General features: G+C 42.4%; 1 protein-coding gene across 1 annotated transcript; it reads right to left on the bottom strand.

The window, feature by feature from the left end:
- Positions 1-38626: 38626 nt before the first annotated feature.
- On the bottom strand, positions 38627-71739 carry ccndbp1 (cyclin D-type binding-protein 1). Its single transcript, XM_068000617.1, has 11 exons — positions 71567-71739; positions 68254-68313; positions 66709-66788; positions 66540-66621; positions 64610-64706; positions 59880-59953; positions 58843-58919; positions 47608-47864; positions 46676-46736; positions 45692-45738; positions 38627-39607 (listed from the first exon to the last, which is right to left on the bottom strand). Exons 1-11 carry the CDS (start codon positions 71670-71672, stop codon positions 39499-39501), a joined length of 1050 nt encoding a protein of 349 aa, XP_067856718.1. The 5' UTR covers positions 71673-71739; the 3' UTR covers positions 38627-39498.
- Between the last annotated feature and the right edge of the window lie 350 nt (positions 71740-72089).

Here is a 72089-nt window from a genome sequence, read left to right as displayed (position 1 = left end):
CACTAGTAATTAAAGAGCTTAATTTCAAGACAAAGGACACAAATGAGTTGAATGTTCTTACACAATAACTGTTGCTCTGAAGCAGTTCTAACACTTCAATAAAGTTAGTCATGTGGAAACGTATATAAAAACCATCTCGAGGGCTGCTTCAGTTGCTGATCCCAAGGGTTTGAACCTCAAGGATTTGGATTGTGCCAAGCAGCATGAACAGTTTTGGGGTCTCGCTCAACCCTCATCTACGCCAAGCTGCGTGACCGCCAAGGAGAGCCTCATCAGAGCCTCCTTTGCTTGAGATTCTAAACCCAAATACACCTTCCATCACGAATGCTTTGATTGGATCTCTGGAGACCTTGTGCTACGATCTACAGTGATCTTTGCTTTTTGGACAGGGATAGAGTTTCCGTTCGTTTATGCTAGTAATATCAGCGCAGTCCGGGCGATATGGTCGGAATCAGCGCAAAAGATCGGGGAATTTTAAACGTAAGTGAGTTATATCCAAAATCACTTTTACCCTGGGTTAAGATTCAATTCGCCTGAATCAGGCCCCGCCCACAAAACTGGTCACGCCCCCAGGTCAACATTGCTAGTTTCTGCCGATTGTGCTGGTTCAGGAAGGCTCTTCAGAATCGTTTTCTTAGAAGCACAGGCACTAGTAGGCATGTTTTTTTCATATCAAAAAATATTCAATTTACAAAGAAACTTACTAATGTACATCAATGAAACTATTAAATGGTTCCGTATAGTTTTTTGAAGTCATTTTCAGTGATTTTAAATCAGGTTACTCATAGGTAGAGGACTGGACATTCTTATTAAAAATGCTTATTTTTGGTTTTCAGTGTATGAATGAAACTGCACCAGGTGACCACTCTTAAATACATCAATGAATACTTTTTAATAGAAAGAAAAAATAATAAACGATTGCGTTCTATTACACTGCCTGATTTCGCTGGTTCATGGAACATTTTGCTATTAATTTTAATATTAATTTATGCAAATTAATGTTATCAGAATCTTGAACTGTAACTTAACCGGCACAATTTTGAGTGGATTTTGGGGCAATTTCTCGATTGCGCCCAAAGCGGAAATTCTACCCCATAACGCTGGGGAACCAGATAACAAAGGGCTTCAAGAACCTCACTGCTGCCCCAGAACTTTGCTTTCACACAGATCCCTGGCCATGCTGAGGACATTCACAATAGGAGGATGGCAGGCGTCAACATGGATGTTGGAGTTCTCTCTCAGAATGGTGCCACATCCGCAACCTGCTTAAATAACTACAGATGTTTCAAACTGCATACAGGCAGCAAGCACATCAATACCGTTTGCATGGAACTATCTATTGGACCAGCTCATTCACTGGAGGCAAATACAAACATGCATCAGCCGTGTACCTCCTTCTGTACAGCACAGTTACAGAGTAGAAGATATGCAGCTATACTCTGTCACAGCGGGGAAACACTAGGGTAAAGCAAATTGAACACACCTGTACACTGTCACAGAGGGGAAACACTGGGCAAAACACACCTGTACACTGTCACAGAGGGGAAACACTGGGCAAAACACACCTGTACACTGTCACAGAGGGGACACACTGAGCAAAACACACCTGTACACTGTCACAGCGTGGAAACACTGGGGTAAAACATACTGAACACACCTGTACACTGTCACAGTGTGGAAACACTGGGGTAAAACATACTGAACACACCTGTACACTGTCACAGTGTGGAAACACTGGGGTAAAACATACTGAACACACCTGTACATTGTCACAGAGGGGAAACACTGAATAAAACACAATTGTCTCTGTTATAATGGGGAAACACAGGGGTAAAGCATACTGAACACACCTGCCTCTGTCACAGCGGGGAAACACCGAGCAAAACATACCTGTACACTGTCACAGCGTGGAAACACTGGGGTAAAACATACTGAACACACCTGTACACTGTCACAGAGGGGAAACACCGGGCAAAACATTTCTGTACACTGTCACAGCATGGAAACACTGGGGTAAAACACACTGAACACACCTGTCTCTGTCACAGAGGGGAAACACTGGGTACAACAACTGAACACACCTATACACTGTCACAGAGGGGAAACACTGGACAAAACATACCTGTACACTGTCACAGCATGGAAACACTGGGGTAAAATGCACTGAACACACCTGTCTCTGTCACAGAGGGGAAATACTGGGTAAAACATATTGAACACACCTGTACACTGTCACAGAGGGGAAACCCTAGGGTAAAACATACTGAACACACCTGTACACTGTCACAGAGGGGAAACACCGGGCAAAACATACCTGTACACTGTCACAGCATGGAAACACTGGGGTAAAACACACTGAACACACCTGTCTCTGTCACAGAGGGGAAACACTGGATAAAACACACTGAACACACTTGTACACTGACACAGAGGGGAAACACTGGGTACAACAACTGAACATACCTGTACACTGTCACAGAGGGGAAACACTGGGTAAAACACACCTGTCTCTGTTACAATGGGGAAACACTGGGATAAAGCATACTGAACACACCTGTCTCTGTCACAGAGGGGAAACACTGGGGTAAAACACACTGAACACACATGTACACTGTCACAGAGTGGAAACACTGGCAACAACTGAACACACCTGTCTCTATCACAGAGGGGAAACACTGGGTGCAACACACTGAACACACTTGTACACTGTCACAGAGGGGAAACACTGGGTGCAACACACTGAACACACTTGTACACTGTCACAGAGGGGAAACACTGGGTGCAACACACTGAACACGTGTACCACACACTGTTGGGGTAAATAAAATTTGAATTACCTGGAACTCTAATGTATTGTGAGACATCATTTAGGATCAGGCAGAAGAGTCTGTGGGCAATGTCAGCGATCATTTATTGGGCCAGGATACGGTGCACATGTACATCAATGTTTCAGGCATAGTTAGTGATTTGTGTCTTCTATTGCAGTTTGCTTTAAGCCTCTAGCTGAGTGACCAGATGTTTGGGATGATATGTTTTCTGGTTCTTGGTTGGGGTCACTTTCTGACACTGATTGATGCTGCCTGACTTCTCCTGCCTGCTCCATGGCAAGGTTGCTTTGTAGGATGAAGCTGTGTTGCTGTGTGCTTTCCATGGGAAAATAGAGGAATTGAGTGACCTAGGCAAACAAGCCATCTCTGTGTCCTTAACGATGCAACTGTGCACAACAAGTTAGGAGATTTGGCAGATAGCTCCTGAAATTGCTTAGAAGGACTCAATGGCATAAAAGTTACCTTGACAGCAATTGATAGTGCTAGTCCTATCCTGCAAGCAATTTTCAAGTCTGGCTGCAGGAGTGTGCATTATTCTGTGATGTCCTCCTTCACAGTAGGTTTCTTCAGACATGCCCAGGTATGATTGTCTCGATCACATGCACAGATAGTGGCATAAGGATAGGTTTTAAGTGAACACTTAAGGTGTTAAACTACTTATCTGGCATACCCCCTCTGATCATTCTTCTCAACCTGCTGGCACAAGGGGATGGCCAGGGCGTTACCCATAGCTACTATACTGAAAGAAGACAATGGACTATGCCTGGAGAAACAGGGAGTCCAACTTTGAGAAATTTTCAGCCAATTCATTTCTTGAAAGCAGCTGAATAGGTTAGTAGTTAAACAGCTAAACAACAAAGGAAACACTGAAATAGGTAGAAACAAACACACCAGCTGCTGGCAGCAAGTCAAACTGCTTTAAGATAAAGGACCCCACATAGAATAATACAGCACAGAAGGAGGCCATTCATATGGGAAGGGGCTTCTCATCCAGTGACCGACATCTTGAATGCTGTTCATGGTGCTCCAAATGCATTACCGGTTATCTCCAATTTGAATAACATTTGTGCTGGTAATGAGTCTAGAGCACTGTAGGTGTGCAGGCTCTCAATGCCACAGATGCTTCAAAAACACATTATTACATACCCTGCACATTGGACGTTCAGCAGGGCTCAGCATCCCATAATGTCAAGCACCGTCACATGATGTGCAGCAGCAGTATGGGCGCTGAAGATCACATATTGGCCCCTATAAGAACTGCACAGGGAGGCAGATGAACTTCACCACTGTTGGACATGTTGGGGAGTTAAGAGTTAATAATTAAACTGAACTGTATAACAATAACTGTTCATGGAGCAACAGGCTTTCCAAGGATAACAGAAAAACTGAGGTGCCTATGAGCGAGGGAGAATGAGATCTGTTCTGCTTCAGATGTCTGTTTATCATCTACAAGGAATGCCTGTGCAACGAGATACGTGACTAGACTGACATTGACCATGAGTGATTAATGTATAGGCATGGGGTCAATTAACCAGAGTATAGAGTGGATGTCTGTTACAATTTAGGTAAATAAGCTGTCCATAAGCTGCTCTTGGGAGGATCTGAGAACTGATAAATCATGAAGTTTTATCTGTGAAATGTACCTTGAAGTAGGCAAACTGGGATGTATAAGAAGGATGGGTTTTCCAGGGCTAGTTGGAGAGCTGGAGAGAAAGGGAACCCCAAAGCTACTCTTTGTACTGTATAAATTGATCACTTATGCTGTATGAATAAAATCTGTTCTGTACACTCAGCTGTCAAGTGTCTCGTGCTTCCTCGAAGCATGTTGCTGTAAACCACAGAGGGAAGGAAGCTAACAACCATATTCCCAAATTTGATTTTTAAATGTAATGCTGATTGACTACATGAATTGGAAGATAAAAGCATTGAATTTAGAAGTAATGAAAAATAATGGTCAAAGTAAATAAACCTGTTCAAAGGTGAATAAGATTTACATTTCCCAGTGTAGATAATGAAAGTGGCATTAACTTCATTTTGTTACTTTCCATGTAAATTCATTCCTTTCCTTTAGAGCATGGTTTCTAAATTTCTTGGTTTGCCCACCATTGGCCACAATTTACCACCAATGGAAGCTAAATTACACTAATTAACAAAGGTCATATAGTAAACAGGTAAATTATGCTAACTTATTATTGGATGGCGACATTAACCATGCAACAATATAGCAATGCAATGAACATCGTTCTTGCGGCTCAGCGCTGAATGTGTGTGGTTCATATATCCTTCACATGCATTATATGATTAAAGGGCAACTGTGAGCTATTTTACTTCTTTTGCTTGCCATTTTAATGAGTTGTTGCCAATTGCAAAAGGCCACAGACATCTTTAAGTTACTCCACCATTGTTATAAGTATAATTTGAAGTAGACTTTAATAGCTCAGATTGGTATGTTAGAGTTAGTGACAACACACTAAAATGGCCTGATGGTTGCATCATTTGTGAGTTCAATTACCTTAACTGTGTGTGCGACAAGCCTTCCTGGCCAACTTACAAATATAAAAAAAATATTTTCATTCCATGCCATCCCCACTCTGGTTTGCAAAATCTATAAGGATCGACGATTATCACATGACTATGGGTGAAATGCTTCCTCACCTTCCTCTTTGTGTCTGCGTTGTAGGTTGAGGATACTTGTTTCAATGACCAACAAATTTGTTTTGTCATTTTCCTCCCCTTCCCCACCTTGCTGGGATATTATTTCATTCACATCCATCACACATCAGCATCTTGCCCAAGAGACCATTCATCATGTGTAAGTCTTGACAGTGAATATCAGCAGGTTATTGGTTCTCCAAAGTTCTGTCCTCACCGAGACCTGTCCCACCCCAGATCAGGTGGAATAGCAGCAAATGGGGGAATAAGTGTTAACTGCCACCTCAAAGCAGCTAGGGTCACCTCCACAGGAATGTCCAATTCCAGGCCTTTCTGCATAGTGAACTTGTGAAGGGCACAGCAGGCTGGGACATGAGTTGAAGCGTACTGCAGAGCCTTTCCTGGCCTGTCCAGGCAGAAAAAGTGTCATAGAATCCTTGGGGATTAAACTGGATAGGGCCGGAAACCGGGTGCGGGTATCGAGATCTGCAATTAACCTTGGGAGGCAGGACAAGACATTCGTCCGGCCTCAGTACTTACCTGAAAGCATCCCGTACCTATAGTACCTGTAGCCCGTACCTGTTATTTGCTGAAAATAACAGTCTGCTATCTGCACGGAGTCTGAACGGAGAACAGACATCGCACAAGTAAAACACAGATGCAGGTCCCGTCCCCATGTTTACAAACTGTTGAGTTATGTTAAAACATTGAATAAAGGTTACTAAATCTCACATCCTCCAATCTGCATGCTAGACCTCATCAATCTGCCGACCTGAGTTGGTACCAGACCTGCGAGAGTGTGCGCACCAAGGTTCTCTGCTGATGCAATAGAGGCCTTGGGGGGGGCAGGGTGCAAGAGGCCCTCCAGACAAATGCTCAAAAGGCAGTGGGAGGCAGTAAGGGACGCAGTCAATGCCAGGTGCATATCACCACGAACATGGATGCAGTGCAGGAAGAAGTTCAATACTTTCACAAGAGTGGTCAAGATAAGTGAGGTCAACTGTCAAGTAGCATCACCTACTAACTGCACCACTAGCCGCATCCACTGCTCCACGCACTACACCCCCATAGCTCACATACCAACAAAATCTTTCCGCCAGTACTCAACTCTTCCAACCAGATGCTTCCTCTCATCCTTAAACATAACCATTGTTGCAAGCCGCACGCCCACAAATCACGGGCACATCACGCAGACACACGTCCCACTTTCTTGGAGGAGAAGGTGGTGCATATCAGGAGGCAGCGAGTGGCAGTGGCATTTAGCCCCTTGAGCCTGTTCCACCATTCAATGAGATCATGGTTGATCTGTGACCTAACTCCATATATCCACCTTAGGCTCATATCCCTTAATACCCTTGGTTGACAGAAATATATCAATCTCAGATTTAGAATTCAAAATTGAGCTAGCATCAACCACCGTCTGCAGAAGAGCATTCCAAACTTCTCCCACCCTTTGCATGTAGAATTGTTTTCTAACTTCACTCCTGCACGTCCTTGCTCTAAATGTTAGGCTATGTCCCCTCGTCCTAGTATTCAAGTATGGGAGACCTCCAAAAACAGTTACAAATGCATCAGCGCCAGAAGCAATAAACCAGAAACCTGTAAATCCTGCGTGGTCCCTTTAAGTAGCGCTGGTGGGGGTCCTCCAGGCACTCTAAGACATGTTCAGATGGTCATGGTTAAGACAACGTGTTGAGTGGAGCATTAAGTCCCAAAATGGTGTCTATCACTTTAAATCAGTGTTGCACACTGATCAAACGCATAATCACCCTACTTTACATGCTGCCGGCGTTCGTTATTTGCGCATGGGCTAAACCCTTTACCAAAACGGTGTCTGGCGCATGTCACATGCGTGCGCAGCCAAGACACCATCTTGGATGTTTGGGAGGTTGCATAGCACCGAAACAACGGGCGCTGGACAGCCCAATTTCTAGCCCATGGAATCTTACAGAGGCCATTCGGTTCTTTGAAAGAACTATCCAACTAGTCCCACTTCCCTGCCCTTTCCCCCTAGCCCTGCAAATGTTTCCTTTTCAAGTATATATCCAATTCCTTTTGCTTTATGACCCTGGTGGTCTCCTCAATAGCCATTCTTGTACAGACATGTGAATCACTGTAGCACTCCTCTGTTGCTGCCCGGTCCTTTCTTCATGAGGTCATTATCAATGGGCATTATCATTTTTCGAGGATTTCATTTCCACATCGTTCACTTGAGGAAGGAGGAAGCCTCCGAAAGCTTGTGAATTTAAAATAAAATTGCTGGACTATAACTTGGTGTTGTAAAATTGTTTACAATTGTCAACCCCAGTCCATCACCGGCATCTCCACATCATCATTATCAATGGGAGCAGGGGTTTGATTTGTCACCAATAAGCTGTCCATTGACATATCTTTCTTCCTTGAAGAGGTCAAAAGGGCTGAATTTCGAAGTATGATTATTTCGTGGCAAATTCCAGTGGATCTGGGTGTTGACATGTAGGATCCTTTGCATGCTGTCAAACATGTTGGGGAAGTTGAGTGGGTTAAATAAGTTATAGTAATTTAGTGGCAAATAAACCACAAGATGCGTAAAATAAAGAATATTGTAGGTATGTTGGAAGCAGTCAGAATTTTGGTCATGGCACGTGTGAACTCATGTTCCACCAACTCCGCAAATGGAAAGCAAAGGTTTCATTTTGTGCTCGACCAGTGAGAATCAGTGATAAAGTCAATCACAGTGCACTTACTGTCACCTGGCTGAGTTCAGTTAATTAAGCATAGACTAGCAATTGAGCCTGAGGATTCAGGTCTGCACAACTTAGCTGCACTTTGCCTTTAGAAACAGAGGAACAGAGTAGGTTACTCAATCAGAGGTATGGTAGCATAATGGTTATGTTACTAGATTATTAGTAATCTAGAGTCATGAGTTCAAATTGCTACCATGGCAGCTGGGGAAATTTAAATTAAATAAAATCTGGAATTTTAAAAAACCTAGTATTAGTAATGGTGACCATGAAACTACCAGATTGTTGTAAAAACCCATCTGGTTCACTAATGCCCTTTAGAGAAGAAAACGTGCCATCCTTACCTGGTCTGGGCTATATGTGACTCCAGACCCACAGCAATGTGGTTGATTCTTAATTGCCTCTGAAATGGCCTAGCAAGTCACTCAGTTGTACAATCTCACTTACAGCAGCTCAAGAAGGTGGCTCACCACCACCTTCTCAAGGGCAATTAGGGATGGGCAATAAATGCTGGCCTTGCCAGCGACGCCAACATCCCACGAATGAATAAAAATAGATGAGACTAAAGATAGTCAAATCTCCAGGACCTGATGGTTTCCACATCAGGGTATTAAAAGAAATAGGTGAGGAAATTGTAGATGCTCTTATCATGAGCTTCCAAAATTCTCTTGATTCAGGAATTGTCCCCTTGGATCGGAAAATTGCCAATGTCACTCCACTATTTAAGAAGGGTAAGAGAGATAAACTAGGAAATTCTAGGCCTATTAGTCTAACGTCTGTTGTGGGGAAGTTACTAGAATCTATTATTAGGGACAGAGTGACCAAGCACCTGGACAAATATGAACTGATCAGAGAGAGACTGCATGGATTTGTAAAGGGTAGGTCATGTTGAATTTTTTGAAGAGGTAATTAACGTGGTAGCTAAGGGAGTGTCTGGGAATGATATTTATATGGACTTTCAGAAGGTATTCAATAAGGTTCCACATAAAAGACTGTTAACAAAAATGAGAGCGCATGGAATTGGAGGCAACCTATTGACATGAATAGGGAGAAGGATATGTTGATGTGATTAGATGAAGGGTGGGAGGAGACTCGTGTGGACGATAAACACCAGCATGGACCTGTTTGGCCGAATGGCCTATTCCTGTGTTGTACATTCTGTGTAATTCTATGTAAGATTAAGAGGTGATGTAATTAAGGTGTTTAAGGTGATTAAAGGAGTTGATAGTGCAGATAGGGAGAAACTATTTCCTCTGGTGGGAGAGTTCAGAACAAGGGGGCATAACCTTAAAATTAGAGCTAGGCCCTTCAGGAGTGATGTCAGGAAGCACTTCTTCACCAAAAACCTGTTGAGGCTGGGGGTCAATTGAAAATTTCAAAACTGAGATTGATAGATTTTTATTAGGCAAGGGTAACAGAACTAAGGCAGGGAGATGAAGTTAAGATCAGCCACAACCTAATTGAATGGTATAACAGGCTTGAGAGTTTTTTTTTGTTCATGGAATGTGGGCCTTCTTGAACCGCTGCAGTCCGTGTGTGAAGGTTCTCCCACAGTGCTGTTAGGTAGGGAGTTCGAGGATTTTGACCCAGCGACGATGCAGGAACGGCGATATATCTCTAAGTCGGGATGGTGTGTGACTTGGAGGGGAATATGCAGGTGGTGTTGTTCCCATGCTGCCCTTATCCTTCTAGGTGGTAGAGGTCGCGGGTTTGGGAGCTGCTAGCGAAGAAGTCTTGACAAGTTGCTGCAGTGCATCCTGTGGATGGTACACACTGCAGCCACAGTGCGCCGGTGGTGAAGGGAGTGAATGTTTAGGGTGGTGGATGGGGTGCCAATCAAGCGGGCTGCTTTGTCCTGGATGGAGTCGAGCTTCTTGAGTGTTGTTGGAGCTGCACTCATCCAGGCAATTAGAGAGTATTCCATCACACTCCCGACTTATGCCTTGTAGATGGTGGAAAGGCTTTGGGGAGTCAGGAGGTGAGTCACTCGCCACAGAATACCCAGCCTCTGACCTGCTCTTGTAGCCACAATATTTAAGTGGCTCTAATGTAGTGCAGTGTTAGGTCCCATCAAAACAGCTAGCCTCCACATCATGTGTAGAAAGAATACAGGGTCTAATCACATCCTCAGGATGCCTTAAAATGCTTCAAAACCAAACAAATTACTTTTAAAGTCCAATCACTTCTGGTATGCAGTCAAACAAGGTTGCCAATTTGTGCACAATAAAGAGCCATAAACAGCAATGAGATGAATAATTCATGTTGGTCAGAACACCGGAAGGACTCCTTGCTCTCCTTCAAAATTCACATATTTTCCTCCACATGTTATGGGGTAAAATTTCTGCAGGAGTTCCCCAATTTCCTGCCGTGACTCCAGCAGAAGCTCAAGAGATACAGTGCTGATGATTGTTTATGCCATTTCTCCGATGTCCCTGCATTTAATGCATCTGCTCTTTTATGGATGGGCATGTTGAAGTGGTATGCAACTGACAGAAATAATTCATCCAACACCTTTCCTGTCATTTGTTCTGCAGCAACACTGGATGCAAGGGATGCCTGCTTATCCATGGCAGCCACCACTGCTATGGGCAGCTCGGAGAGCAATTAAAATTTAAAAGCAAAATAAGCAGCCTAATCAATTTTGCAGCGTTGCAGGAGGTTATTCGGCCCATCGTGCCTGTGCCAGATCGTGCAGGCTTAGGCGCCAGAAGCAGCATGGAGACCGTTGGCTACGCTACATCAGGGCAAGTCGCCGAGGCCTGGCACTGCCAATCTCAGTCCCCCTCTGGGTGGAATCCCTGGCAGGGGCCAGGGACCTCAGCAAAAACTATTTGAACATCCCTGAGGCTGTAAAATTTTTATGCTGAGAGGAAGTTCTGCCAGGCTGCTCCCCTATTCTGCAAAAGTGGAAAACCTAGGCTATTTTGTTTGGAAATGTAGCAGCAACAACAACTTGCATTTATATAGCGCTCTTAACATAGATAAACAATCCAAGGCACTTATCAGAGACATAGAGGTTGATTTTAAACCCCAAAAACGGGTGGGTTGGGGGCGGGTGGGAGTAGAAAATAGTTGTTTTTTGGGTCGCGACCGCAACCCGGCTTTATTTCCAGGTTTAACGTTGGTGTGTAAAAGTCCAGGCTTCCCACTGGGGATGCAAAGTCTGAAAATGTTGCGGTTGCGACCCAAAAAAACAACTATTTTCAACTCCCACCCACCCCCAACTCACCGTTCTTGGGGTTTAAAATCAACCCCATAATCAAAAAAAATGTTTGCTGAGCCAAAGAAGCAGATATTAGGAGGGGTGAACAAAAGCTTGGTAAAAGAGATGGATTTTAAGGTGGGTCTCAAAAGAAGAGGTGGAGAGGCAGAGGAACTTAGGGAGGAAATTTCAGAGCATGTGGCCTAGATGACTGAAGGCATGGTTGTCAGTGATGGGGCAAAGAGAGGGGGACTGTACAAGAGGCCAGAGTCACAAGAATGGAGAGTTTTGTGGTGGGGGGTGGGGTAGGTTTGTAGGGCTGGAGGAGGTTATAGAGATAGGGAGGTGCAATGGCCATGAAGGGATTTAAACATAAGGATGAGAATATTTAATTTGTTGCGTTGGAAGGACCAGGAGCCAATGTAGTTCAGTGATGACATAGGATAAATAAATTCAGCATTCCCAATGAGGAACCATACTTGAAGGGAATGTGTGTTGGAGAATCAGCACTACAAAGCTAAAGACCTATCTCCAACCTGCACTCCATTTAGTTGCAGCCCCCTGCTGGGAGCATTGGATCACAGAATTGACTCTGTAAATTAATGTGTCCAATCTCAATACAATTGAGAGTTTTATTTTTGATTTAATTTTGGTCTCACCCAACAGCCTTTTAGCATTTGAGATTACTTCCTGCTGACTACCCATTCAGCTGGATATAAAAAATCCCAACATACTATCCAAAGGAGAGCAGTGAGTTCTGCCGATGTTCTGGCCAATATTTATCCCTCAACCAATGCCATTAATACAGCTTAACAGGCCATTTATCTCATTTGCTGTTTATAGGACCTTCCCGTGCGCAAGTTGGTTGCCGCGTTTGTCTACAAACCAACAGTGACTACACTTCAAAAGTAATTCATTGGCTGTAAAGCTCTTTGGGGCATCTGAGGCTATGAAAGGCACTATCTAAATACAAGTTCTTTCTGTCTGACTTGGGCAATGACTGCAGTCTGAGGTTTTTAACAGAATTGATGGTAATCACTTCTCCACTCACTGCAGAGTGTTCCTGAGAGTGACTGAAGTATGTAGACTCCATTTTGTGCTCCTGAAATATTTTTCAAAATGGAGTCTATTTAAAAGGAAAATTACAACAATGCTGTAATGTATTAGTTTACACAACAGTGCAGCTAAATCCTTGGTTAAGGCATGGAGTAAGCGAAAACCTGTTTCAGACTGGGGGTTGTCAGATTTCACAGCTATTCATATTAAGATCAGCATAAATTTAAAGAAGGATTTGCATATTAGACACCTGTTTGTGCCTCTACCATTTCTAAGCAATGAAACCAAATTTCTCAGTTTGTTGAAACATGATACAATAATGGACAATAACAGATACAATAACAGTTCTGGAAGAAAGCAGCTGATGATTATATTTTTAAAAATTTTAATGTGTGTAATTCTTTCTTTCTGTGTTAAACAAATTCCCAATTGAACTCAACCACTCTTAACTGTGCCCTTTTAGCATGGCATATAAATTATTCAGTAATAAAACTGACAGCTGCAAATTAAACTATCTAGTAAAACTTAAGGACTCAATTTGTAAATACATTTGACAGCATTAACAATAATAGTGGTGTGAGGAAAATGGAAGGCATCAAACCATAAAGCAGAAAACTATTGCAAGGAGTTGAGTTTCCTTTTGAATAGATTTTTGTAGCCTGAAAACAAAATAGTGAATATGTATAATGTGTAACAGGGTGTGGAGGGAGGGGGGGGGAGTTGTGCAATACAATTTTGGCAGCAGAAGTGACAGAAATTCAGTCAATTATGATGCACCTGTAGTAATAATTCCTTGACATTTTTCAAGGAACTAATGAGAATTCACAATATTTCTGCACAATGGTGTATTGTGATTTCTCCTGCAGATCCCTCTCTGCTCAGCCACGCTGTGTGTAGCTATGTTGGTGTTGGTTACAAGTAGGAGTGACAATAGTTATTGCCATGTTTTGTGGTGCTCCTCAAGTTCAGTTAGGTGGTGACTGGGTTCTCCTTGCTCTTTAAAAAGAGAGGAGATGGTATCAAATCCATTTCCATTATCTGGTTGAGTACAGCATTGTCAATACATGCACTTGTGTACAATGTACATAGGAACATAGGAACAGGAGTAGGCCATTCAGCCCCTCGTGCCTGCTCCGCCATTTGATAAGATCATGGCTCATCTGTGATCTAACTGCATATACCTGCCTTTGGCCCATATCCTTTAATACCTTTGGTTGCCAAAAAGCTATCTATCTCAAATTTAAATTTAGCAATTGAGCTAGTATCAATTGCCGTTTGCGGAAGAGAGTTCCAAATTTCTACCACCCTTTGTGTGTAGAAATGTTTTCTAATCTCGCTCCTGAAAGGTCTGGCTCTAATTTTTAGACTGTGCTCCCTACTCCTAAAATCCCCAACCAGCGGAAATAGTTTCTCTCTATCCACCCTATCTGTTCCCCTTAATATCTTATAAACTTCGATCATATCACCCCTTAACCTTCGAAACTCTAGAGAATACAACCCCAATTTGTGTAATCTCTCCTCGTAACTTAACCCTTGAAGACCGGGTATCATTCTAGTAGTCCAGGTATCATTCTACATGAACATATTAATGTAAAATATTTTGCATATCTTAGAATATCTGAATAATATGGGACATTCTATGAGTTTGAGGTAGACTGGAAACAAAGAGTGGCCAAGAAAAAGGTAAATGAGCAATGGCAGGCCTTCAAGATGGAGATAGTTTGGTTACAAACCAAGCATATTCCCATAAGGAGGAAAGATAGGACATCCAAAGCTAGAGCTCTCTGGATGTCAAAGGAAATAGAGGTTAAAATAAAACAGAAAAAGGAGGTTTATGACAAATGTCAGGTACAGAAAACCATGCAGAATACAAAGAGTGCAGGGGGAAATTGAAAAAGGATATAAGAAGGGAATATGAGAAAAGATTAGCGGGTAACATAAAAGGGAAACCAAAAATCTTTTATAAACATATAAGAAGTAAAAGGATAGTTAAAGGAATGGTGGGCCTGATTAGGGACAAAGAAGGAAATCTTGTGGAGGCAGAGGGCATGACTAAGATACTGAATGAGTACTTTGCATCTGTCTTCACAGAAGAAGAGGATGAAGTTAATGTCACAGTAGAGGAGGAGGGAGTAGAGATACTGGATAGGATAAAAATAGATAGAAAGGAAGTGCTAAATATGTTGACATCATTCAAAGTTAACAAGTCACATGGTCCAGATGGAATGCAACCTAGGTTGTTGAGAGAAGCAAGCATTTAACATGACATTTTTCTGGTATATAAAACTTATTTTTAAATTAGGTGTTTTTAACATATAAAACATACAAACCACTCAATTTTGGGTTAGGCATTCTAATACATATAACCAGCTCATGCGTATAGAAATTAGATTAAGCATTAACACATAAACAGCTAAAAAGACAGAAATGATCAAATTAAACTACCCGTAAGGCAGAGGGATGTAGCTAACAAAGGATGCTTCTGAAACTTGTTTTTACAGCTGTCTGTTTAAAGGATGAGAAATAAGGCTTTTGGGAGAGTTTGGACACTGATAATGGAGACAAGTGGACAACCTATTCAAGCGTACACGACAGGCTTACTATAAGACAGTCTATTAAAACTCTTGAATTCTTGTAGAGGCCCCAGACGTGAATCTAAGAAAAGAACAGGGTAATATTGTTCCTTTCTTTGTTATACTATTGTTGGAACAGATCAATGTTAAATTTGTTGTCACACAATAAACAGACTTGTTGCAACCATATTTGGTGTCAGATTTGAATTCTCTTACAAATTGGCAAGTGATACTCCTGCTTTGTGATACCAGGTACCTGGGTCGATCGGGACTTATACAAAACTGAATTTGTTTAGGAAGGAAACCGTTTTGGCGTTGGCATGGGGTTAATTCCCTCCAACATTAATAGTAACCATGGATACAGTAATGAAAGCTTTAGACAAGAAGCAGAACAATGTAGTCGGAATGGAGGAGCTGATCCCTGAGATAATTGACAAAATTAAATTAATTAAACCTGCAAGATGGTTGTAACAGTCTACGGCTTAGGGTACGGTAGCATAGTGGTTATATTACTGGACTAGTAATCCAGAGGCCGTGGACTAATAATCTGGAGACAATAAGTTCAAATCCCACCACGGCAGCTGGGGAATTTAAATTCAGTTAATTAAATAAAAATCTGGAATAAAAAGCTCGTGTCAGTAATGGTGACCATGAAACTACCAGATTGCTGTAAAAACCCATCTGGTTCACTAATGTCCTTTAGGGAAAGAAATCTGCCGTCCTTACCTGGTCTGGCCTATATGTGACTCCAGGCCCACAGCAATGTGGTTAATTCTTAAATGGACTTGCAAGCCACTCAGTTGTACAATACCGCTTACAAAAAAAGCAAGGCGGTGGCCAACGATGCCCACAGCCCATGAATCAATAAAAAAAAACTTCTGTGCACAGAGAAGTGAGGCCAAAGTGAATGATCTAATGATAAAGAACAGACTGAGGTGTCGTTCATGAAACTGGCAAAGGAAGCCAAGGGTGAATGAGACCAAGTTAGACAGTGGCTGAGTGATCTGCAGATCATGTTAAATCAGGCGCAGATGCCGGCTACCACCGCATCGGCACTGGGACTAGGGAATTGGCAGGTGATAATGGATCAGGATGCTCTGAGGATAGCAAATGATTGATGGATTATCGCAAGACTTAGAGAATGCTAGAGGAGCCCTTCCTGATTGATGAAACAGCCCTCAACAATGGCTGACAGCACGCAGAGACAGTTAAAAATGTGAATTATTGGGAAGACAGGGAGCACTGGTAAGAGTGACATCACATTCAGGTATGGTACTACCATCTGCCTTATCTCGAATTCCCCCTTCTTCCTCATCCCCATAGATATTACTCAGGTTGGGGAACATACTCTCATGCCAATGCGATCACACAATGTGACAGAGTACTACGGCTTGCAATGCCTCCTCCTGTAGTGTGAGATTAACGTGAATCTCTGACAAAAAAGCAAGGCAGCTGTGGACAACCCACTCAAGCATTCATGAAGACTTACTATAAGACAGTCTGTTAAAACTCTTGAATTCTTGTAGAGGCCCCAGACGTGAATCTAAGAGAAGAACAGGGTAATATTGTTCCTTTCTTTGTTATACTATTGTTGGAATAGATCAAAGTTAAACTTGTTGTCACACAATAAACAGGCGAATTGCAACCATATTTGGTAACAGGTTAAAATTCTCTTATACAAGGGTGGAGATAGCAGAAGCTCTAACCACAATCTTTCAATCCTCCTTGGATATAGGAGTAGTGCTAGAGGACTGGAGGATTGCAAATGTTACACCCCTATTCAAAAAAGGGGAGCGGGATAAGAACATAAGAAATAGAAGCAAGAGAAGGCCCCCTCAAGCCTGCTCTACCATTCAATAAGATCATGGTTGATCTTCGACCTCAACTCCACTTTCCTGCCCTATCCCCATATCTCTTGATTCCCTTGGAGTCCAAAAATCTATCGCTCTCAGCCTTGAATATACTCGGTTATAGTCCAACAAATTTATTTTAAAATCACAAGCTTTCGGAGATTATCCCCTTCGTCAGGACGAAGGGGATAATCTCCGAAAGCTTGTGATTTTAAAATAAATTTGTTGGACTATAACCTGGTGTTGTAAGATTCCTTACATTTGTCCACCCCAGTCCATCACCGGCATCTCCACATCTTGAATATACTCAACTGAGCATCCACAGCCCTCTGGGGTAGAGAATTCTGAAGATTCACAACCTTCTGAGTGAAGAAATTTCTCCTCATCTCAGTCCTAAATGTCCGACCCCTTATCCTGAGACTATGATCCCTAGTTCTAGACTCTTCAGCCAGGGGAAACATCCTCTCAGCATCTACCCTGTCAAGCCCTCCTAGAATCTTACATGTTTCAATGAGATCACCTCTCATTCTTCTAAACTCCAGAGAGTATAGGCCCATTCTACTCAATCTTTCCTCATAGGATTAGTCTAGTGAACCTTCATTGCACCACCTTTAAGGCAAATATATCCTTCCTTAAGTAAGGAGACTACAGCTGTACATAGTACTCCTTGTGTGGTCTCACCAAAGCTCTGTACAATTGCAGCAAGACCCCCTTGCAATAACATACCATTTGCCTTCCTTATTGCTTGCTGTACTTGCATGTTAACTTTCTGTGTTTCATGTACAAGGACACCTAAATCCCTCTGAACACCAACATTTAATTGTTTCCCACCATTTAAAAAATATTCTGTTTTTCTATTCTTCCTATCAAAGTGAATAACCTCACATTTCCCAGGATAAACCAAATAACTGCAGGCCAGCCAGTCTAACATCAGTGGTGGGAAAACTACTAGAGACCATTGTCAAAGACAAAATTAATTCTCACTTGGAGAAGCATGGCTTAATAAGGGACAGCCAGCATAGATTTGCTAAAGGCAAATCGTGTCTGACTAACCTGATTGAGTTCTTTGATGAAATACAGGACAGCGTTGATGAAGGTAGTGCAGTAGATGTTGTATATATGGACTTTCAAAAGGTATTTGATAATGTACTACATAACAGGCTTATTTGGAAAATAGAAGCACATGGGATTAAAGGGACAGTGGTAACTTGGGTACATAATTGGCTAAGGGATAGGAGGCAGAGAGCAATGATGAATGGATGTTTTTCTGACTGGAGAGAAGTTTGCAGTGGGGTTCCCCCATGGGTTGGTATTAGGACCATTGTTTTTCCACATAGATATATATATATATCTATATATATATATATATATATGACCTGGACTTGGGTACAGGGAGCATAATTTTGAAGTTTGAAGATGATACAAATCTTGGTAACATAGCAAATAGTGAGCAGGATAGTAGCAGACTTCAGGAAGACATAGACAGACTGGTGAAATGGGCAGACACATGGCAGATGCCATTTAATGTAGATAAGTGTGAAGTGATACACTTTGGGTGGAACAACATGGAGAGGCAGTATAATCCAAATGGTATTATTTTGAGGGGGGTACAAGAGCAGAGGGCCCTGGGAGTGCATATTCACAAATCTTTGAAGGTGGCAGGGCAAGTTGATAAGGCGGTTAAGAAAGCGTAAGAGATATTTGGCTTTGTAAATAGGGGCATTGAATACAAAAACGAGGAAGTCATGCTAAACCTTTACAAATCATTGGTTAGGCCTCAGCTGGAGCACCATGTACAATTCTGGACACCACACTTTAGAAAGGATGACATGATAGCAGGGATGAGGGACTTCAGTTATGTGGAGAAATTGGAGAAGCCGGGATTGTTCTTCTTAGAGAAGAAAAGGTTATGAGGAGGCCTAATAGAGGTATTCAAAATTATATGGGGTTTTGATAGAGCAAGTAGGGAGAAACTGTTTCCTCTGGCAAGTGGGTCGGTAACCAGAGGTCATACATTTAAAATAATTGGCAAAAGAGCTAGAGGGGAAATTAGGAGAATTTTTTCACAGAGAGTTGTTAAGATCTGGAAGGGTGGTGGAAGTAGATTCCAGAGGAACTTTCAAATGGCAATTGGAGGATTATTGGGAAAAAAGCTGGGGTATGGGACTAAATTGGATAGCTCTTTCAAAGAGATATAGGAACATAGGAACAGGAGTAGGCCATTTAGCCCCGTGTGCCTCTTCTGCCATTCAATGAGATCGTAGCTGATCTGTGGACCTAACTCTATATACCAACCTTAACCAAAGGTATTAAGGGATTTGGGGCTAACAAAAATCTATCAATCTCAGATTTAAAACTGATAATTGAGATAGCAGCAACTGCCTTTTGCGGAAGAGAGTTTCAAACTTCTACCATCCTTTGCATGTTTCCTAACTTCACTCCTGAAAGTCCTGGCTCTAATTTTTAGGCTATGTCCCCTAGACCTAGACTCCCCAACCAGCAGAAAGAGTTCCCCTTAATATCTTGAAAATTTTGATCAAATCACCCCTTAATCTTCTAAATTCTATGGAATACAACCCTAGATTGTGTAATCTCTCCTCGTAATTTAACCCTTGGAGTCCAGGTATCATTCTAGCAAATCTACGCTGCACTCCCTCCAAGGCCAATATATCCTTCCAAAGGTGCAGTGCCCAGAACTGAACACAGTGCTCCAGGTGTGGTCTAACCAGGGCTTCGTAAAGCAGTAGCATAACTTCCACCCCCTTGTATTCTAGACCTCTAGATATAAAGGCCAGCATTCCATTATCCTATTTGATTATTTTCTGTACCTGTCTATGACATTTTAATGATCTATGTACATGGACCTCTAAGTCTCTTTGGACCTCCACTGTTTCAAGCTTTTCACCATTTAGAAAATATTCTGATCCATCCTTTTTAGGTCCAAAGTGGATGACCTCACACTTGCCTACATTGAAATCCATTTGCCACAGTTTTGCCCATTCATTTAATTTATTAATATCTCTCTGTAATATTATGCTTCCATCTACGCTGCTTACAATGCTGCCTATCTTTGTGTCATTTGCAAATTTGGATATGTGGCTCTCTAACCTGTCATCCAAGTCGTTAATAAATACAGTGAATAGTTGAGGCCCCAACACAGATCCCTGTGAGACACCACTAGTCACATCCTGTCAATTTGAGTATCTGCCCATTATCAAGTTACTAACTCCCAATTGTACATAAAATTCCTAAGGAACAACATAGCCACATTAGAATTATCAGGGTTTACAACGAATTGAGTCCATACCAGTTCAAACAGCAAACACAGATAATCGGGGGTGAAAAAATGCTCATAGGAAACTCCATCCTGATTTGACAGTAGGTCTCAAGACATTCTGATCTTGAGTATTCAGCGGACAACTTGCATTTCTTGTGGCTGCACAATGTGTCAAACTGAAACTAGGTGAAAATCTCCCTGTTGAGGACAGAGATTTGCCAGATCTACTAGACATTATAATCAAGGGCTCCCTGATCAAAGCAGTGGCAGGCTAAGCATTGGGATCCCAGCCCAGCCGGAAAACAGTAACTTTATGTATTTCCACCATTTAAAACAGCCATGTTATTTAATGATAAGTTGGTTTGGTTGTTCATTTAAGTTCTATATGAAGTACATAAACTGCAATACAGAAAACCAGAATGATACCAGGGCTAAAAGGGTTAAATTATGAGGACAGATTGCATAGACTAAGTTTGTATTCCCCTGAATATAGACGAATAAGGGGTGATCGTATTAAGGTGCTTAAGATGATCAAAGGAATTGATCAGGTAGATAGAGAGAAGCTATTTCCTGTGCTGAGAGAGTCCAGAACAAGGGAGCATAACCTTAAAATTAGAGCTAGAACATTCAGGGGTGATGTCAGAAAACACTTCTTCACACAAAGGGTAGTGGAAATCTGGAACTCTCTCCCCCAAAAAGTTGTTGAGGCTGGGGGTCAATTGAAAATGACAAAACTGCAATTGATAGATTTTTGTTAGGCAAGGGTATTAAGGGTTACGGAACCAAGGCAGGTAGATGGAGTTAAGATACAGATCAGCCATGATCTAATTGAATGGCGGAAGAGGCTCAAGGGGCTGAATGGCCTACTCCTGTTCCTATGTTCACTTATGACTTCAATCATTTTCTTAAAGACTCTAGCCCTGAAAATCCCGATCCCAGCCTAGATTCTAGTCTTTCCTGCAGGCTCCTGCCAAAGTAACAGCAGGCGTATTACAGAAAGGCTGTAAGTTTTCTGGGCTTCTAGGGTATGACACATCCACTCTAGGTACATTACAGGCTTTTAATGATTCGGGTTTCTTCATTACAAATGCCTTATTCATGTCTGCAGATAACATATGGTTATAGATCCTTAAGCTAGTATGACTCAGTCTGGAACTTGTCCACAGATTTTAATTGTATAGTTTGATGTGTACAATCTGTTTGACACAGGAGGAGCCAACCTTTTTGTCTTTGTGGACCACTTAGATACATGTCACAGAGTTATAGGGGTCATATGGGCCTAAGTTGAGAACAGAGGAAGTGGTGGCTTGGCACTGTACAGAATGCTGCAATAAGCACGCCACCTGTCCCAAGCTCCAGCCCAGATACTAACATCCTGGAGCCTTCAATTAGTGAGTTTCAGCAAGGGGCACTGGGTGAAGCACAAAATACAAGTGAAGAGGAGAAAGTGGATATGACAGGAGAGGGTGTTGAATGATTTGACAAGGCTGCAAGCCTGTATCATTTGCCAACAGCATGGACAAGGGATTGATATTCAGATGGGAGTTATTTGCAACCTCCTTTGACTCTGCCTTGTGCAATCTGCAGCAGCTGTCAGAAAACGAGCAGCTGTGCACCTCTGCTATTACTGCAGTGTTGTAGGATGAGTTTTGTTTACATGCAGAGGAGCATGGAAAGATTGGCATCTTCACGGGCTTCTGGGGAAAGTCCCAAATCCTTGAGGGAACAAGCACAGGCTAGATTCTCTCACGAACATTATAACTCACGCTATTGAGACTTTGCAGTGAACCCACAAACATTCTTGAAACCAGCAGAGAGAGTGGAGATTGATTCCACTCAGAATAGACCAAATGAAATCCAGGTCCCAGAAACTAATGGTCAGTGTGCTAACCTACTGTCCTGGCCAACATTTATCCCTCAACCAACATCACGAAAACAGATTATCTGGTCATTATCACCAAATTATCTGGTCATTTGTGGAACCCCCCTGTGTGCAAATTGGCTGCCGCTTCTCCTACATTACAACAGTGACTACATTTCAAAAGTACTTAATTGGCTATAAAGTGCTTTGGGACGTCCTGAGATCATGAAAGGTGCAATATAAATGCAAGTCTTTCTTTCTTACTATAGTACCCAGCCTTTCAGTATGAAATCTTTATTATAAAGATTCCGGCATCTGAACTCTAATCCTTGTTACATGCATAACATATGGAAGCTCTAATGAATCTGACAATGGGGTTAATTTCTTGTATGTCATAAATATTCAATCTGAATGACATCCTGTACACAGAAAGGAACCAATGGTATTGACCAAACAAAGCAGAATTGTCTGCTTTGAGTCAAATTCCCTTGAGCCTTGCATACAAACAAGAAGTCAGATAGACTGAATACATTGTATGTTAAATCTTCCGCAAGGCATTATGGACATGGTGGACCATTTCACTAAATTATCTACCAGCTAAAAGCAGAGATGCAAGATTTTATATAGAACTAAAATTGTCAGTTACAACTTCTAATGCATGTTGTGAGCTGAATTGTCCTCTTAAAATGATTGATGCAAATAGTTTTGTTTGCTGAGATAGCTCAGATTTTCTGAATCTATGTTAAATGTGGTAGCTTAAGGTTTTTAAGGTGGAACATCATTTGCTCGAATTTTTTTTAAGATTTCAGTAAGATTAAGATCAAAGTAGAAATGGGGAATATGAAGTATCCTCCAACAGTTAACTCAAAAGCATAATTTTTGAAATACAGTATAAAACACAGTATATGTACAAGATGTTAGTTAATCAATCTGTAAGGGAAGATGACAATGAAAGAATTGGGAAAGGTGACCATAGATGAAGATTCATTGCCAATGCACCCCAGAGATGAAAATGAAGCATCACAGAAAGAGACAGGACTGCCCGATACCCCAGACGGCCTCCTATCTGAGCGGAGCGGTTACATTTATAGATTAACATCAACCAACATAGTCAGACATAACCCTGGAAACCTACCAATGCCTCTTTGCAATATAGAGCATTAAGTAATCTTGAACATGGAACACTACTTTGTCCTTTTACCAAGTGAAACCCATCTAATGCAAAGATATTGGGATAATTACCATTAAATTTATCATTGGGCTTATGATGATCTAGATACTGCTGGTTTATATTAAGTATTGATTATTTTTACTGTAATTGTTGATTCTGAATGATATCAACTGTATAATAGTAGATGTAATCAAATTTCTGTTTCCAGCTTGATCCAAGTTTAGGATCTTGCCTTAGATAGTCTCTCGGGTACAACACTGCTAGTCACTCCCATAAGCAGTCTCACATTTAGGAGTGTGCCTGCACTGCGCAATATCTAACTATACATGCACCTGTCCCCCTCAATCTCTAACTATACATGCACCTGTCCCCCTCAATCTCTAACTATACATGCACCTGTCCCCCTCAATCTCTAACTATACATGCACCTGTCCCCCTCAATCTCTAACTTCTACTGTTCATCCAATTTCGATATCTCCTCCCACCCACTCAGTATATGACCCATTTTACCTAGCACTGATGTTAAGCTAACTGGTCTATAGTTCCCTGGACTTGTTCTATCTCCCTTTTTAAATATAGGAATCACATCAGCTGTCCGACAGTCCTGTGGCACTATTGCCTTTTCTAGTGAATTATACAACATGTTAAATATAAATGCACATTAAGACAAAGAAATGCTGAAACCAGTGTTTGGTGAAATACACACAGTAGCATAAAAATATTGTACAAGGTGACTTCCAGTCAATGCAAAATAGTTGTCAATAAATCAACCCCACTAGGCAACAAGAGGAATAGGATTCAGCCTGAAAGCAGGCAGAAAAAAGATTGGACAGTCAGACAGTGAGTGGGTGGCCAGGTGGGCTCAATTCCAAATATTATAAATTCTCAACTGCTCCTAAAGATCTCACCTACAATAGATATGTTGTATAGATAGTGCTGGGGAGCTCCTACGCTCTTGCCCACGAACAGACCCTATCACATGACACTCTCAGTCTTTCTTGGAATTACACTTCATCCATTTTTAATGAGTCCCCATTGCGTCTTGTAGACACTGACTATATAGCACAATACATCAAAACCGTGACATCTGTCACCCTATTTCGTCTGAAAACAAATGTACGTCAGAAGGCGGTCACGATGTTTCACCCAGTCAATCCTATGTAAATATGAATTGATCGTCTGTCTCTCATCACTTGTTACTCCTTAGTTATTAATATTCTGTTAATACATTTAACTTAAATGAGTACGACAGTTACTAAAATTTTGCCCACCAATAATTTAACTCACAGGTTTGCATTGATCATAATAACTCAATTTTCATTCCATCTCTTCCCTCTCACCCTGCACAGTTCTGTTAGCTTCTGACAATTGACTCTAACAAAGCTCTAGGGCCCTTAATAAGCAATGACTTTTTTTTCTAGTTTACATAAATTCATTTTCCACTAGAAGCAGGATTAAAATGGAGGAAATTACCATTACCACTTTCTACTAGTCCTGCTCATCTGTTTAATCCCATTATCTTTTTCATAAAAACTAATACACAGAAGAAAACAAGGCCTTTAGAGCTCCCAATCCCAGAATCACCCTTGTTGCTCTTCTCTAAACCTTCTCATTCATTGTTTTTAAAGGTAAGGTGTCTAAAATTATACACAATATATTTCACTAATGGTCAATACAAGATTAGAATAACTTCTTCCAATTTACAGGCAAATGCTCTCAAGGTGGATGGTAGTATTTGATTAGATTTATTGACAACTATTTTGCATTGACTGGAAGTCACCTTGTACAATATTTTTATGCTACTGTGTGTACTTCACCAAACACTGGTTTCAGCATTTCTTTGTCTTAATGTGCATTTGTATTTAACATGTTGTATAATTCACTAGAAAAGGGAATAGTGCCACAGGACTGTCGGACAGCTGATGTGATTCCTATATTTAAAAAGGGAGATAGAACAAGTCCAGGGAACTATAGACCAGTTAGCTTAACATCAGTGTTAGGAAAGATAATGGAATATTTACACAAAGATGTAATAGAAAGACATCTAGAGAAGGGAAATATAATAAAGAATAGTCAGCACGGATTTCAGAAGGGAAGGTCATGCTTGACCAACCTTATTGAATTCTTTGAAGAAGTAACAGAAAGAGTAGAAGTAACAGAAAGAGTAGACATTGGTAATGCAGTAAATCTTATATATTTGGATTTTCAAAGGGCCTTCAAAAAGGTACCGCATTGTTGACTCATAGCTAAGGTCAGACCATGTGGAGTCAGGGAAGAGGTAGCAGAATGGATAGCAAGTTGGCTACAAAACAGAAAAGAGAGTAGGAGTTAAAGGTAGCTACTCAGATGGGCAAAAGGTGGGAAGTAATGTTCTACAGGGATCAATTCTGGGACCACTATTGTTCACAATTTACATTCGTGATTTGGATTCGGGAATCGGAAGTACAATTTCAAAATTTGCCAACGTCAACAAATTAGGGGTTTAGTTAATACAAAGGAAGAATGTATCAAAATGCAAGAGGAAATTAATAAACTTGCAGATTGGGCAAGTAATTGGCAAATGAATTTCAATATAGATAAATGTGAGGTGGTGTATTTGGTAGGAAGAATAAGGAGGCCACATACTGCTTAGATAATAAGATACTGGGGAATAGAGAAGCCAAGGTTTCTAGGGGTGTAGGTACACAATTCACTAAAAGTAGTGATGCAACTTAATAAGGCCATAAAAAAAAGACGAATCAAGCTCTAGGGTTCATTTCTAGAGGGATAGAATTGAAAAGCAAAGAAGTTATGTTAAATTTGTATAGAACCTTGGTTATACCTTCCCTCCATCATAAGATCAAAAGTGGGGATGTTCACTGATGATTGCAGTGTTCAGTTCCATTCGCAACTCCTCAGGTAATGAAGCAGTCCGTGACCGCATGCAGCAAAACCTGGATAATATCCAGGCTTGGGCTGATATGTGGCAAGTAACATTCATGCCAGACAAGTGCCAGGCAATGACCATCTCCAACAAGAGTCTAGCCACCTCCCCTTGACATTGAATGGCATTACCGTCGCCGAATCCCCCACCAACATCATCCTGGGGTCACCATTGGCCAGAACCTTAACTGGACCGGCCACATAAATACTGTAGCTACAAAAGCAGGTCAGTGGCTGGGTATTCTGCGGCGAGTGTCTCACCTCCTGACTTCCCAAAGCCTCCCCACCATCTACAAGGCACAAGTCAGGAGTGTGATGGAATACTCTCCATTTGCCTGGATGATTGCAGCTCCAACAACACTCAAGAAGCATGACACCATCCATGACAAAGCAGCCCGTTTGATTGGCACCCCATCCACCGCCTTAAACATTCACTCCCTCCACCACTGTCGCACCGTGGCTGCAGTGTGTACCATCTACAAGATGCACTGCAGCAACTTGCCAAGGCTTCTTCGACAGCACCTTCCAAATCGCAACCTGTACCAACTAGAAGGACAAGGGCAGCAAGCGCATTGGAACACCACCACCTGCACATTCCCCTCCAAGTCACACACCATCCTAACTTGGAAATATATCACCATTCTTTCATCGTCACTGAGTCAAAATCCTGGAACTCCCTACCTAACAGCACTGTGGGAGAACCTTCACCACACAGACTGCAGCGGTTCAAGAAGGTGGCTCATCACCACCTTCTCAAGGGCAACTAGGGATGGACAGTAAATGTTGGCCTTGCCAGCAATGCCCACATCCCATGAATGAATAAAAATCAACATTTGGAGTACTGTGCATAGTTCTGGCAGTTCTATTATAAAAGGCATGTAGAGACATTTGAGAAGATGCAATAAAGATTCACAAGGATGATATGGAACTAAGAGGATATCCTTATCAGGAAAGGCTGAACAGGCTGAGACTCTCTTTAGAAAAGAGGTGTCCTGATAGAGGTCTTTAAGATAATGATAGGGTAGACGTAGAGAAAATGTTTCCACTTGTGGAGGAGTCCAAAACTAGAGGTCATAAATATAAAATAGTCGCTAATAAATCCAATTGGGAATTCAGGAGAAACGCTTTACCCAAAGTGTGATAAGAATGTGGAACATGCTACAAGGACTTGTTGAGGCAAATAGCATAGATGCATTTAAGGGGAATCTAGATAAGCACATGCAGGAGAAAGGAACAGAAGGTATGCTGATAGGGTTAGATGAAGTAGGGAGGGAGGAGGCTCGTGTGGAGCATAAACGCTGGATTAGACCAGTTGGGCTGAATGAGTCTACAGCACAGAAACAGACCACTGTAACTTGATTATAGCGTCAAAATCTAGTTTTTCATCTGAATGATTGAATTATTAGTAAATACATTGCTTTTACAAAAACTTCATTTTCAAAATTGTAAAGATTACACATACGTTTCATTTTTGATATGAATGAAGTGTTCTCTTTCATACAGGGTAAAAGAATTGTACAGGAGTAACTCAGGTAATGACACGATAGATTAGTTGGGCATCACAATATTTTACGGACCATGCTTATTGCATCTTCTTGTACCAAAGGGGCTATATGACTTGCATAGGCCTACAACAATCAACATGAACCCCTTAAAAGAAAGACGAAAAAGTAAATTGATGGCAAATGTAAACAAACTGGGAAGAGCTAGAGATGAGCTGCAGAAGGAAAGCATTTCACATTTTCCCTATAAGTCCTTTTAAAGACCAGTGATTTCATCACCCACTATTATAATTTTTTGTATCCCCGCTAAATAGGCTCTTGAGTCATCACTGGTCTCTCCCATTTATGGACCCTGTGTCCCTTACAATTAGGAGTCTATCTTTACTAGTCATATGATTGTTATGACCCCTCAGGTCAAACTATGAAACCCCTTATTAGATGAACTGGATACCATGATCTTGTACATGCCTCCACATGTGTTTCTGCAATCTTCTGAAAGGCGGGTTGATTAACAGTTCAGTGAGATTAAGTCAAATGTAAATCAACAAACTGGTTTATTTTACAATCACTAAGTGATAATCAGAGGAACATTTACAATAATCGTATATTATCATATATAATTTGTTTAACCCCCTATTTTAGGATTATGCTACCAAAGTGCTAAAAAAAAATAGAAGTAGACTGCAAGCGATTTGTTGTTAAGACTTACCTTGAAAAAGAGTAAGGAATCTTACAACACCAGATTATAGTCCAACAGTTTTATTTGAAAATCACAAGCTTTCGGAGTTTACCTCCTTCGTCAGGTGAGTGAGTGAAGGGTTTTAAAATCGCATAGCATATATTAGGCTGGGAGACAATCACAGCAATCAAAGGTGTCGTTGGTGTTCAGACAGGTTAGCCACGGAAAACATTACATCCCAGTATACTGAATACACAATGGGTCAGATTACACAGACAGAGAGAGAATGAGACCCGAAAGGCAGAGAGAGAGAGAATGTCCAGTTGTATTAAAAACAGATAACTTTTATTTCCCGCTGGTGGGGTTACGTGTAGCGTGACATGAACCCAAGATCCCGGTTGAGGCTGTCCTCGTGGGTGCGGAACTTGGCTATCAATTTCTGCTCGACGATTTTGCGTTGTCGTGTGTCTCGAAGGCCGCCTTGGAGAACGCTTACCTGAAGATCGGTGGCTGAATGTCCTTGACTGCTGAAGTGTTCCCCGACTGGGAGGAAACCCTCCTGTCTGGCGATTGTTGCGCGGTGTCCGTTCATCCGTTGCCGCAGTGTCTGCATGGTCTCGCCAATGTACCATGCTCCGGGGCATCCTTTCCTGCAACCTTCCAGAGAGGTTCTCGCGGGACGCAACCAACAGAGTACCCTTCGTTGTCCAGTACTTCCCCGGAGCGGAGAAACTACGCCATGTTCTCCGCAGCCTTCAACATGTCATCGATGACGACAAACACCTCGCTAAGGCCATCCCCACGCCTCCACTACTCACCTTCAAACAGCCACCCAACCTCAAACAGACCATCGTTCGCAGCAAATTACCCAGCTTTCAGGAGAACAGCGTCCACGACACCACACAACCCTGCCACGGCAACCTCTGCAAGACATGCTAGATCATCGACACGGATACCACCATCACACGAGAGGACACCACCCACCAGGTACATGGTTCATACTCCTGTGACTCAGCCAACGTTGTCTACCTCATACGCTGCAGAAAAGGATGCCCCAGAGCATGGTACACTGGCGAGACCATGCAGACACTGCGACAACGGATGAACGGACACTGCGCAACAATCGCCAGACAGGAGGGTTCCCTCCCAGTCGGGGAACACTTCAGCAGTCAAGGACATTCAGCCACCGATCTTCGGGTAAGCATTCTCCAAGGTGGCCTTCGAGACACACGACAATGCAAAATCGTCGAGCAGAAATTGATAGCCAAGTTCCGCACCCACGAGAAGGGCCTCAACTGGGATCTTGGGTTCATGTCACGCTACACGTAATCCCACCAGCGGGAAATAAAAGTTATCTGTTTTTAATACAACTGGACATTCTCTCTCTCTCTCTCTCTCTGCCTTTCGGGTCTCATTCTCTCTGTCTGTGTAATCTGACCCATTGTGTATTCAGTATACTGGGATGTAATGTTTTCCGTGGCTAACCTGTCTGAACACCAACGACACCTTTGATTGCTGTGATTGTCCCCCAGCCTAATATATGCTATGCGATTTTAAAACCCTTCACTCACTTACCTGACGAAGGAGGTAAGCTCCGAAAGCTTGTGATTTTCAAATAAAACTGTTGGACTATAACCTGGTGTTGTAAGATTCCTTACATTTGTCCACCCCAGTCCATCACCGGCATCTCCACATCTTGAAAAAGAGAACCTTTGAAAGTTGATTCTGAACAGTTTAGTAAAGGAAATTGCTACAAACGGCCACTTGACTGACTCTTCAGTAACTTTTTTGATGTTGGTTCATGATATAGGTCAAGTGGAATGAACCTTGACTTTATCTGGTGGTTGTTAACTTTCCAGTCCACAACATAACATGAAGATATATGTTTCATAGCTCAATATACGTCACAAGGTGTGAGAATACCTGAGATTTTATTGCCAAATTAAGTAATTAATTACAGATTTGTGCACAATACAATAAGCTGCTTTTATTCAGGAGCTTGTGGTTCCTCGGGGCCTTAAAATCAAATCAGTAAAATCTACATTCAAACTCCAAGACTGCAGTTGTGGCAAGAATTTGGACACTCCAATCTCAAGAAAGATGGACTTGGAAACATTTTAAATAAAGTTTTTGCATGAGACCAAATAAATTGATGGATTTGCTCCAGGAGCACAAAGCTTACTGATTTAAAATGCTGAAGCAATACTAGGCTTGAGATTATCAGAAATGTTTTAATACTAAAGATAATTAAAAGTCATACTAAGCACACTTATGCTTATGGAAATAAGTCTGAAAAGGTTCCATAATGGTGTCAGGGGTCAGCCATAACATCTAATTTTCGATAATAATCTAGTTCTAGCACACCCTAAATCAAGTCTTCATTCGTGAGGTTAATATTGTTTTGCTTATCTTAGAGGTTCAGAAGAATCTTCTGGAATCCAAAAGACATGGAGGAACCACCTCGAAAAATCAGTTCTTTTATGAGGAACACAGGATCAAAGACCATTGGGAAGGTTGCGTCCTGCAACATTGCTGCCAGAGGACAGACATCCTGCCCTGTTGATTGATTTGAAGGACAATTACAAATGTGTTGTATATCGATAACATTACCAGATTAGGGTTAAGTTCTCAAATGGATCCATAATTTTGAGATCACTATATCCCATAGGTTTCCACACTTGGGTCCCTATACCCTAGGGATCTTTAAGGGATCCCGAGGATCCACAAGGTCCTCCGATTTGTGCAATTGTTGACTTTCTAGCAAATTATCCACAGTACAAGCAGCATCTCATCCTAAATCAAACCTTCATTAGTGAAATCAATAGAATCTTCTAGAATCCAAAGAAGCACAAGATTGAAGAAGTCCCTGACCAGATCTAGGTGAAAGCTTTCAACTGTGTTCTCCTCAGATGAATAAAGCCTGCAAAATAACTTGATGGCAAGGCATTGAAGCTTGTACAGCAGCTTGCGCATATACCTTATGACCAAGGATAAAGTAAAATTGAAACATTTTCATCTTTTTTTGCTTAGGATGTGGATGACGCTGGCAAGCCAGTATTTATTACCCATCCCTAGGTACTCAGAGCATTAAGAGTCAACCACAGTTTAGGGCCAGAATCACACGTAGGCCAGATGAGATAAGAGGATTATGTACAAGTGGTAGGCTCCCTTCCTGAAAGGCCATTAGCGATTAGTGGTTTCTCATGATAATCCAGCAGCTTTCAGGGTCATTTACTGGTGCTAGCCTACAAATTGCCAGATTTCATAACTTGCGCTGTTGGGATTTGAACTTGCAACCTCTAGGATGTTAGCACTATAGCCACAAGACTACCAGACCATGTATTATTGATTTGAATTCCTTATAACTAGTAACGACATGAGCTTTTAAAAACCTAAGTTCGTACAGAAAATTACTCAGCCTTTTCAATATACAACACAGATATCTAGATGAGTTGCCTGTGGGTGTCAGTGGGATACGCAGAGTCAAATTAGTAATACTGTGGCTAACAGATAATAAGAGATTTTAATATATTGTTTAAATGGTATATGGTATTCATTTTGAGCCTACTGGCCCAGAGCTCATTCCCCGATCTTTGCCTGTGGTTCACCACTGCTAGTGGAGCAAGCCTTTGGTTTAGTGAGCCAGAAGATGCAAGCTTAGAACGCCGCTCCAGACAGTCCCAGCGAGTAGAGACCGGAGCTCTCGCTCTGAATTCTAGGTTGACATCCAGCAGAATATTCGCAACCAGTGTGTGTAGGTGTGGGTACCTGCCCCACCCCATCGTATGAGTTGTGGAAGCCCATAAAACCCTCCCGCAGTATAGGACGAACCCATCAGCTGGTATAAAGGTAGTTACAGTGATGGAAGGAGCGTTAAATTTGCAGCCTATCAGACTGTTAATCAGCTTGCGAATCCTTCCACTACTTCACACCATTCTTTAAGGGAAGAACGTGAAGATACAAAAACAATCACTGCAAATGCAGCCAATCTATATAATTAAAAAAGTGCTTCCATTTGCAATTACCTATTCTAACATATCACCACTAGGTTGATCAAGTGCTCTGACAGATCAAAGTATCAAGTATCCTAGGATAGTGATAATAATTGACAGCTGTCAGAGATCTGTTAGAAGGCACATGGCCAAAGATTGGCTGTAGGTCTTTGAAGGACAGCCCTGTGCCTGGAAGCTTCTCGTTAGGGCTTACAACTGGCTGAGGGAGCCCAAATCAGCAATCTGTAGCCAGCAGAGAAACTGGGTTAGTTTAACTCCAGGGCTATGTCAAGAAGTGAACATTCAATGTCAAGGTTCAACGTATGGTGAAAGATTGCTTGGAGAGAAGCATCTGTTATTTTAACGGGGAGAAATATTGGGCCAAATTTGGCTGTCAAAATAACGGTGAGGGTAATGACGCTCCCCATTATTTATGTGCAAATGTTACAGCAACTTCAGAGGAGGGGCAGATGCGCAGTTAAACTCAAATATCCATAAGTTGCTGTCCAAGTTTCGCCGCTCCACTGTTAGCTTCGTAAAAACAGCATCTCGCTGTCTGCTTCACCATTGAATGGCGTGAAGTTGCTGTATTTGCACAGTAGATACAAACTAAACTCGCCACAGAAAGTTACGTCTTGTACCCTTTTAAATGACTTGATAAGTGTTTATTATTGCCAGTCAACCTCTCTGGCACTGCCAATTATTTATTACAAGTATGGCGTCTCATTCCTTCAGGCTTTAATTATTGTTGGAGGTTTTGAAAATGTAACATTTAAAATTAACTTTTTTTTTTACTTTTCCTGTCTTTTCTTCTATCTCTCAATTAAATCCTTCTTTCCCTCTCTATTTCTCTTCCCATACCTGATTTGACATTGAATTCACCCACACTAATTTACACTTCCTTCTCAGTCGTTCTGCTGTTAATTTCACAATCCTTCAATCTGATTAAGGCGATACCCTATTGGTTGCCCTATTAACCCAGGTGTCTTGTTTCCCCTCGCTGCACCGTTATCAGCTCGCACTTTCAGCAACTTGCCACACAGAAAATTAAAAAACTTATACCTGCAAGGGCAAGTCTAACCAACGGCAGACGATGTTAAATGCCCTGCCATAGCAAATTGCGGCCCATAATGACAATTTTGCATCACTGGAAGTGTAGCAGAGCAGAACGAAATGCCTCCAGACACACTTCAAAAACTGCTGCTGGGACAAAGAAGGAAGGAGCAACAAAAATAACATGCTCATAAGTCAATTTTGATTCAAAGGGATTATTGCTGGTGTTTTGAAGATCTAATGTTTCCATATGAATTATAAAATAGTGGCTCTGGTAATTGTTACTACTCAGACGTGCTTGCCTTCAATCAGCTCTTTTCAGTAGAGATTGACTAGAGGTAAGGAATGTAGAGCTACTTGGCGCACAACCGACAGCTGTCTGCCAGGCTTCAGCCTTCACCTTGGTGAGCAGCCCAGGAGCATGTTTCTGAAAGATCTTGCTTTGCTTCAGACTCATCAATTTATTAAGCTGACACTGGCAGGTCTAATTGAAAAACCCAATACCAGCATCACAGTAAACTCTATATAAAAGCAACTTTTAGAATAAACTGCTCTGTGGAGATACAGCAGATTTTTACTTTGTTACAGGCTGTTGGTTTCTTCAAATTAACATTACAATTAGGATTCACCAATTATGCACGTGAGGAGCTCAGAGTTGTGAGGAAGGACAATAAAACAAGACACTATAAACTAATTATCCTTCCTGAACAACTCCTGCTCACCCATCCTTGCCAATTTCCACTAGTTGTCTATCCCCAGTGTATTCCTTTCAAAATCCTGGTCAATATTCATAAATGCCTGTGGTAAGCCTGACCAGCTCCGTTCTTCACTCTAGACTACTGTGCAACTCCCTGCACTACAACACTGGTGGCAGAGCCTTTAAGCATCACATCCCTGCACTCTGGAATTCTCTTCCTAAACACCTCTGCCCTGTTGCATTTCTCCCCACCTTTATAAGCCTCTTCAATTTCAATCACCTCCTTTAACTCTTACAACTCTTGCTCAGTGTCCAATCCTCCCTTGTGAAGCACCATGGGATGTTTTGCCAGATTAAGAGCACTGGGTAAGGGCACGTTATTGTGCCATGCAGATCAGAAAGATTCCAAGTTCAATCCTTGATCTCATAGAGTCATAGAGTCATACAGCACGGATAGAGGCCCTTCGGCCCATCGTGTCCGCGCCGGCCATCAGCCCTGTCTACTCTAATCCCATATTCCAGCATTTGGTCCGTAGCCTTGTATGCTATGGCATTTCAAGTGCTCATCCAAATGCTTCTTGAATGTTGTGAGGGTTCCTGCCTCCACAACCCTTTCAGGCAGTGAGTTCCAGACTCCAACCACCCTCTGGGTGAAAAAGTTCTTTCTCAAATCCCCTCTAAACCTCCCGCCTTTTACCTTGAATCTATGTCCCCTTGTTATAGAACCCTCAACGAAGGGAAAAAGCTCCTTAGTATCCATCCTATCTGTGCCCCTCATAATTTTGTACACCTCAATCATGTCCCCCCTCAGCCTCCTCTGCTCCAAGGAAAACAAACCCAATCTTCCCAGTCTCTCTTCATAGCTGAAGCGCTCCAGCCCTGGTAACATCCTGGTGAATCTCCTCTGCACCCTCTCCAAAGCGATCACATCCTTCCTGTAGTGTGGCGACCAGAACTGCACACAGTACTCCAGCTGTGGCCTAACCAGTGTTTTATACAGCTCCATCATAACCTCCTTGCTCTTATATTCTATGCCTCGGCTAATAAAGGCAAGTATCCCATATGCCTTCTTTACCACCTTATCTACCTGTTCCGCCGCCTTCAGGGATCTGTGAACTTGCACACCAAGATCCCTCTGACCCTCTGTCTTGCCTAGGGTCCTCCCATTCATTGTGTATTCCCTTGCCTTGTTAGTCCCTCCAAAGTGCATCACCTCGCACTTTTCTGGGTTAAATTCCATTTGCCACTGTTCCGCCCATCTGACCAACCCATCTATATCGTCCTGCAGACTGAGGCTATCCTCCTCACTATTTACCACCCTACCAATCTTTGTATCATCAGCGAACTTACTGATCATACCTTTTACATTCATATCCAAGTCATTAATGTAGACCACGAACAGCAAGGGACCCAGCACCGATCCCTGTGGTACCCCACTGGCCACAGGCTTCCAGTCACAAAAACAACCTTCGACCATCACCCTCTGCCTTCTGCCACTAAGCCAGTTTTGTATCCAAAGTGCCAAGGCACCCTGGATTCCATGGCCTCGTACCTTCTTGACCAGTCTCCTGTGGGGGACTTTATCGAAGGCCTTACTGAAATCCATGTATACCACATCCACTGCGTTACCCTCATCCACACGCCTAGTCACCCCCTCAAAAAATTCAATCAAATTAGTCAGACATGATCTTCCCTTGACAAAGCCATGTTGACTATCCCTGATTAATCCTTGCTTCTCCAAGTGGAGACTAATTTTGTCCTTCAGAATTTTTTCCAATAATTTTCCTACCACTGATGTTAGGCTCACTGGCCTGTAGTTCCCCGGTTTTTCCCTACTCCCCTTCTTGAATAATGGTATTACATTAGCGGTTCTCCAGTCCTCTGGCACATCGCCTGTGGCCAGAGAGGTTCTGAATATATGTGTCAGAGCCCCCGCAATCTCCTCCTTTGCCTCACACAGTAGCCTGGGATACATTTCGTCCGGGCCTGGGGATTTATCCATTTTTAGGCCTGCTAAAACCGCCAATACCTCCTCCCGCTCGATGTTAATACGTTCGAGTATATCACAGTCCCCCTGCCGTATTTCTATGTCTACATCGTCCTTCTCCATAGTGAAAACAGATGCAAAAAATTAATTTAGAACCCCTCCTACATCTGCCGGCTCCACACACAGATTGCCATTTTTGTCCCTAATGGGCCCTATTTTTTCCCTAGTCATCCTCTTACCCTTAATATACTTATAAAACATCTTAGGATTTTCCTTTATTTTGCTCGCCAGTGTTATTTCATGGCCCCTCCTTGATCTCCTAATTTCTTTTTTAAGTATCCCCCTGCACTTTTTGTACTCCTCTAGGGCTTCCTCCGTCTTTAGCCTTTTGTATCTGCCAAAAGCCCTCCTTTTTTTCCTAATCCATTCTCGTATATCCCCTGACATCCAAGGTTCCCTGGAGTTCTTGGAACCACCCTTGACCTTTACGGGAACATGTTGCTATTGTATGGTCTCAATCTCCCTTCTGAAAGACTCCCATTGCTCCGATGCGGATTTTCCTACAAGCAGCTGATCCCAGTCCATTTTGGCCAGATCCTGCCTTATCCTATTAAAATCGGCCTTCCCCCAATTTAGAACCTTTATTTCCGGCCCCTCCCTGTCCTTTTCCATGACCACCTTAAATCTCACCAAATTATGGTCACTGTCACCAAAGTGCTCACCTACTAGCACTTCTTCCACTTGGCCGGCCACATTCCCTAGAATTAGGTCCAGTACCGCCCCCTCTCTTGTCGGACTTTCTACATGCTGGCTCAAAAAGCTCTCCTGGATGCACGTTAAGAATTTTGTACCCTCTAAGCCTTTTACACTCTGAGTACCCCAGTTAATATTGGGGAAGTTGAAATCCCCCACGATTATTACCCTATTATTTGCACAATTTTCTGAGATTTGCCTACATATCTGTTCCTCGATCTCCCCCTGACTGTTTGGGGGCCTATAGTACACTCCCATCAAAGTGCTTGCCCCCTTTTTGTTTTTAAGCTCCACCCATATGGCCTCATTAGAGGAACCTGCTAATATATCATCCCTCCTTATGGCAGTAATTGATTCTTTAATTAATATTGCGACCCCCCCCTCCTCTTATACCTCCCCCTCTGTCTCGCCTGAAGATTCTGTACCCCGGAATATTGAGCTGCCAGTCTTGCCCCTCCCTCAACCATGACTCTGTGACAGCAACAATATCATACTCCCATGTGTTTATCAACACCTTCAGTTCATCCTCCTTATTCGCAAGACTCCTTGCATTAAAATAGATGCCATCCAGCCTTGCCCTTACATATTTGCCCTTACATATTTGCTGAGTTAGCTACTCTCAACAGGTGCAAGGGTGGGACACTACAATTGGCAGTGACCTCCAAACTCAGGAGAAATAAAGAACAAAATTGAGGTAGAGTTCTCAATTCAAATCAGTAACTGCTGGAAAGGTAATGTAAAGAGAGGACTGCACTTGGGTTAGAAGCTATCCATGAACGAACTACCACCCTTTATTGTCCAGGGTCATACAGGATGATTGATCATTTGGATGGGATACTGGAAGGCTAGGAACCCTAGCACAATACACTGCATTTAAGAAAGGGAAGAAAATTGGAGGAGCAGGTGACAACTGTGCATTGACATCAACAAAGGCTAAGACAAATAACTTTAAACGTAAGCCATACTTAAAGCTAATTTAACTCTGCCTATGTGAGGCACGCCAAAACCAATTATGCAAGTCCCAGCTAGTTAACTGGATACTTGGAGGCAGAAAGGGCTTCAGTCAAATTAAATTTATACATTCAAGACCTTCAAATATTTGGAGTATAATTTAAACACTGTGTACCTTGCTTTGGACATCACTTATAATTGTGAAGAAAAAGATTGGAGGTGTTATGGCTCCCATTTGCTCTTAGAAACCTGCCAGTTTTCTTACAGTAAATAAGAGCACTTTTTGCCTCATAACATCCTATTTGTGACTCAGCTGTAATTAAAGCTTTAAAAACACATTCTTCTCACTATATCTAGACATCAATAAGCTCTTAACACAGGTTTATAAAAATTGCATGTGTACTGACACAGATCATTAATATATGCAGTCTAAAAATAACTTTTTAGAAGGACCATTTTCATGTACATAAATACAGGAGTCAGGCAGGCTGCATTAAATAAACTCATCAACTACAGTTGGGATACAACAATGAGGGACTGAACTGTCTGGAGTCAATTGGGCTTGTAGCAGCCAGTTTTTGGCTCCCTTTGACCCCCTTATTCTCCCTCCTGTTGGTGAAAGCTCCCATCCAATATAAATAGGGCGGTTTTAGGTAGAGGTAAGAGGAACTCCCAAACTGTAATGTGCTGAAAGACACTTTGGCATAAAAAGAGGCAACAATGTTCTTTGTATCTGATACTTTATACATTTAACTTCTTTCTCAAGAATCAGTTACGTTCTTGTGCCTTATTTTCCTTCAGCCACTGGCTCACACATTACCAAACTGTATTAAAGGCAATTTAAATATTTCACACTAGATGAGAGTGTGATGTTAAAGAAACAAGACCACGAATCGCTAACAAATAGCAGAATAACTTTATTAAAGCCCACAAAAAAGGCAAAACCATTTATATTTTGTATGATGTGGGAGACTCCATCTCGCTTATGGAACTTTTTGGGAAATCTCAAATGTTATCCTTCTGCCAGAGAAAAGCCCCTGGAATTAAGCTCCATAATTTACTGCAGTGTACACAAAGGCTGATAGAAACTAATACCAATTTGGATTTGAAATACTTGAAGGGAAAAAATTTGCAAGGCTACAGGGAAAGAGGAGACTAACTAGATTGCTCTTACAAAGAGCCAGCACGGGCTTGATGAGCCAAATGGCCTCCTTCTGTGTTGTAACCATACTATGCTTCTATGATTCATTGTGGATCGTTTTGTGCTGTAGATGTACATCTACTGGAAACTGGGCTAAGACTTCCCAAACTTATTTCACATAGGAACACTTGGCAGAAAAGGGAGACTTTCATTCCATCATTCTGATGGAAGGAAGAAATTCTAACCCACAACTGCATCTGCATACCTAACAGAAAAAAAAATTACATTCTAGAAACAAAATAAATCTTTGAATTTGATGCTGAAATCCTGTTGCAGATTTCAAAGAACTAAAGAGCACTCTAGATTCTTAAGAATGCTGAGATCCATGCAAGCACATCACTAAATTCAGACCTCAGTGTGCCTCTAAGGAAGGATAATCACAGGAAATTTTAATAAAACACATGGTCGCCTAGAGATTTTAGGCTTATGTACATAAACAGTCTATCAACTGTTAAAATGTCGACCAACTTTATTTACTGTTTTGGGTTTCTTAAAATAGAACAAACATTCTCTTCCCCAGTCTATAGTTTTCTGCAAACAGCACCTAACTGTAGACGACTTTCATTTGTTAAGTACTGCCCTGTGTTAAATCCTTCACTTTGTCCATATTGTGATCAATTGCTCCACTTAGAAACTGCAACCAGCTGCTCTCCGATTCAGGGCACACGTGACTGGATCTATACAAAGAAAGAAAGAAAGAATTAGCTCTTGAATCTGGTGTGCAGTTTGTTTATATGTCCCAGTTTAAAAAATGTCACTGGTCAATTAGATGGTTTATCAATGTGGTCCCATTTAGTGCGACAGCACAGTTGGCAAAGACTATATAACACTCCCAAGACTAAGTGGCCACGCTCCTGCTTTATTCTGTATTTACACTACAGCTACTAGTCTCAGACTAGTGCCTACTTAGAACTCCAATTCTTCAGCCCAGAATAGAGTTCTGTGCATGAGTGGTTAGACAGATGTGCAGAGCACTGCCCCTAATAGTTAAATTTTAAATGTTTTAGACAGTACATGAGACACCAAAATTGTCTAAATGTTTAAATTAATTGCAAGTTGATTTAAAAAGAGTCCAGGATGTCCAACAGGCTCTCCTGGGTACCTTTTATACCTGGTTTCACACTGCATTAGTGTTACATTCCATACACTGTGAAGCCTAAGCTGTTATACTATCACGTCGAGACAATCTTTCACTGCTTATATCCAGAGTTAGGTGAGAACGTAGCTCAGAATTTAGACTACAATTGCTTGAAAACCACTGTGCAGTGATGCTAAAGTTGCCTCAAATTATATTTTTAAAGAGGTTTCAAGATCAGGGTTTGATATCCTTGTAAACTGTCCCTTTCTCCTACAGATCAGTTCTTCTGCCAGGGAATTACTAGCACCAGTAATTTCCACAGGGGGTTTTGCCCATCTCACACCATAACTTCAGATGAGCAGAAACCCTGGAGAAATGGTGTTACAATGGGAGATGGGGGAATTTTACCCCCAAACTCATTAAGAGGTGCTGCTTCATAATCTCCGCTCTCAACCGGTCTTGTGTTTTACCTTTATCAGCTGCTTCATCTGTTGCACTGTAAAGGACTATTTGAACATAAGTATGGAATGGCTGTGGGCAAGCTGACATAGCAGATTAACAGGTTTACCTACATATTACTGTTCTTGTGAGCGTAGGTGTGCAAGCTGTTGCTGAATACTTCCCCCCACCGCCCTCAATTAAATAAAGTGCTTTTCACTTTATCAAGAACTAAAGCCATCAAGAATCCCAATTAATTATGCAACATCAAATTCACGTATTGAGACACCAAACTCAGTGATGTAGAAAATGGGACGAGACCTTGTAACTTGTATTGTCTGATGCTCTGAAGTACTTTTTATCTGCAAGTTATTTTTTTTTCGTTAAATGCTCATCTTCAAGCACATTTGACCTAACCAGACTTGACCTCGTCCTCACCAATCTACCTGTCGCAGATGCATCTGTCCATGACAATACTGGTATCAGTGACTACCACACAGTCCTATGGAGACAAAGTCTCATCTTCACACTGAGGACACCATCCATTGTGTTGTGTGGCACCATCACCGTGCTCAACGGGATAGATTCAGAACAGATCTAGCAGCTCAAAACTGGGCATCCATGAGGCACTGTGGGCCATCAGCAGTAGCATAATATTCCACCACAATCTGTACCCTCTTGGCCAGACATATCCCTCACTATACCATTACCAACAAGCCAGGGGATCAACACTGGTTCAATGAGGAGTATAGAAGAGCATGCCAGGAGCATCACCAGGCGTACCTAAAAATGAGGTGCCAACCTGGTAAAGCTACAACACAGGACTACATGCTTGCTAAATAGTGGAAGCAGCATGCTATAGACAGAGCTGAACAATCCCACAACCAACGGATCAGATCAAAGCTCTGCAGTCCTGCCACATCCAGTCGTGAATGGTGGTGGACAATTAAACAACTAATGGGAGGAGGAGGCTCTGCAAACATCCCCATCCTCAATGATGGCAGAACCCAGTACGTGAGTGCAAAAGACAAGGCTGAAGCGTTTGCAACCATCTTCAGCCAGAAGTGCCAAGTGGATGATCCTTCTCAGCCTTCTCCCGAGATCCCAGCATCACAGAAGCCAGTCTTCAGCCAAATCGATTCACTCCACGTAATATCAAGAAATAGCTGAGTACACTGAATACAGCAAAGGCTACGGGCCCCGACAACATCCCGGCTGTAGTGCTCAAGACTTGTGCTCCAGAACTAGCCTTGCCTCTAGCCAAGCTGTTTCAGTACAGCTACAACACTGGCATCTGCCCGTCAAAGTGGAAAATTGCCCAGGTATGTCCTGTCCACAAAAAGCAGGACAAATTCAATCCGGCCAATTACCGCCCCATCAGTCTACTCTCAATCATCAGCAAAGTGATGGAAGGTGTCGTCGACAGTACTATCAAGGGGCACTTACTCACCAATAACCTGCTCACTGATGCTCAGTTTGGGTTCCGCCAGGACCACTCAGCTCCAGACCACATTACAGCCTTGGTCCAAACCTGGACAAAAGAGCTGAATTCCAGAGGTGAGGTGAGAGTGACTGCCCTTGACATCATAGCAGCATTTGATAGAGTGTGGCATCAAGGCGCTCAAGTAAAATTAAAGTCAATGGGAATCAGGGGGAAAACTCTCCAATGGCTGGAGTCATACCGAGCACAAAGGAAGATGGTAGTGGTTGTTGGAGGCCAATCCTCTCAGCTCCAGGACATTGTCTCTGGAGTTCCTCAGGGCAGTGTCCTGGGCCCAACCATCTTCAGCTGCTTCATCAAAGACCTTCTCTCCTCATAAAGGTCGGAAATGAGGATGTTCGCTAATGATTGCACATTGTTCAGTTCTATTTGCAACCCCTCAGATAATGAAGCAGTCCGTGCCCGCATGCAGCAAGACCTGGACAACATCCAGGCTTGCGCTGATAAGTGGCAATTAACATTCGCGCCACACAAGTGCCAGGCAATGACCATCTTCAACATGAGAATCCAACCACCTCCCCATGACATTCAATTGCATTACCATTGCTGAATCCACCACCAACATCCTGGTGGTCACCATTGACCAGAAACTTAACTGGACTAGCCACATAAATAGTGTAGCTACAAGAGCAGGTCAGAGACAGGTATTCTGTGGCAAGTGACTCACCAGTCAGGCGTGTGATGGAATACTCTCCACTTGCCTGGATGAGTGCAGCTCCAACAACACTCAAGAAGCTCAACACCATCCAGGACAAAGCAGCCCGCTTGATTGGCACCCCATCCACTACTCTAAATATTCACTCCCTCCACCACCAGTGCACTGTGGCTGCAGTGTGTACCATCTACAAGATGCACTGCAGCAACTCGCCAAGGCTTCCTTGACAGCACCTCCCAAACCCGCGACCCCTACCACCTGGAAGAACAAGGGCAGCTGGCGCATGGGAACACCACCACCTGCACATTCCCCTCCAAGTCACACACCATCCTGATTTGGAAATACATCACCATTATTTCATCGTCACTGGGTCAACATCCTGGAACTTCCTTCCTAACAGCATTGTGGGAGAACCTTCACCACACGGACTGCAGCAGTTCAAGGCGGCGGCTCACCACCACCTTCTCAAGGGCAATTAGGGATGGGCAATAAATGCTGGCCTTGCCAACGACGCCACATCCCATGAATGAATTTTAAAAAAATCTTATGGCAGGGTACACGCTGACACAACAGAGAGCAGGTTATACAGTGAATCTCTCTGTCCCACAACTGATCAATCACCAAGACCACTTTCTTTCACCTACACATTGCCTCCCTCAGCCCCTACTTCTCTTGAGATGAGGAGAAATTTCTTCACTCAGTGGGTGGTGAACCTGTGGAATTCTCTATCACAGAAGGCTGTGGAGGCCAAGTCACTGAATATATTTAAGGAGAAGCTAGATAGATTTCTAGACACAAAAGGCATCAAGGTATATGGGGAGAGAGCAGGGATATGGTATTCAGATAGAGGATCAGTCATGATCACATTGAATGGCGGAGCAGGCTCGAAGGCCCGAATGGCCTACTCCTGCTCTTATTTTCTATGTTTCTATGTTACCTCTATCCTCTGAAGCCCTAATCCTTGATTTTATCACCTCACAGCTGAACTTCACAAATGCTCTTCTTGCTTTTACCTTTCGTAAACTACAAGTCATGCAGAGTGCCATGGGCAGTGTCTCATCCACACCTCCATCCAGAGAATCAACTTCCATTATCTCGTCCAGCCCTACATCCCTCCACTCACTGAAGTGCCACTGTTTCAGCCACTTTATCCATTTTCTAGGACTCCCTCAGCACCTCCACCTTGCCATCTTCTCCCTGCTTTCAAGACTTCATTGAGGCTCTCATCCTTCGACCATGTTTTTGCCTTTCTTCCTCTCCTAATACTGCGTAAGTCCCTCCAACTTATTTCTTTGTACACACTGAGCATTATAGAAATGCAAGTTATTGGCCTGAGGGTGTAAGAAATACGATTTCTAGACAAAATTATAATTACGTATCCCATCCAACAAAGCTTCAGGCATTTTGTTAAAAAGCGAAGTGCAGGCCTTGCATGAGAATACAAAGGGGGCCAGCATTCCACAGGAAATGATATGCCTGACATCAGGCAAAGTGATTCATAGTATTATTGCCTCTGCAATATTCGCAAACAGGCACACTGAAGACCAACTGTCAGAAACAGATAACAAAACGTCCCAAGGCATAATCAAAGACTCAGGACCTGGACGCAGACTAATCCTGTTATGTTAATTGCAGGAGCTTTGTTCAGTTAATTAGGTAACTTTGACGACATCTTAAATGTCTCCATCCGAACAATCAAAATACACAGAAAGAAAAGGGCATGTCCCTCCCCCATAAGATAGATAGAATTGACAACAGTTAACAATGGATGTCTGGAACAATGGGCAGCCGGGGGGTGGGGGGAGGAGGAGGAGGAGGTGTCCAGGACAGATGACTTCATGGGACTAAATGTCATTAAGCTACCAGAAGCAACTATGCATCAGAAAGATATATAAACTGAGACCCTATCCCACTACAGTTAGATGCAGCTTCGGGGGTGATGGAGGCCCACACACACCCTACGAACCAGGTCTGATCAGCTTGAAATTTCCTCGGGACAGGTTGTGCCACCCTTGTTTATTTGATATAACTGTATTAGAATATTATATGAATACTTGTTGTTTGGTATAACCGCCTTAGAATATTGTTCTTGTGTCTATAATAAAGCTTGCATGTTCAGTCACACTCGTGCCCGAATCACTGTGGAAGTTATTATTAAGAAGGATTAACAACCCTTGGTAGCAATATTAGCATATTTCCAACAGAGGGCTTGGTGTGTAATTAGAATCAAGAGTCTTAAAACTAGAACCCATCAACTTAAGAGTGCAATTAGTAAGTGGATACATGATATAAAAAAATGCATAATGTAAGCCCTTTAACTTTGTGACATGTTAAAAAAAAGTTTTAACAATTTAAGTTCACAAATTTCTTAGTTATAGTGCTTATGTGGAAAAGCTATGCATGGACTGGCATTTGCCCATTTAAAACACCCACTCTTGGATTTAGTGGAACTCCCCACATACAATGGTGATATTTTATTTAAACACCAGCATGTGAATTTTCAATTATATATCCAATGACTGTGGGAGGAGATGGTGGCAGGGAGACAAGTTGTTAATCCAGCCACCATTTTATGCTGAGAAATGCTATATTGTGAGATTAATGTAAGGAATCTTACAACACCAGGTTATAGTCCAACAGTTTTATTTGAAAATCACAAGCTTTCGGAGGCTTTCTCCTTTGTCAGGTGAGCATCTCACATCATATTGTGAGATTGGCAATGATTCTGAACCAGTACAAGTGTAGCTGGATTTGGAGAACGAGTGACACTACCACCACCTAGTGGTAGCTGGTGCTCAACTGCAGAGGCAGGAATGTTATGCATACTATACTTTTATCTTTTTCTTCTTTTCGTTTGCATTAGGACCATCTCTTCAGTCAGAGATGTAGCACATAGTTCATGCCGACTACCAAAAGGCAACTGTGCTGATGTGAAGGTGCAACAGAGTGTGTCCTCTAACATCACAGAAAAAAATACCAAATGCATACTGCAATCCTATCGTTTTAGCAACATGAAAACTATAAGAATTAGGGGCATGTGAAAATAGGAATATTTTAGGTACAATTTCCAAGTAATTCATTTAACTCACTTGGTTATTTCCAGAACTTTGTTCAGGACAGCAGCAACCTTTGCAGCCTGAAAAAAAAAAGCCACACATATATTTAAAAAAATAATTTGAAAACAATTCAGACAAAAATACTGACAACGTTTAGACAGAAAACCTACAGGTTCCTACTGTACACCAGAGATGATCAAATACATTATGCGATACAACAGTCACCACGGCACATGGCAGTTCAAAATTTGTCTAGAGGGCATTGGGCCAGGGTTGAACAGTAGACGCGAGGCTGGATAAGTATTCTGGGTTTCACTTGATTACTTTTGGGGATCAGGGAGCTTTTCAAAATCAGAAATTTCCCCTCAGGAGAATAACTGAAGGTACACGGTCTGAAAGGAGCAGGCTTGATGGAATTAATGGTCTTTGCTCGTTCCAAATTTCCTTATGTACTTGGATGCAGTGTAAAGGACTGCATCCCTTAGAATCAGCAAGGTCTGGCCAACATAGTGTATTAGCACTCCAGCCTACTGTACACAGTATCATGCCTCCAATTCCCACACAGCTGATTTCCAAGTCACCCTGGAAGGTCTGAGCAGAGAGAAGGTGCACTTTCAAAAAAAAAGGCACTGAAAAAGAGAGTCAGGTGGTAGATCACTCTGCCTAACCTGTACATTTGCTGGCAGGTATTCAGCCTGTCATCTTGTTCAGCAAAAGATGCACAAAACAGGAAAGAAACAGCTGCCACAATAAATATATATGCACACGTAGCGAGGTATATGGGATTACACACAGATCTACAATACTAAGCCTATTCTATTCTTGCATTTCTGTAAAACTGTACACTTCATACTCCTGGAATCAATTTGGATCACATTAAACAGAATCAAGATTTTAATAAAGGCACAAACAGAACCATCTTGCCATTCACATCACACCTTCTTCCTGAACCAAGACAAGGGTACAACAACTCAATATTGCTAGTTGTATATTTCAAGGTGAAGGGTAAGTACTCACGTTCATTTGCACAGTAATATAGTTCATTGGAGGATAAAGACTTAAGACCAATTCATCAACACTAGGGGAGGAAAGCAACAACTTTACCAACAGTGGCTCCAAACATACAGTAGCTTGAAAAGTCAGTACGGAACTCAAGTACTGATAAAATCGATACTGACTGCATGCACATCTCAGAAGTTTACATTTATTGGTACAAAAAAAAGTGCAAAATTTATCAAGAATCCATTTTTGTAGCATCCAAAGTGATTCACAGCCAATTAAGTATTTTTGCAGTCAATGTTGTTATGTAGGCAAATGCAACAGCCAATTTGCGAACAGCCATGTCCTGCAAACAGCAATAAGGTAAATGACCAGATAATCTGTTTAGGGATAAATGTTGGCCAGGAGAATTCCCCTGCTCTTCTTCAAATAGTACCACAGGATTTTTTTATGTCCACCTTGTGCAGGCAGACAGAGCCTCAGTTTTAATGACTCATGTGAAAGACGGCACCTCCGACAGTGCAGCACTCCCTCAGTATTGCATTGGAATGTCAGGCCAGATCATGTGCTCAAGTCACTGGATCTTCTGACTCAGAATTGGGAGTGCTACCACTGACACTTAGAAGATTTGTATAACCTGCCCCCATCCCTAACCTGAAACTTCAGGTCAAGGGCCCAATTTGTAAGTAGATGATAATATTTATCACAACAATTCATGGTTAAGATGAAGACTAGAATAATGATCACAATTGTTATGAGAAGCCACATTCAGCATAGTGCCATCAATAAGGTGCTCCAGAAATTTTTTTTTCAAACCTGGAATTGCTCGTACAAGCTAACATTTTGATTAAAAAATAACTCTTCCCCTTGCCCCCTCACCCCCCAACACAGATACAAAATAATAAAGTTGCAGGCCAAGTTTTTCATTTAGCAATAAAAATGCCACTCACCTAGGACTAATTTCTCTGGTAATATCGCCCAAATCATCCAACTGTGTTATGTGTTGTAAGGTGTCTACCTTCCCATGAGTTTTCACTGCTCCAGAGACCTTTTTCAGGCATGCTTTGGCTGCTTTCAGTAGTCCTAAGCAGGGAGCCATGACCTGTTTATCTGCTTCTGACCAGTAAGTGTCCCGATTTTCTCGAGAGTCTGTATCATCATCATCAAAAATGTCACTGAATGGATCTGGATTATCTGCATGCCGAGCCTGCCAATTACACAGAACCGATTATTTGAACATCACAGATACAATACATTCATCGCAATTTCTATAAGATTCAGTGTGGTCAGCTGTTATAAATTTCAGGTCTGTCTTAGATATCCTCTGGCCCAGCATTGCTGGTCACTGCTCTAAGTGGTTTCTGCATCTTATGTTCAGGAATGGACTTGCACTACCAAATTTGCAACCATGCGATAGCTCAACCTGGAGGCATGACAATACTATGTCTTTGGGACCTGAACTGTTTCAGTAGGTGGACAGAAAGCAGTTTAGTGAGACATGGTCAAATACAAGTCATCAAAGGGGACATAGAGTGAAAGTTGTATTAAAACCTCATATCCCTTCTCGTGAATAAAAAAAATGCTGCCTTGCCCTAGCGGGCTAATATTTGCTTTGGTCAGTCTAGCATTGAAACAGACCAAGGCTTAAACGGACTTGGTTGGCACAAATCTTACAATAAACTGCCTAGGCCTTTCTTGACTCACTCTCTGCAGACTATCCCGACTGACTGGCCTCGAATATGTTTTTTTCCCCTCCTCTTTTGATTACTTCTAAAGAAAGCGGATGGACTGTCCCTCTGACTTTTCCCCTCCTTGTGATTCTCCAGTAACCTGTCCATAAAACTGGCTACTTCCCCACACCCCCAAAAATAAATTCTGATTAGACTGGTTGGAAAACTACCCCTGCTGAGCTCACAGGAATCAGATCAAACCAACAATAGATGATCACTGGAATGTCTAAATTAACTTCCATTGTCTAAAACACTATGGTTTAGGCACTTCATCTGAATCTTAATTTACATTTATTAAATGAGTATTTACATGTGTAATATACACCATTGATTTATATACAATAAAATTATAGCCATAGACTAGTACCCATATACAGGAGAAAAAAGTGCAGGTCTTTGAGATTAAGTGTCAAATCAAAGGAAATTTTGTCCCTCATCTTCCCAAGGATCTGTAGTTATCTAAGACAGTCCTTTTTACTTGTTTTAGATTGAAAGTGTTCTGTCATTTTCTTTTCGATTTTACTACCACCAAATGTCATAAATCTGGCACTGAGGCCAACTTAAATGTTTCTACCAGCTAAAGGTTGCACTACACCAAGCTATATATCTAACTAAAATTCTACTGAAATCAATAGATGCCATTTCAGTGAGTGAATGTTTACAAGCATTAGTAACGTGAAGCAGATTTCAGAAAGGAAGACCATGTTTGACAAACTTGAGAGTTCTTTGAGGGAAAGATATCGTGGATGGAGCAAATGCAGTGGGTGTAGTGTACATGAAATTACAGAAAACTTTTAACAAGTTACCACACAGGAGACCACTGGAGAAGATTAAAGGATATGGAATTGGGGCAGGATAGTAAATTGGACTAAAAATTAGTTAGAATGGAGGAATAGGAGTTAGAAAAGGCAGCTGCTTAGAGTGGATGGACATGTGACCAAGACCGCCTGTTTCCGGCCCTGCCTCAGTTGATCTGCTGCTGAAACTTTCATCGATGTCTTTGTTACCTCACGTCTCGACTATTCCATTGCTCTCCTGGCCAGCTGCCCATCTTCTACCATGCATAAACTTGAGTTCATCCAAAACTCTGCTGCCCGTATCCTAACTTACACCAAGTCCTGTTCACCCATGCTCACTAATCTACATTGGCTCCCAGTCCAGCAACGCCTCGATTTTCTCATCCTTGTTTTCAAATCCATGGCCTCTCCTCTCCCTATCTCTGTAATCTCCTAGAACCCTCCGAGATCACTCCTCCAATTCTGGCCTCTTGCGTATCCCCGATTTTAATCACTTCAACATTAATGACCGTGCCTTCAGTTGCCTAGACCCTGAGGTCTGGAATTCTCCCCCAAAGCTCTCTGCCTCTCTCTTCCTTTAAGACACTCCTTAAAACCTACCTCTTTGACCAAGTTTTTGGTCACCTGTCCTAATACCTCCTTATGTGGCTCAGTGTCAAATTTTGTTTACTTAGGACAAAATGCATCAGTCGAGTGATTACAATTGGAGAAAGTGGTATCCAAATTTGCACACAAAATGAAAATAGAAGAGATAGTAAATAATTCTAAGGACCAAAAGGAAGCTGCAAGGGGATAGTGATAAGATGGCGAAATGGGCAAAAAAGTGGCAGATGGAATTCAATGTCAGTAAATGTGAGGTGATACATTTTAGAATAGGTAAGAGAGATGATTGAAGGAAAAGGGAATAAAGGGATATTGGAACAGTGCAGACACATGGGATTAGGACTACTACTTGTGTGGAGGATAAACACCAAAGCGGACTGGTTGAGCTGAACGGTCTGTTTCTGTGTTGTCATTTCGAAGAAATTGGTGTTTTAAAAAAAAATTATATACTAGTATAAACTGACATGTAAAGCAATGCTATGAATGGGTTAAAATGAAGTAATGTCAGTCAACATTCCTTTATTTCGTTAAAAAGTAAAATTCAGAAAGTAGAGTGGGAGGGGTGCAGAACAGAAGCAGCAAAACATTCCGCCCTTATTTGTCTAACAAGGAGCTACACAAAAATACTGACTGTTTTCAAGTGTCTAATAATGATCGAGTGGATGCTTTCTCTTTACCTGTTGAAAGTAGTGCAGCATTGAAACATTTGCAGTGTAGAGATGCACTAATCTTTTCATCTGTACATTCTTAAATTTAGCCTAGTCTACAAATAAAACAGGCCAACATAGCAGTTGTCAGCGCCCATTTCTCAAGCAATTGTACAGAAGCTGTATCATTAATAAGTGGTCCGCACGTAACGTCCTCGAGACCCTGCGGGAAAAGGAGATGGTGGATCCTGTCGGTTCCCCGAGCAGACTGTCAATGTCATTTGGCAGAACGCCTCATCGCCAGAGCTTTCAAACAAGCACCAAGACCTAGCTTAACTGGTGGTGAGAAGGGCCCTTCCCGTCAGATCCTTCATGCACTCACGGACTCTCAGCGCCACCGCGCGCTGTCCCCGAGGAGGCTGCGGTGGAGACGAGACCGTCAGCCATCTCCTTCTGGAATGTGCCTTTGCAAAGAAGGTCTGGAGAGAGATGCGGTGGTATCTGTCCAGGTTCGTCCCAAGCAGTTCTATAACACAGGATTCTGTGCTCTATGGGCTGTTCCCGGGGACGCACACTGAGACGGACATCAACTGCTGCTGGAAGACCATCAACTCGGTGAAAGACGTCCTTTGGTCTGTCCGAAACTTGCTGGTCTTCCAGTGCAAGGAGCTGTCCTCGACAGAGTGTTGCAGACTGGCACATTCCAAGGTCCAGGACTACGTGCTCAGGGACTCACTGAGGATGGGTGCGGCCGCCGCAAAGGCTCTGTGGGGAAAGGCAACCGTTTAGAGCCTGCCCGCCATTGTATACCGAGGGGCTGCAATCAGGGAAAAACCCCCTCGGGCAGAATGTAAAATTCTAATTGATGTCATGTATCTGTAATGAACCTGTAATGAACCTGTAATGAACCTGTAAAGAACCTGTAAAGAACCTGTAAAGAACCTGTAAAGAACCTGTAAAGAACCTGTAAAGAACCTGTAAAGAACCTGTAAAGAACCTGTAAAGAACCTGTAAAGAACCTGTAAAGAACCTGTAAAGAACCTGTAAAGAACCTGTAACGTACTTGTTATCAATAATCTGTATTGAGTGTAATGCAATGAGGCACCCTAGAGTGTCATGAACTGTAATTATGTACAATGTGTTCATTGAACTGTACTTGATTTAACCTGCAAATTGTATAATCTGTATTGTGTACGTTTGGAATGTGATATGACAACTGTATTGCTGCAAATTTTATGAATAAAGTATATTTTTTGAAAAAAAAATTAATTGACCTTAATGTGTGCTCTCACTCAGGCTTACCAATACCTTGGTTTTAGGCATGTGTGAAATAGTTTGTCTGTATGACACAACGTGCCAGTGAGTCCAGAATCTGTGAACTGAAGTGAGTGAATGGCCTATAAGAAGCTGTGAAATTCCATGAATTTAAACAAATTGTGCTTTAAACCAGAATATTTAACACTCAATTTAAAGTAAAAGAATCAGATTCTGAAAAAGAATGCACTTAATTGGGCTTCAAGTAATAAATGCAAGTTTGTTCTTTCACTATAAAAGTATAATATTTCAATGTAAGAGTACAAATAAAAAGAAAAAAATTGCAAATGCTGGAAATCCAAATAAAAACAGACAATGCACAGCAAGTGACAAGATAATTATGGAAGAGTATGGTAATTTGGCTCATCTTAATTCATCCATCCAGAATAGCCCTAAAGTACCCCCACTGCAGCATCTAATTGGTTCTTAAACAATTCTGGAGTTTACCTCCACTATTCTATCCAGGAGTCAATTCCAAGTATGATCACTCTGTGAAAAAAGAACTGCCTGATATCAGTCCTAAATTTACCTTTAAACAGTTTGAACCTGTGGCCCCTTGTCCTTCTCTTACCACTGAAAGTAATTTTCCAGATTTAACTTTTCTGTACCATTTACTGTCTCATATCTCTAAGACCACTTCGCAGATGCCTCCATTCAAGGTTGAAGAGTTCAAGTTTCTCCAGTTTTCCTGATAACTTAGACCACTAAGAGTAGTGCTCAGTCTTGTGGCTCTTCTCTTCACTGGCTCCAATGCCTGAATGTTTCCTATTGTCTGGATGACCAGAAACAAACAAGGTACTGACGGTGTGATCCGACCAGAGCACCATACAGTTGGACCATGACTTTATCTGACTTGTATTCTACTGTTTTGTCTATTTATTTCAAAATTCTATTGGCTTTATTGATTGCTGCTGTGCACTGGTTGGACATGTTGAACATCAAGTTTACTAAAACTCCTAGGTCTTGTTCAACTTCGTCCTTAGCTATTACGATACCATTTATTTCCCTTGCTATGTACAGTATTTTACATCTGCCATTATTCTGCCCACTGGCATATTTTGTTCAACTCCTTTTGTAATTTCTGAACTACCACTGCTGATTTCACTACCCCTCCTAACTTGGCATCATCTGTAAATTTGAGTAATATGCATCGGGTTGCTGAGTACAAGTCACTGATGTAAATTAAGAACTGTAGTGGTCCCAACACCGATCCCCGGACATCCCATTTAGAACCCCCCACACATCTAGATGTTACTTCTCTAATAAGTACCTGTTGTTTTCTACCCTTCAATGTTTTATCCATATCCAAGATTTATCCAATTCCCCATATCTTTTAGCTTAAGTAACAATCTCTTGAGTGGAACTTTGTCAAAGGGCTTCTGAAACCTAGGTACAGCACATCATGGGGCTTACTACAGTCCATCTGGGATGTCATTTCCTTAAAGAAGTCAAGGAGGTTCATCAGGCAAATCTTCCCTTTCTGCACCCTGTTGATCACTGTTTACTCAATTATTGTATAGTTAATTTTCAAGTTTACATCTAATAATCAATTCCATTATTTTACATGGGATGGAAGCAAGACTGAGTTCTGCAGTTATCCATTTTGAATATAGAAATCATGTTTGTCTGTTTCCAATCTAATTATACCCCTATTAGCCTGTTTAAGACTTCCATTTCATTTATATCAGTCATTCATTTTGCCCAGGTTAACTCTGTTGTTTGTGCCTTCCTTTGTGCATACTTGGAGAATGCAATCATTCAGAATATTTTGTGCTCATCCTCTGTTCGGAGCCCATCTGCACCAAGGTCTCTCTTTGGCCCTCTAATCAGCGTTTTAACATGTTTTCCAGTAATCCCCATCCCAGTTGTCTCTGTCGGATTTGGAGAGGTTATTTTTCCCTTTTACTTATTAATCCATTTGGAGTCATATCCGTTTAGTCTGATCTTACTGATTCAAGGTATATACTTATCCTGCATACTCAGTATTATGCATTTAAAGGTATTCCACTTGCCTACGACCAAAGTGTTGCTGAACAACCTTCTCCAGTTAATTTGCTTGAGCTGTTCCCTCATTTCATTGAAATTAGCCCTTTTAAAGTTATTTGCCCAGTTCCTGGTCTTTGGTATTTCTGAGTTCCAAATAACATTGAAGTTAATCACTCAATAATGCCACAACTTCCATTTTCTGTAGGTTATTTGGGTCAATTGTAAATGTCACACTGCCTCTCATGGCTTCTCTAACACACTGGCTCATGAAGCAGTCATGCATTACATCTATCAACTATGAAACAAACTACTTGGGTTTTCCCAATTTCTATTAGGTTGATTGAAATAGCCCATTAAAATAAATTCGGTAAAGAGGAAGGTTAACATTCTGGGTATAGACCCTTCATCAAAACTTACAAAGGATTGATACCCAAAATATTATGTTTACAGACCAGACATATTACCAACATTTTGTTTTTAATTCAATATAAATATATGAGTTACAGTACCACACTGTAGCAAGATTCAGGTACAATAATAACTGAGCAAATGATACAAAGCAACAAATACTTCAACATACAGATATGATTGTTCAGCTCCCTGATGGCTCGGTGTGTTAAACCAGCAGGTAGTTGAGACTTACAGATCAGGAAATTATTCCAAGTTCATGCTGAGTTAGTAGATCTGCCACAGTTTGGGGGGGACATTTTCATGCCTGACCACCATCAAGTAACACGCAATGCCCAATAATAGGATGCAAGTTCAAACCTCCCACCACTCTTGGTTCCCAATCTCGACCTGCTGCTGTGGGGAGCCATTGAGTGGAAGTCAACACCTCTCCACAGGGAAATCAGAGACCATCCCTTCCTTTGGTTGCTCTACTAACAGAAGCCCGAGAGAAAGTTGCACACCAAAAAGGCCACATTTTCATCATAAATTGGTTTATTTTAGCTAAAATTGAGCATATAATAAAGTTGTCAGTCATCAAATATTTCTTTAAATATTCAAAAGAAAAACATGTTGACAAGTTTCTTCACTGTCACTTCAACTCAAGTTTCCATCCTACACCAAGATGAAATCTCTCTCTAAAGTCGGGCTACACTACTGGCATAGATTCACAGCACAGAGCTCACGACAATCTGGCACAAACAGAAAATCTCACTCAGAAAAAATACAAAGGGCAACTGGAATAATAAATGCAGAATCAAGTAGAAGCAGGAGTTATTGAGAGACACAATGATGAGTAGAGAGGGTCACTCTGCAGCTGACTGTGTTCTACTGAATGATCCATGCTGCCACCAAGTGTTCAAAGTGGGAATACAGTGTTCCATTCTCACCAACACTTCTCCCAACCTTGAGTATAGTTTCACAAAAAATTTTAAGAATACACTTTGATTTGTTTGGTACATGTTTTTACTGAAACTGAAGACAGCCAGTTAGCCCCACCCCAGAGGTCACAGAAAAGCTCAAATATGTGGACAATGCTCCCAAAGTCATACAAGTAGCAGAGAGGCAGCTGGCAAACCTCAGCACCAGCAGTTTAAAAAAAGCAGCAGCAGACAGAGGCAGTTGATAAAATGGGAGCAGCAGCCGATACCAGACAGAGAAAAAAACTCAAAATTACTTCGTCAGCACAGAATGACGAGAGCCAGAAAAATTAGAGCTAAGTGTTTAATTTATAATTGATCTTAAGTATTAAGAGCATATCATCCTTTAGGTAAACAAATAGACCTAAGAGGGTAAATAGCTAAACAGCCTAAATAGATCTAAGGGGACAAAATAAACTAAATAGAGGAAACGAACATTAAAGGGATCCATTTTGCTACACATAAATAAATAAGCAGTGTAATTAATTACTAATTAATTAACTTGAAGTCAAACTAATCCATCAGCTAATTAATAATAGACCTCAAGTGATTGACCTAATAAAATCACCTCTAGCTATAAATTACTGCTAACTAATAAATAAATATTAGAGATTACAGCACAGGCTATGTATCGAGATTGTGATATGTGGGAGTTTGTGGACAGCGAGACTGTCCCGATTGCTACATCTGCAGAAAATGTCTCTGCCTTGAGTCGCTGCAGTGGAAGTTAGAGACACTCCGACACGAGAGGGGAAGGAGTATCGGGATAGTTTTCTCCAGAGTACAGTCACACCTCAGAGGAAAGCACAGGTGCAGAAAGGGAACAGTGTGACTGTCAGTCAGCAGAGTAGGAGGAACCTAGGGAGGCAGAGAAGGAGATCCCGCTAACACTGGCCCTATCCAACAGGTACAATGTACTTGCTGTCTGTGAGGATAAGGATGAAGGCTGCAGGGAGGATGGCCAGAATGCTAACCATGGCACCGTGGAGCATGAGGCTGTCCAAGGTTTGGGTGGGTGGCGGGGGCGGCGGTGGCGGAGGAAAGAGGAGCAACATAGAAAGGTTGTAGTCATAGGGGATTCGATAATTAGGGGGATAAATAGCATCCTCTGTCGTCACGACCAAGAGTCCAGGAGGGTGTGTTGCCTACCTGGTCCAAAGATAAGGGATATCTCAGAGCAACTGGACAGGAACTTGGAATGAGGGAGAAGATCCAGTTGTCGTGGTCCATGTTGGGACCAATGACATAGGGAAGAAAGGGAAGGAGGTCCTGCTAAGGGAATATCAGAAATTAGGAATTAAATTTAAAAAAACAGGACTTCGCGGATTACTACCCGAGCCATGTGCTAATTGGAAGAGACAAACAGATCAGGAAGGTGAATGCGTGGCTGAAAGACTAGTGTGGGAAGGAGGGATTGCATTCATGGGACACTGCAACTAGTACTGGGACAGGAAAGAGCTGTACTGCTGGGATGAGCTCCACCTGAACCGGAATGGGACCAGTGCCCCAGTGGAATGGATAAATAGGGCTGTGGATAGGACTTTAAACTAGTAAGACAAGGGGGGGGCAGGGGTCTGATGAAAATAGCTAAGTCTGAAGATAAAAGAAATAGGAGATGAGAGTAAAGGTCAGACCAAGGAAAGGAATAAAGGTAACAAATAGTTAGGGAACAAACACAGTTTTAGAACAGGGGCATAAAATGACTGTTAAAAATAAAGTAAGGGGAACAATTAATAAAAAATTAAATTGCCTGTATAGCAATGTACACAGTAACTAAAACAAAAACAGGGGAACTGGAGGCAATAATTCATAACGAGGAGCCAGATATAGTAGGGATAACACAAACATGGCTTAATAAAAAAACAGGAGCGGAGGGTTCTGGGGGTACACATTTACAAAAGGTAGTGATGCAGCTCAATAAGGCCATAGAAAAGGCAAATCCAGCAAATTTCAACTGGTGGGGGTTCAGACACCGGGTCCCTCTTTCAGCATCCAAGCAATTACTAAACTTCAATCACCAAAAGTAGCAACACAGGTTAATAAGGCCATAAAAAAAAAGCAAAGGAAGCACTGGGGTTCATTTCTAGAGGGACAGAATTGAAAAGCAGAGAAATTATGTTAAACTTAAAAATCCTTGGTTAGGCCAAACGGAGTACTGTGCAAAAAAATATAGAGAGGCATTGGAGAAGGTGCAAAGAAGATTCATAAGGATGATACCAGAACTGAGAGGATATACTTATCAGGAAAGGCTGAACAGGCTGGGGCTCTTCTCTCTAGAAAAAGCTGAGGGGTGACCTGAGAGAGGTCTTTAAGATAATGAAAGGGTTTGATAGGGTAGACATAGAGAAAATGTTCACACTTATGGGGGGAGTCCAAAACTAGAGGTCATAAATATAAAATAGTCGCTAATAAATCCAATAGAGAATTCAGGAGAAACTTCTTTACCCAAAGAGTGGTAAGAATGTGGAACACACTACTACAAGGAGTAGTTGAGGCAAAAAAACATTTAAAGGGAAGCTAGATAAGCATGTGAGGGAGAAAGGAATAGAAGGATATGCTGATAGGGTTAGATGAAAGAGGGGTGGGAGGGGGCTCATGTGGAGCATAAACATCAGCATAGACCAGTTGGGCTGAATGCCTGTTTCTGTGTTATAGACTCGATGTAAATCAGGTGAGCAACATAAAACAAAAAGAGATTACTTTTTACTAAGTGCACATTTAGTGCACTTCCTAATCTAGTAGCTCAAGAACAAACTAAATTAGAGATTTAAATCTCAGTTTCATAAATTATTTTAGTAAGAACTCTTTTTAAATTTGGCAAAACTTTTACAGCTACATTTGAACTCCATCCCACTCCAGGTGCAATTCAGTTTTAAAAATTTTACATACATGTAACTACTTTGTATTTCTAACGTAGAAACAGGCCATTCGGCCCAACTGGTTTATGTCAGCATTTACCCTCCACGTAAGCAAATAGTTCTGATCACATTTACCCACCCTATTCCTATGTTCCTTCAACCCCTTTTCATTCATCTACCTGTCCAATCTAATGTTAAATACTGATGTCATTTCTGCCTCAACCACTAACCCTGAAAGTGCAATGCACGGCCTCACAATTCTGTGCAAAGATGTGTCTCCTGCCCTCTGCTGTGAATCTTGTATCTATGGATGCTCTTCTTGACACCCTCAACTAGTGGAAAGTTTGCTTCTATCTACCCTTTGTAAACAATTTTACAACACCAAGTTATAGTCCAGCAATTTTATTTTAAATTCACAAGCTTTCGGAGGCTACCTCCTTCCTCAGGTGAACGATGTGGAAAATCGTTCACCTTCACGTTTTCCACATCGTTCACCTGAGGAAGGAGGTAGCCTCCGAAAGCTTGTGAATTTAAAATAAAATTGCTGGACTATAACTTGGTGTTGTAAAATTGTTTACAATTGTCAACCCCAGTCCATCACCGGCATCTCCACATCATGACTTCTATCTACCCTGTCTTATCCTATCTTAATTTTAAACATATCTATCATATTGCCCTGTAATCTGCAGTGTTCTAGTTTTAAAAAGCCCAATTTTTCCAGGCATTTCTATTTCCTCATACCAGACACTAGTGAGTCTACATTGTACCCTCTCCACAGTCTCAATATCCTTCCACTACTGCACAGTGCTCTAACTGAGGTATTACTAAGGTTTTGTATAGGCGTCATTACTACTTGGTTTTTATATTCTATTGGAATTTGTACCTGTTCCATTTCCTCCAATGCATCCTCTACAATAGCAGCATAGGAAGACATCAGTGATAGAACAGCTGCCTGGTTATCTGTGGAGAAGGAGTACAAAACAGATAGTGTGTCACACTTGGGTTAGATAGACTAAAATTAGGCTAGGTATGATTGAAAAATATTGCACCCAAAAAAGAATATCACAACACTTTGTTACTGGGAAAACTAAGTGTATAGAAATACTGGGCACACAAAGATACATATGACTCCTTGCAAACAAAGTTCCAAGTTATGGTAGAACCTCAAGTTACCAACACCTTGAACCCAAAGCAGCTCAATTTTGAAACAGGTGTGTGTGTGTGTGTGTGTGTGTGTGTGTGTGCGCGCGCGTGCGTGCGTACATATACACACACACCCCCAAATAACTTGCTTTCAGATACAGTAAATGCTGAAACTTAAAGAAATTAAATACATTACACTATAGCAAGCACTAATATAAAGTACTTGAATTACTGTAAAAGCATATGAACTTCTGAAAAATATGACCATTGTGACACAGATTGGTGTCCACGGGATCAAAATGCTCATTATGCTGAGTTTGTATTAAACAATAGAGCAGCTCTTACTTTTAACCTGTCCCTGGAAACATTATTTCCACTGAAAATATTGATAACCTCAGAAAATAGTAGGTACAGCACATTAATTTATTATTGTGAGCTGCCTACAATTATGGTGAAAGCTTTTTGTGGAGGCAAGGATTTCTAATGAGAAAGTGTAACAGCTGAACATGATTAACATAAATTTTAAGTTTTGCCTGAAGTTTACATGCAACTTTCATATCAATCACAAGTAAAGCCGTCAATTACTAGAACAGAAAACATTTTAATGGATAAAATGATCCACAGTTCAACAAACCATGCGGATATTATTTAGATTATTTCCGAAGCCACCTGCTTTCCCTTCCCCCTTTTTTCATTTGAAAATATTTGAATATTTTCAATCATGAAGACTAGGGAGAGAGAGGGGCACTTTGAACTATATTTTGTGATCTACATTACCTTTTGGTATCTTAGAAAACCGGTCACAAGCTTCCCAAACTCCACCTGTGGATGTCAGTTGGTCCTGTGACAAACTGAAACCAAATGAAAAGCTTTACATACAAATCAAACAAAAGTACAAGACAGGATAGAAACACATTATACCCAAACTTGTAACATCAATTTTATTTCACTGAAGAAAAGCTCCACAGCACAATTACAAAACTGTTTGAATAGCGAATCACATCTTTTTCTTAAAGTTGCAGTAACCTTTTTACTAGGGTTTTTCTAGGGCTGTTTTATTTTATATTAAAGCTAAAAGAAAATGAGGTAATAATTTCCATGCTTTAATGTCAATCTGATCTTATTATATGTGTTTAAATTTTATATACTGTAGTAGTTAGTTTGCTGATGGCATTTACTTTATTACAATAAAGACAACTCACTGGCAGAGAATAAGGTACGGTAGCATAGTGGTTATGTTACTGGGCTAGTAATCCAGAGGCCTGGACTAAAATCCAGAGTCATGAGTTCAAATCCCGCCACGGCAGCTGGCGAATTTAAATTCAATTAATTAATTTAATTCAATTAATTAAACAAAAATCTGGAATTAAAATACTAGTATCAGTAATGATGGCCATGAAACTACCGGATTGTCGTAAAAACCCATCTGGTTCACTAATGTCCTTTAGGGAAGGAAGCCTGCCGCCCTTACCCGGTCTGGCCTATATGTGACTCCAGACCCACAGCAATGTGGTTGATTCTTAATTGCCCTCTGAAATGGCCTAGCAAGCCACTCAGTTGTAAAATCTCGCTACGAAAAGTCATAATAAGAATAAAACCGGACGGACCACCCGGCATCGGACCACTAGGCACCGGACACGACAACGGCAAAACACCAAGCCCAGTCGACCCTGCAAGGTCCTCCTTACTAACATCTGGGGACTTGTGCCAAAATTGGGAGAGCTGTCCCACAGACTAGTCAAGCAACAGCCTGACATAGCCATACTCACAGAATCATATCTTTCAGCCAACGTCCCAGACTCTTCCATCACCATCCCTGGGTATGTCCTGTCCCACCGGCAGGACAGACCCACCAGAGGTGGCGGTACAGTGATATACAGTCAGGAGGGAGTGGCCCTGGGAGTCCTCAACATTGACTCTGGACCCCATGAAATCTCATGGCATCAGGTCAAACATGGGCAAGGAAACCTCCTGCTGATTACCACCTACCGTCCTCCCTCAGCTGATGAATCAGTCCTCCTCCATGTTGAACACCACTTGGAGGAAGCACTGAGGGTAGCAAGGGCACAAAATGTACTCTGGGTGGGGGACTTCAATGTCCATCACCAAGAGTGGCTCGGTAGCACCACTACTGACCGAGCTGGCCGAGTCCTGAAGGACATAGCTGCTCGACTGGGCCTGCGGCAGGTGGTGAGCGAACCAACACGAGGGAAAAACTTACTTGACCTCGTCCTCACCAATCTACCTGTCGCAAATGCATCTGTCCATGACAGTATTGGTAGGAGTGACCACCGCACAGTCCTCGTGGAGATGAAATCCCGTCTTCGCACTGAGGACACCATCCAACGTGTTGTGTGGCACTACCACCGTGCTAAATGGGATAGATTCAGAACAGATCCAGCAGCTCAAAACTGGGCATCCATGAGGCGCTGTGGGCCATCAGCAGCAGCAGAATTGTATTCCAGCACAATCTGTAACCTCATGGCCCGGCATATTCCTCACTCTACCATTACCAACAAGCCAGGGGATCAACCCTGGTTCAATGAGGAGTGTAGAGGAGCATGCCAGGAGCAGCACCAGACGTACCTAAAAATGAGGTGCCAACCTGGTGAAGCTACAACTCAGGACTACATGCATGCTAAACAGCGGAAGCAACATGCTATAGACAGAGCTAAGCGATTCCACAACCAACGGATCAGATCAAAGCTCTGCAGTCCTGCCACATCCAGTCGTGAATGGTGGTGGACAATTAAACAACTAACGGGAGGAGGAGGCTCTGCAAACATCCCCATTCTCAATGATGGCGGAGTCCAGCACGTGAGTGCAAAAGACAAGGCTGAAGCGTTTGCAACCATCTTCAGCCAGAAGTGCCGAGTGGATAATCCATCTCAGCCTCCTCCCGATATCCCCACCATCACGGAAGCCAGTCTTCGGCCAATTCGATTCACTCCACGTGATATCAAGAAACGGCTGAGTGCACTGGATACAGCAAAGGCTATGGGCCCCGACAATATCCCAGCTGTAGTGCTGAAGACTTGTGCTCCAGAACTAGCTGCGCCTCTAGCCAAGCTGTTCCAGTACAGCTACAACACTGGCATCCACCCGACAATGTGGAAAATTGCCCAGGTGTGACCTGTCCACAAAAAGCAGGACAAATCCAATCCGGCCAATTACCGCCCCATCAGTCTACTCTCAATCATCAGCAAAGTGATGGAAGGTGTCGTCGACAGTGCTATCAAGCGGCACTTACTCACCAATAACCTGCTCACCGATGCTCAGTTTGGGTTCCGCCAGGACCACTCGGCTCCAGACCTCATTACAGCCTTGGTCCAAACATGGACAAAAGAGCTGAATTCCAGAGGTGAGGTGAGAGTGACTGCCCTTGACATCAAGGCAGCATTTGACAGAGTGTGGCACCAAGGAGCCCTAGTAAAATTGAAGTCAATGGGAATCAGGGGGAAAACTCTCCAGTGGCTGGAGTCATACCTAGCACAAAGGAAGATGGTAGTGGTTGTTGGAGGCCAATCATCTCAGCCCCAGGGCATTGCTGCAGGAGTTCCTCAGGGCAGTGTCCTAGGCCCAACCATCTTCAGCTGCTTCATCAATGACCTTCCCTCCATCATAAGGTCAGAAATGGGGATGTTCGCTGATGACTGCACAGTGTTCAGTTCCATTCGCAACCCCTCAGATAATGAAGCAGTCCGAGCCTGCATGCAGCAAGACCTGGACAACATCCAGGCTTGGGCTGATAAGTGGCAAGTAACATTCGCGCCAGATAAGTGCCAGGCAATGACCATCTCCAACAAGAGAGTGTCTAACCACTTCCCCTTGACATTCAACGGCATTACCCTCGCCGAATCCCCCACCATCAACATCCTGGGGGTCACCATTGACCAGAAACTTAACTGGACCAGCCATATAAATACTGTGGCTACGAGAGCAGGTCAGAGGCTGGGTATTCTGCGGCGAGTGACTCACCTCCTGACTCCCCAAAGCCTTTCCACCATCTACAAGGCACAAGTCAGGAGTGTGATGGAATACTCTCCACTTGCCTGGATGAGTGCAGCTCCAACAACACTCAAGAAGCTCGACACCATCCAAGATAAAGCAGCCCGCTTGATTGGCACCCCATCCACCACCCTAAACATTCACTCCCTTCACCACCGGCGCACTGTGGCTGCAGTGTGCCCTTCACCACAGGATGCACTGCAGCAACTCGCCAAGGCTTCTTCGACAGCACCTCCCAAACCCGCGACCTCTACCACCTATAAGGACAAGAGCAGCAGGCACATGGGAACAACACCACCTGCACGTTCCCCTCCAAGTCACACACCATCCCGACTTGGAAATATATCGCCGTTCCTTCATTGTCGCTGGGTCAAAATCCTGGAACTCCCTTCCTAACAGCACTGTGGGAGAACCGTCACCACACGGACTGCAGCGGTTCAAGAAGGCGGCTCACCACCACCTTCTCGAGGGCAACTAGGGATGGGCAATAAATGCCGGCCTTGCCAGCGACGCCCACATCCCGTGAACGAATAAAAAAAAAAAAAAACTGACTTGGGAGTGTTCATCCTTTGGCTTACACACTTCCAGCGATATTCAAATGTATCTCAGAACATTTTTTTAAAAAACGATAGACTTAAAGAGAAGGCTCGTTAGTGTCGACCCCAGTGAAGCTAGTGTCGCAGAGAATCATACTGCCTAAACTAGGCCATCACTAATTTACTCTTCAGAGGCCTTTTTTTTGAAGGAAGGGAAAGAGAAACAACGCTGGTTGAGTGATAGAATGAGAGATCCTAATTCAGCTCGGCTTCATCAAAATATGGTATAATTTTTCTATTCTTCTCCAACCATCTAATTTACAAATTGTTTGATGTCACACAAGCAACATCTACCAGTTTGCAAATCATGATTGGACATCAAATCATAAAAAGCATTACATTATTTCTGATTAGACTTTTGTAGGTAGGTAACACAGGTCTCAAGTAATCTGAACTTGCTAAGAACCAACTGTCTAAACAACACATCCAGATCACTTACAGGCTAAATTTATGCACTCTTTGGAACTCTAAGCAATATGAAATGGGCTACTGGAGGAGTTCTCACCAGGAGTTTAGTGCGGCGGTATTTCTTGAGTTATACTGCCACTTTAGCATAGATGGACACCCAAAACCACTTTGTATTAAACAGAAAAGTAGCAATACAATTGCGCTCTTCAAGTAGCAGTCCATTCTGTAACCAGGCACCCACAGGTATATTCAAGTACTGATTCTGGGGAACTATTTAAGAGGATTCAGCACACAGTTAAAGATTAAAATATGGAGAGAAGAGAGAAATGAAAGTTCACAAATTTTATGAGAAAAAAATTGAAGCAATACATTTCTTGTTCCCCTGCAGGTACCATGGCTTTGCTAAGTATTACATTTTAAATAACGATGAAAAGTTTGTTATTCACATCTTCACATTTTCAACACTGAATCAAGTAGATTTGACTAGGTTGGCACCTTTGAAGTGGTGCGCTCAGTATCACATTCAATAGCTGAATAACTCCCTCCACTACGTCCATTGTGGCATCTCGAACTAGTCGTCGTAGGGTCACGCCTGAAGCAAAGGAAAACTCCATTATTCTCAGCCATGTGGAGCCACGATCAATTAGTTCTACCTATAACTGTTTAACTAACAGCACAAAAACTGTTACACCAAAGGCTTATAAAAGCATAAAGTCAGATAACTTTTGACTAACTCATTCAAATCAGTTTGCAAAAGGACTCAGTCTTATTTAGAAAGTGGTACGTTTTAATAGATACAATCTTCTATTATGCATTCTAATACAGATGTGTTGTGAAAAACTTGTGCCCTCAGAGGGGAACCATGCTCACAGGGGGAGTCAGACCACAATACTGTTGTCTTATTTCTGATAGGTGCTCCCTGCTAAGAGCACGAGATCATGGAATCACCCCTTCAGTCTCTACCACTGCAATTTTTCACCACTACGTGAAATACATTCCTCCAGGCAATATATTCCATTTGGGTGGTTATATAGGTGGATTAACGGTTGTGTTGTGTAGCCAAACTCCACAACATAACTTGCCATTGAATTTGGTGTTATAAGCAGACATCATTTATTCTTCAAGGAAAAATTGCAATAATCAACACTTTCTGAAACTGGCACTTCAATCAGTCTTCTGTCTGCTGTTCAAATGCCTTACTCTCCTTTAAATGCCGCATCTTCACACACTTGCCTTATGTCTAATCCACATATTTTGGGACCCATTTAATTTCTTAGTGCTTTATAATTTGCTTGCCATTTCTGAAATGAGCATGAGCAGGGACATGGTGCTAAAGGAGGTTGCTGAGGTAGGGTGGGACAAGGCTGCGGAGGCATTTGAAGGCAAAGTCAACGATTCTGAAATTGATACCAAGGGGCAAAAGGAACCAGCAGGCGATATTTCAAAGGTGGTCATCGTGGCGGAACAGGCGTAGAGAAAAAAAAACTATGCTCAAACGAAGCAACATGCCCAAACTACCGGACTTAACCAGAGATGACATTTGCAGAGGTTGATACAATATGAGGAGAGGCTTGCAGAAGCTGAGGAGGGGCAACATGGATGGCTTCAGTTTTGCCTCCACTGAAGGAGGGGAAAATTTGATTCATTCAAGACTTGATTTTGAATAAACAATTACAGAGCTGAGCTTACCAGTAAGAAAGCTTACCACTGCCTTACGCTGGTGAGCTGCACGGTTTTAGCTGGTTAAACTACAGCAGTACCTCTACACAGACTTGAAGGTCCTTCAGGCTCAATTCTCACCAACCTTGGCCTAAGAACACTGCACTTACGTGAAGGGGGTGCAATCTGACAGGGAGGCATGTGCACTCAGTGTCAGGCCAATGGAAATTCTACTTACATGGATTTCTCAGTAGGTTGGTTTGGAGACTCAAGTAAAATGGTTTGTGTGTGCATCAAACACAGGGCAAAAAACAAAACTCCATCAAATTTTAATGTTGGAACATTCATAAAGTAGATCTATGTCATTAGAAACTGAGTTGAGACTGTTCGAACTCATTTCACATAGAACAGCTGGTAGAGAGGTTCCAGAAGTGAAAGCCCAGTATATTCCAATCCACAGACACCCAATCCCTCTATGCAGCAAAAGAACAGTAGTAGGCCATACAGACCATCCTGTCTGCTCGCCATCTTTGTTAGCTATGACGGCTACCTTTTTAATTCCAATTTCCTGCCCTTTTGGTTTAAAAAATGCAACAAAATGTATGTTTTCTTGTTTGTTGCATTATCTTAATAAAAACATAGTTATAATTGTAAAATGAGTGAACTGTAGAACAAAATTCACATTTCTGCCACGTAGATTAGTTATCACGTAACAGCATTAGCAACATCTCAATGGATAAGTTTGTAGCCCTTCAGCAGCACTTGCCTTGACTCTTGGGTAACCAGTAGTACACAGTGGCTAAATTAAGGATGCTCTTCTGAATTTCAGCAGTGAGCTTCTGACAGTCCTAGTACAGAAAACATCAGTAAATGGAATACAGCACTGCTTCATTTATTGCAAGAATCGTAATCTGAGGTTCAATAGGTGCACTTACTTGTATACTTGGTAACGGTGGTTTTGAAAAGGCCAGACTTAGCTTTGTCACTTCGTGCGATATTGCTTTAAAACACTCACCTGGAGGAAATATGTTGGGAAAAGTTAGGTAATTTTCTACAAAAATAAAAATTAGAAGTAGTGACAGCAACAGGTACTGAAACTGCCAACTCTGGAATCAGCCAGGCGATTATCCAATACAAGTTCAAATCTAAATTTATTATTGGGGCTGAGCTTAGATTAACACTGCAGACTTTATCCCCCCAAAATTATTTCAATGTACTGTACTTGCTTTCAGAGCTGTAACCGTATGGAAGCCATTGATATAATAATATCAGCAGAGGTTCTATGAAGCAGGGATTGAACTAAATAATAATCCACATGCAGTGTACTGATTACATTAAAAATTGTCTTTAAATTTTAATGCAAAACTCAAACAAACTAAAACTAAACACACCACCTCGACATTTACTGAAAGGTTTACTTTCAGAATCGGTATAAGTGCAGCAGTGGTTTTACTAACGTGCAATTTGGTCAGTCGTAGGCTTTGTGAACATGCCACAAAAGGTTGAGATTGGAAAGGCAAAACTAATATAACAAAAACTAAAAGAGAACAGTTAATGCCAGTTTCAGCAAACTAATATCCTCCACATCCTTTTGATCCCCAATTGGCTGCTGGCTGGTTCTCTATCTTGTGCATGCAACAGACAGTAAACATACCATAATGCAGTATGTACCATCACAGCATCCTTTTCCCCCCCTAACAATGGAACTCTTTCCTCCAATTAATAATAGTTATTTACATAAAGTAGCTAATAGTTCAACACATGTACTGTCCAAAATAACTTAACTTCAGTCAATATTTCAGTATAAAATTTAAGTTGCAAATATTTCAGTTCCCTTCTTATGCTCTGGTACACCTGCTAAAAGGTGCTTTCAATATGACAATATTTAAATTATTATTTTCAGTGTATATGGATAATTCTGTAGGTTACTTAGACATTCAACACTATCAGGTTGTCTGCATTCTCCTCTCACATTTGTATATGCCAAGATATAGAGACACTTGAGAAGGGGCAAAAAAAATTTACTAGGATGACACCAGAACTGAGAGGTTATTCCTATCAGGAAAGATTGAACAGGCTAAAAAAGACTGAGGGGTGACCTGATAGAGGTCTTCAAAATTATGAAAGGGTTCAATAGGGTAGACATAGAGAAGATGTTTCCGCTTACGGGGAAGACCATAACTAGGGGCCATAAATATAACAGTCACTAATAAATCTAATAGGGAATTCAGGAGAAACTTCTTTACCCAGAGAATGGTTAGAATGTGGAACTCACTACCACAAGGAGTAGTTGAGGCGACTAGCATAGATGCATTCAAGGAGAAGCTAGATAAACAAATGAGGGAGAAAGGAATAGAAGGATATGTTGGTGCAGTTAGATGAAGAAAGCTCATGTGGAGCATAAACACTGGCATGGACCTGTTGGGCCGCATGGCCTGTTTCTGTGCTGTACATTCTGTGTAATCTATGTAATACCAAACCTAGAGTTTTCCAGAAGAACTGCAGGTCAAAATCTTCAGACTTCCATAAAGATTCTCCCTCTGTAAAGAGAAAAGTTTGCATTAACATGTTGTCTTGGTTTCACAGATTAATAAAAACAAAAAAGTGCATCACGTTGAAAGCCATCTGCCTTCTGTGCTGAGTCAGCCAATTTCAGCCAGTATGGCTAGAGTGCACAAACTGACCTTACTGTCCCTGAGCTGGGGAAGGGGGAGGAACAAAAAACAGCCAGGGCCCGCACTCCAGCAACGCTTCTGGAAGTGCACACATGCAACTGGTAAGACAACAGTAAAATCAGCTTTGGTTATGGCAGCCTCATGGTCTCTTCCTCACCTCGCCCCTACTTCTGGGGGGCTGAGATCTTGTGGCTCAGGAGGTGCCTGTCCATGTATTTAGATCAGAGACAAAAGGAGGAAAATCCTTTGAAATTTAGGATTTTCAGTAAAATGCTGGATGCGAGAGCTGAATGTTAGGCCCAGGCAACTAATGTTTAGAGGTCAGCAGAGGAGGAGAATGAAAGGTGCCAGCAGCAAGGGCCCGTGCTTTGGCTGTCAGAACATTACCATGCACAGGCCTAGAAGGCTGAAAGTAAATATCTCCAAAAATAATTGATTTTTCCAGCAGCATGGAGGCTGCCTGCTGCACCCACTACAGCAGGTCTCTGCCACTGCGAGTTCCTGCCCCAATTTCAGCGTAACTCCACGGTAGAGGACGGGGTGTCTACCTTCCATTCATAAATGACCCCGGGTTCAGAAATTTTGCTGGGGGCATGGGGACATCTCTGATAGGCAGATGTCCCACCCTGCCCTGCTTTAGATGTCCCCTCACCAATCAGAAAATCTGGGATGATGGCAACAAAGCAAAGCCCTTGGTTAATTTTCAAACCATCACTCTCTCCCAGCTCTATACATAAGCCACCGAAACAGATCGATTAGATGGAACCCTGTGCTTCACTCCCCAGTATCCTCCTCATCACCAACCTTCTCTCCTGAAGGTGCTGTTTCATGTAGGTGTGGTCCACGGTTGCCAGCAGTCCTCCACATGCAAGTTTAGATGGAAAGTGTTGGTGGGCTATTTGAAAGGGAAGGAAATCACAGCCGAGCCCAATGCTGTTCTCACTTGATGTCCACCGACATGCTTACACACACTTTCCAGCAAGTGTTACTTGGGTAGCGAACAGAAGTAGCTACGGCTGACCTCAACACCCCTACCAGCCCCAGACGTTAAGCCAATCAGAGCTACTTTCACCCCAGTTGAGGGGAGCTAACTGGGCACATACTGGGGATCAAAACTGCAACCGTTTATGACTCAATATCACACGCAGTAGAGCATTTACAACGACAGTAACTTGCATTTATATAACATAGTAAAACGCCCCAAAGCATTTCACAGGAGTCTAATCAGACAAAAATTGACACCAGGCCAAAGGAGATGACATTAGGAAAGATGATCAAGCATAGACATATTAAGCAGTGTCTTAAAGAAGGAGCGAGAGGTGTTAAGGCAAAGATGTTGAACCTTTATAAAACACTGGGTCAGCCACAGGTGGAGTATTGTGTCCAATTCTGGGCACCGCACTTTAGGAAGGACATGAAGGCCTTAGAGAGGGTGCAGAAAAGATTTACTAGAATGGTTCCAGGGATGAGGGACTTCAGTTATGTGGATAGAATGAGAAGGTTGAGATGAGATTTGATAGAAGTGTTCAAAATCATGAAGGGTTTAGATAAAGTAAATAAAGAGAAACTGTTCTTATTTACAGATGGGTCAAGAACCAGAGGGCACAGATTTATGATTGGCAAAAGAACCAAAGGGCGACATGAGGAAAAACTTTCTTATGCAGCGAGTAGTTATGATCTGGAATGCGCTGCCTGAAAGGGTGGTGGAGGCAGAGTCAATCATGGCTGTCAAAGAGGGATTGGATAAATACTTGAAGGGGAAAAAATTGCAGAGCTACAGGGAAAGAGTGAGGGAATGGGATTAACTGGATTGCTCTTACAAAGAGCCGGCACAGGTCCGATGAGCCGAATGGCCTCCTTCTGTGCTGTAACCATTCTATGATTCTAAGAGTCTTGGGGGGGGGAATTCCAAACCTTAGGGCCTAGACAGCTGAACAGCCACTAATGGAAGGGCGAAGGAAGTGGGGATGCACAAGATGCCAGAGTTGGAGGAACACGGAGTTCCCGGAGGATTGTAGGAGGTTACAGAGATAGGGAGGGATGAGGCCAGGGAGGAATTTGAACCCGAGGCTGAGAATTTTAAAATCGAGGCTTAGCTGGACCGGGACCCAATGTAGGTTAGCAAGCACAGGAATGATGGGTGAACAGGACATGGTTGCGAGTCAGGACGGGGCAAAGTTTTGGATGAGCTCAAGTACACAGACGATGCAAGGCTGGAGGGCGGCCAGGAGAGCATTGGGATAGTCGAGTCTGGAGGTAACAAAAGCCTGGATGGCTTTACCCATTGAACCATCAGTTATTTTACATACAGGCAGCTAACATTAGATCTCAGCCTGTAACTTACTCTCAACTGCCTATACCTGAAACGTTAAGCTACTTTTATATCGGTCTTCATCCAATTCGGATTCCAGGAGCCTGGAGTCCGGCTCCCAGCGTATTGTTACAGTCCGTAACCCGGCAGAGGGTTCATGGACCCAGGTTTGGATTCAGGAACATATTGTAAACAATTTTACAACACCAAGTTATAGTCCAACAATTTTATTTTTAACCCCACAAGCTTTCGGGGGCTTCCCCCTTCCTCAGGCCTGAGGAAGGGGGAAGCCCCGGAAAGCTTGTGGGATTAAAAATAAAATTGTTGGACTATAACTTGGTGTTGTAAAATTGTTTACAATTGTCAACCCCAGTCCATCACCGGCATCTCCACATTCAGGAACATAGGAATAGGAGTAGGTCATTCCGCCCCTCCGGCCTGTTCTCTTCACCGTTACTGTGTGTCTGCAGCAGGTTCTGTATCCCGGCTATCTGGATCTCCACAAACAGACTCAAATCAGACATGGCCTGAACCGGAGGAACAGTTTCCCTCCCCTCGGTGGAGCCCAATGGGACGCTCATTCCACACACTCGGGCTTTGTTGGGAACAGTAAATTAGTTCATCCACCGACACCATAAAACGCCTCCAGCCTCCCACACCGAGAGCCTGGGGGCTTCTCCGGCTCCAGGCTTAACGCTCCCCGCTGCACTCACTGATGGAAGGGTCGCGGCGCCCGGACACTCTGCCCACTCGAGCTCGGGGATTCTGTGGCCTGCGCCCCTGAAGCCGCGCGCTGTCCGCACTCACCTCGCAGCTGCGACACTACCCCCCTCAGGCCGTGCACCAGGTTCCGCAGTGGCGGCCGCAGGTCCTCGCCTGAGTCCGAGGCCTCGGCAATATCCCGCTTCTCCATCTTTACTTCACACCCGGAGGGAAGAGGACGGTTAAACGCGACTCCAGGAATCAGAGGGCGGAGTCAGGCAGGGGCGGGGCCAGCTGAGTAAACAGGGGGCGGAGTCCGGTAGGGGCGGGGTCAGCTGAGTAAACAGGGGCGGGGTCAGCTGAGTAAACAGGGGCGGGGTCAGGTAGGGGCGGGTCAGCTGAGTAAACAGGGGCGGAGTCAGGTAGGGGCGGGGCCAGCTGAGTAAACAGGGGCGGAGTCCGGTAGGGGCGGGTCAGCTGAGTAAACAGGGGCGGAGTCAGGTAGGGGCGGGGCCAGCTGAGTAAACAGGGGCGGAGTCCGGTAGGGGCGGGGCCAGCTGAGTAAACATGGGGCGGAGTCATATAGGGGCGGAGCCAGTTGAAGGGAATAGGGGGCGGGGCCGGGGCA

The sequence above is a fragment of the Heptranchias perlo genome, chromosome 19, assembly GCF_035084215.1.
Source record: "Heptranchias perlo isolate sHepPer1 chromosome 19, sHepPer1.hap1, whole genome shotgun sequence".
Lineage (NCBI taxonomy): Eukaryota > Metazoa > Chordata > Chondrichthyes > Hexanchiformes > Hexanchidae > Heptranchias > Heptranchias perlo.
The sequence above is the reverse complement of the archived record's forward strand: the minus strand, read 5'-3'. Positions and strand labels throughout refer to the sequence as shown.

Coding starts and splice junctions, on each gene's coding strand:
- ccndbp1 (XM_068000617.1), bottom strand. CDS start 71,672: ATGGAGAAGCGGGATATTGCCGAGGCCTCGGACTCAGGCGAGGACCTG. Junction 59,954..64,609: donor CTGAGCGCACCACTTCAAAG/GTGCCAACCTAG, acceptor ATTTGGTTTCAG/TTTGTCACAGGACCAACTGA. Junction 58,920..59,879: donor GTTTTCTAAGATACCAAAAG/GTAATGTAGATC, acceptor CCTTCTCCACAG/ATAACCAGGCAGCTGTTCTA.